Raw genomic sequence first — 72,089 nt, 5'->3', positions numbered from 1 at the left:
GACCAGTCTGTGCAATGTGAAAAGCTGCAAAATAACTGTCATGGCAACTACTGCAGAACAAGGCGCGCTTGCCAAGCCTTCAAGGCTACGCTGGCAGTAGGCCACAAAAGATAATAATAAAAAATGCAAAGGCAATTTTAGGCAATCTTATGTTAATAAGTTCAGCTTTATCAGCTAGTGTTAGGAGGCCTGTTACAGAACCTCTCCCCGAGCGAAGCTCCGACGCGTCGGGTTTTCCCCCACTGGTGACTGCGGCATCTCCAGGGCTCCCGTCACGGGTGTCACGTACTTTCAATAAACCAAATATAGCACTCATCTTCTGGGTGCAGCCTTGTTTCTGGGGAACCCGAGCCTGGTTGGCTACAACTGTCTTCTCTTTTCCAGACTAAACAATCAAACCCCACACATGCTTTTTTCCAAACTTGCCTAGTAGGTTATATTTTTCTAGATCTTTAAACATTTTTTTTTCTTTTCTCTGGACCTTCTCCAATTTACCCACATCTTTCCTGAAATGTGACTTCCAGAATTAGATACAGGACTCCAGATGAGTCCTAATCGGTGCAGAATAGTGTAACTTCCTCTTGCATCTTGCTTACAACGCTCCTGTTGATACATCCAAGAATGATGTTTGATATTATTGCAACAGTGTCAAGCTGTAGACTCATCTTTAACTTATCGTCCACTACAGCCCCTAGATCTCTTTCCACAGCACAGTACTCTTTCCTAGGCAGTCATTTCCCATTTCATACATGTGCAACTGTTTGCTCCTTCCTAAATGGAGTACTTGTGGAATGCATTTGTTCTTATTCAATTTTTTCTTCTGTTTACTGCAGACCATTTCTCCGGTCTGTCCAGATCTACGTGAATTCTAATCCTATCCTCCAAATTGCAATCCCTCCCTTTTGGAGTTGAAGGTTTTATTCTTTTATTCGCTTTTAAACTTGGAATTTTAAGCTTAACAAGGTAGCAATGTAAGGTAACATATTAACATATGTAACATTGATTGATTTTATTGATTGTTCTTTAATTGATATATGTCTCCTATTTTTGAGTTTATTGAATTTAGTAAGTAAAGAGACAGTTTTGGTATTATGTCTATGTTAATAAGATTACAGGATGATGTTGAAGGCTGAAGCCTTAATTGTTTGATTTACAATTACTTTGCTCTGCTTTTTCTCTGAGAGTCCTTGTAAGAATTGTTTGTGTGTGAAAGTGGTATGTCTGTGAGATAAAGGTGTGAAGGTTATACCCAGAGCCAGACGGTCAAGGAAGGAGGGGTGAAGTGTGGGTGAAGACAGACTTCATGGCATCAGAGAAGGAACATCAGTGCGTACCCCGGGTCAAGAAGTGATTGGATTGGCAGATTTGATGACTCTAAAGCATGGAGCAGGCACCCCTAAGGACAACTGATTACAGGATGAGCCTTTTGAAGATGTTTAAGGTTTATAGGATGAACCTTTTGCAGATGTTTTGAGAACAATTGGTATCAAAAGGTAACATACCAGTCACGGACAAACACAGCAAACCTCAACAGAGGAAAGGATTATAAAAGCAGGGTGCTTCACCATGGCACTTTGGGTTTGTCCTGCCACCAACTCCAGGAGAACACCAAATCTCAACCAACAAGGCCCTGCTCCCCTTCTGGCCACTGGATTGATCCAGGCTGTGGATTGGTAACTATAACATTGTGTGTGTGTGTGTGTGTGGCATATGCTACTGTTATATTCTCAATAAATGCGGCATACTGCCTTTTCTCCTATAAAAGATCTCATGTGCTTCATTTAAAACAAAAAGCAGTCAAGTAGCACTTTAAAGACTAGCAAAATAGTAATGTTTTGATAAAGTGCTACTTGACTACTTTTTGTTTTGATAGTGTATAGACTAGCAAGGCTTCCTCTCTGCTTAAGAACATAAGAACATAAGAATGGCCATACTGGGTCAGACCAAAGGTCCATCCAGCCCAGTATCCCATCTACCGACAGTGGCCAATGCCGGGTGCCCCAGAGAAGGAGAACAGAAGACAATGATCAAGTGATTTATCTCCTGCCATCCATCTCCTGCCCTTGTACTGAAGGCTAGGGCACCATACTTTACCCCTGGCTAATAGCCATTTATGGACCTAACCTGCAAAAATTTATCGAGCTCTTTTTCAAACCCTAATAGAGTCCTGGCCTTCACAGCCTCCTCCGGCAAGGAGTTCCACAGGTTGACTGTGCACTGTGTGAAGAAAAATTTCCTTTTATTAGTTTTGAACCTACTACCCATCAATTTCATTTGGTGTCCCCTAGTTCTTGTATTATGGGAAAAGGTAAATAATTTTTCTATATTCACTTTCTTCACACCATTCATGATTTTATATACCTCTATCATATCGCCCCTCAATCGCCTCTTTTCCAAACTGAAAAGTCCCAGTCTCTCTAGCCTCTCCCCATATGGGACCCGTTCCAAACCCCTAATCACCTTAGTCGCCCTTTTCTGTACCTTTTCTAATGCCAATATATCTTTTTTGAGGTGAGGAGACCACATCTGCACACAGTACTCAAGATGTGGGCGTACCATAGTTTTATATAGGGGAAGTATGATATCTTTTGTCTTATTATCTATCCCTTTTTAAATAATTCCTAACATCCTATTTGCTTTACTAACTGCCGCTGCACACTGCGTGGATATCTTCAGAGAACTATCCACTATAACTCCAAGATCCCTTTCCTGATCTGTCGTAGCTAAATTTGACCCCATCATGTTGTACGTGTAATTCGGGTTATTTTTTCCAATGTGCATTACCTTACACTTACCCACATTAAATTTCATTTGCCATTTTGCTGCCCAATCACTCAGTTTGCCGAGATCTTTTTGTAGTTCTTCACAATCCCTTTTGGTTTTGACTGTCCTGAACAACTTGGTGTCATCTGCAAATTTTGCCACCTCACTGCTTACCTCATTTTCTAGATCATTGATGAACAAGTTGAACAGGATCAGTCCCAGGACTGACCCCTGGGGAACACCACTAGTTACCCCCCTCCATTGTGAAAATTTACTATTTATTCCAACCCTTTGTTTTCTGTCTTTTAACCAATTCCTGATCCATGAAAGGATCTTTCCTCCTATCCCATGACCGCCTAATTTACATAAAAGCCTTTGGTGTGGGACCGTGTCAAAGAGTTTCTGGAAATCTAGGTATATTATGTCCACTGGGTGCCCCTTGTCCGCATGTTTATTAACCCCTTCAAAGAATTCTAATAGATTAGTTAGACATGACTTCCCTCTGCAGAAACCATGCTGACTTTTGCCCAACAATTCGTGCTCTTCAACGTGCCTTGCAATTTTATTCTTTACTATTGTTTCTACTAATTTGCCTGGTACTGACGTTAGACTTATCGGTCTATAATTGCCAGGGTCTCCTCTGGAGCCTTTTTTAAATATTGGCGTTATATTGGCCGTCTTCCAGTCATTGGGTACCGAAGCGGATTTAAAGGATAGGTTACAAACCACTGTTAATAACTCCGCAATTTCACATTTGAGTTCTTTCAGAACCCTTGGGTGAATACCATCTGGTCCTGGAGACTTGTTACTATTCAGCTTATCAATTAACTCCAAAACCTCCTCTAATGTCACTTCAATCTGGGAGAGTTCCTCAGATTTGTCACCTAAAAAGGCTGGCTCAGATTTAGGAACCTCTGTAACATCCTCAGCCGTGAAGACTGAAGCAAAGAAATCATTTAATCACTCCGCAATGGCACTGTCTTCCTTGATTGCTCCTTTTATATCTTTATCGTCCAAGGGCCCCACTGCATTTTTAGCAAGCTTCCTGCTTCTAATGTATTTAAAAAACATGTTACTATCGTTTTTTGAATTTTTGGCTAGCTGTTCCTCAAAATCTTTTTTGGCTTTTCTTACTACATTATGACACTTAATTTGGGAGTGTTTATGTTCCTTTCTATTTTCCTCACTAGGATTTGACTTCCACTTTTTAAAAGCTGCCCTTTTCTCTCTCACTGCCTTTTTAACATGGCTGTTAAGCCACGGTGGTTCTTTGTTAGGTCTCTTACTGTGTTTTTTTATTTGGGGTATATAGTTAAGTTGGGCCTCTAGTATGGTGTCTTTAAACAGTTTCCATGCAGCTTCCAGGGACTTTAGTTTAGTTACTCTACCTTTTAGTTTCTGTTTAACTAGCTTCCTCATTTTAGTGTAATTCCCCTTTTTGAAATTAAATGCCAGAGTGTTTGACCGCTGCGGTGTTCTTCCCAACACAGGAATATTAAAAGTTATTATATTGTGGTCACTATTTCCAAGCGGTCCAGTAACAGTTACCTCTTGGACCAGATCCTGCGTTCCAGTCAGGACTAGATCGAGAATTGACTCTCCCCTTGTGGGTTCCTGTACTAGCTGCTCCAAGAAGCAGTCATTTAAGGCATCAAAAAATTTAATCTCTGAATCCCGTCCTGAGGTGACATGTACCCAATAAATATGGGGATAATTGAAATCTCCTATTATTACTGTGTTTTTTATTGTGATAGCCTCTTTAATCTCCCTTAACATTTCAGCATCACTATCACTGTCCTGGTTAGGTGGTCGGTAATATATTCCTAATGCCATATTCATATTAGAGGAATGAATTGTTATCCATAATGATTCTATGGAACATTTTGATTCCTTTAGGATTTTTGTTTCATTTGATTCTATATTATCCTTCACATATAGTACCACTCCGCCACCCACACGACCTGTTCTGTCTTTCCAATATAATTTATATCCTGGTATGATAGTGTCCCACTGATTGTCCTCATTCCACCATGTTTCTGTGATGCCAATTATGTCAACTTCCTCCTTTGATATGAGGTACTCCAGTTCACCCATCTTATTAGACAGACTCCTAGCATTTGTGTAAAAGCACTTTAAAAAACTACCACTATTTATTTGTCCGCCTTTCACAGACGCCTTGGATTTTTTTATATGCGATTGTTTCACATCTGATCTTGCCCATATATTATTTCCCACGTTCCCCATCTGACTAACTTCTAGGGCATCCCTATCTATGGAGCCTCGTGTAAGAGAAGTCTCCGTCCGATCCACGTGCTCCCCCGCACCAATTGGCTTTCCCCCACCTCTTAGTGTAAAAACTGCTCTATGACCTTTTTAATGTTTAATGCCAGCAGTATGGATCCACCTTGATTTAGGTGGAGCCCATCATTCCTGTATAGGCTCCCCCTACCCCAAAAGTGTCCCCAGTTCCTAATAAATCTAAACCCCTCTTCCCTACACCATCGTCTCATCCACGCATTGAGACTCTAAAGTTCTGCCTGTCTATCTGGGCCTGCACGTGGAACTGGAAACATTTCAGAGAAAGCCACCATAGATGTTCTGGATTTCAGTCTCTTCCCTAGTAACCTAAATTTGGCCTCCAGAACATCTCTTCTACCCTTCCCTATGTCATTGGTACCGACATGTACCACGACCACCGGCTCCTCCCCAGCACTGCCCATAACTCTGTCTAGATGCCTCGAGAGATCCGCAACCTTCGCACCAGGCAGGCAAGTCACCATACTGTTCTCCCGGTCATCACAAACCCAACTATCTATATTTCTAATGATCGAATCCCCCACTACTAAAACCTGCTTCTTCCTAACAGCTGGCGCTCCCTCCCCTGGAGAAGTATCCTCAGTGCAAGAGGATACCATAGCACCCTCTGGAAGGAGGGTCCCAACTATGGGATGGTTTCCCTCTACTCCCATTGACTGCTCTCCTTCCCTGAGCCTTTCATCCTCCGTAACAGCATCAGGACTGTCAGATTGGAGGTGGGACAGCCCTACTATGTCCCAGAAAGTCTTATCAACAAACACCTCTGCCTTCTTTAGCTCCTCCAGTTCAGCCACCCTAGCCTCCAAAGCATGCACTCGGTCTCTGAGGGCCAGGAGCTCCTTGCATCGAGTGCACCCATACGCCACCTGCCCACAGGGTAAGGAGTCATACGTGTTGCACTTGACACAATAAACAGGATAGCCCCCACTCTGCTGCTGGGCTTCTGCCTCCATTTCCTACTCTAATTTTATATGAGGGTTTAATTAAATGTTTCAGATCGAGGTTGTTATAAAGGATTTAAGTTTAAGGGCAATAGAAGTCACTGGCTCCCTCCAAGCTCCCCCTCAAAACTCCCTCCTGTTAGCACTCACCCTGTTCGCAAGCTCCCTGGTCGCTTACTAGCAGGGTTTAAGTGCTCGGCCTCCCTGATAGCTCCTCCCTCTGCCTACAGCTCAGCCAATCTTCACTTAAAGTGCTTCACATAAAGTGTAACATCCCAGCTTGGTAAAATCTGAGATCTGTCAGGGGAGGGGATTTTTTTGTTTGTTTGGGGGCATCTTATCTATTGAAAAATTAGCGGCCCCATACAAGTGAGAAACAACCCCCAAGTGACAAGTGGCAAAAATCCCTCACACATGCTTCCCCCAACTGAGAAGCAGAACAGACAGTCCCTTTTCTCCCCCAGCTCCATGTAGGGGTGGTACTGAGGTGCTGGCATTAGCTTCCCTCCCCCCAATGGCTGCATTAACTCTTCTGAAGACCCAGGGCTAGTAGATTTTGTGAGGATCCTGCAAGGCACTTGGGTGGGGACAAAAACAAGGGGTTTAGTGTGCAGAGTGGGGCTGCTGAGGAGTGAGCTGGGGTAGATGTATGGGGTCTGGGTAGGTGGTAGGGTACAGGAGCAGGCTGGGGTGAAGGCATTGGGTCTGGGCAGCAGAAAGGGTACGGGGGTGGAGTGGATTCATGGGGTAGGGTGTGGGCAGGAGGGTGGTGCATGAGTGAGGTGGAAGTGTGGGGATCTGGAAGGAAGGGTGCAGGAGACTGGATCCTCTACCTGGCACACGTCCCATTGCAGGGGCACAGCTGTCTTTATGTGGCTCTGCATGTCACAAGCATCGTCCCCTTACCTAACCCCCAACGTTTCTTATTGGCCATACCTCAAGGGCTGGGCCAAGGCAAGCCCTAGGTCAGATGCAGCCCCCAGACCATAGGTTCTCCACTTCTACTTTCTGCCTTTATCTAAATAAATGATGAAGATATCAAACAGAACCCGTCCCAAAATGGATCCCTGAGGAACCCTATTTATTAATCCCTTCAAGCATGACTGCAAAACATCGATAACTCCAACCCCAGAGAGTAGGTATCTAACCAGTTACGCACCCACCCTTACAATAGATCCATCTAGGTTGTCTTTCCCGAGTTTGTTAATGAAAATGGCTTGCTAATGTCTAGATATACCACATGCACTGCTTCCCCCTTGTACACAAGGCATGTTATCTTGCCAAAGAATGCTATCAGTTTGATTTGACGTGATTTGATGTTTACAAATCTATGCTGTTACTATCACTTCAATGCGCTTGTTGATATCGGTATTAAGTGACAAGTTGTCCGAGATCGTCGAGCCTAGGTACACAAACTCATGGATGACTTCCAGTTCGTAGTCTACCATGCTGATAGATGGCTCGTTACCCATGTTTTGGCTCACCACCTGGGTCTTCTTTAAGCTGATTGTGAGGCCAAATTCCATGCATGCATCCGCAAACCGAGTTATGAGTGACTGCAGTTCCTGCTGAGTGTGAGCAGCAATAGCTGCATCATCAGCAAAAAGGAACTCCCTTAGATGCTTCATAAGCACCCTAGTCTTTGCTCTAAGCCTCTACAGTTTGAAGAGGTTGCTGTCCATTCTCGTGAGGAGAGAGATGCCCTCTGTAGCAGTTCCAAAGGCATATTTGAGCAAAACTGCAAAGAAGATGCCAAACAGCGTTGGAGCCAGCACACACCCCTGCTTCACTCCACTGAGAATCTCAAAGGGTACGGATGTGGATCCGTCACATACAATGGTCCCCTTCATGCCTTCATGGAAGGCCCTAATAATGCTGAGCAGAGTTGGGGGACAGCCGATCTTAGCCAGAATCACGAACAGACCTTTTCTGCTGATGAGGTCAAATGCCTTGGTCAGGTTGATGAAGGCAATATAAAGAGGTTTGTTCTGCTCCCTGCACTTTGCTTGTAGTGGCCTAACAGAGAAAACCATGTCTATGCTGGACTGTTCAGCTCTGAACCCACACTGAGACTCAGGGTAGACTTTCTCCGCAAGAACATTGAGCCTCTTCAGAACAACACGTGCAAATAGCTTCCACACTGTACTGAGAAGGGAGATGCCATGATAGTTGTTACAATCGCTTTTGTCACCCTTGTTCTTGTAGACAGTAACAATGTTAGCATCCATCATATCTTGCACATTGGAAAAACCGCCACAACATTCTCCAGGCTGACGAAGAGAGTATGGGCTAACAATAAGCTCACTGTACACACCAAGGTGCAGGTCTACACAGCCTGTGTTTTGAGCACACTGCTGTATGCCAGTGAAACATGGACTTTGCGCTCAAAACAAGAGCAGCGGCTCAACACATTAGACATGCGCTGCCTTGGGCGCATACTCGGTATCTTATGGCAGGACAAGGTCCCCAATAGCGCAGTGCTTGAGAGGGCAGGCACTGCCTTCATGTTCACCCTTCTCAAACAGAGGCATATGGGCTGGCTGGGCCATGTCTCACGCATGACGGATGGCCGAATACCGAAGAACCTCCTCTTTGGCAAACTGGCATCTGAAAAGAGGCCAAAAGGGCGACCTAAATTGCGCTACAAGGACATGTGCAAGCGTGACCTCAGCGCTCTCTCTATCAGTGCGAACACCTGGTATTCGCTCACCTCAGACAGGCATGCCTGGAAACAGGGAGTGAAGGAAGTTCTTGCTATGTATGAAACTACCTTGGTGAAGGAAGCGGAAGACAGGAGAGCCCTCAGGAAATCCATGCCCATGATACCAGAACGACATCTGCCCACTGCTGCTCACAGTGCGGAAAGGACTGCCCTCCCGGATTGGATTGCACAGCCACAAAAGACACTGATCGAATCAGTCCAACTGGGGTGCAAATCCATGATCCCTCGGGATTGAAGGATGTCTACTACTACTACTATCACTTCATTTTTTCAGTCTTTAAAGTGCTACATGACTGCTTTTTTTGCTATCATTTTATTTCCATCTTAACCTCAGTTCAACTACAAGTATTTTATTATAAAAGTAATAACTTCTCCCTTTTTCCCTGCTGCCCATCCTGAGCAAGCTGTATGCTCTTATGCCAATATTCCCATCACATGTATTACACCACAAGGTCTCTGTGATGCCAACTATGCCATAGCCTATTTACTAACATTGAGTTTCTCTTGCTTATTTCCCATGTTGCTCACTTTAATATACAGACAACTAAGATGCTGATTGGATTTTCTCCCAGTTTGGCTTCCTTTCTCATTTTCTACCCCCCTCCCCATGTTGAATGAGCATAGTGAGTCCTAAAAGACTGCTCAGTCATAGGCACAGCTGCCAAATCTGCCTCAGTCCATGAACAAGATGACAGGATGGCACATCCATCACTGGTGTGTTGGTCTGTCCTGTTTGCATTTTAACTTGCTGATCACCACTGGAATTTTGACTTGTGCAAGCATTTTCCCAAACTTCAAATATGCCTGTGTGAGACTTTTGTGCACCAGACTGTACACTATAACAGTTACCATACTGCCTTTGACAGATAAAGGGCTTGAAACCAATGCCAGGAATAATATGATAGAGGATTTCCAATCATCTGCGGCCTTCATTTCCCACTTCACAGCCTTTATAACACTACACAACATTTCACTCGTGTAGTTATCCTCCATCTGCTTTACTATGGAGCACTTCTTAGATCACACTTTTTCTGGACCCTCGCCTTTTACCTTTCTTCTATGGATGACCCTGAGGGATGACTCCAGCATCTCTGTTGGGATCATTGAAATGTGACCACATCTCCACCACTACAACAAGGTGGTGATCCATGCTATTGTCTATTGACCCAAAATCAAAGATCCAAATATGAATTTTCAGCAGCACTGAAATATAGGTTCATTGTTTAAAAATGTCTGAATTTTCTTGAGTAACTCATAATTCATTCAAACATAAATTTAAGCAGAAATTCCTCATGAAATGTCAAAAGGTGGTAATGCGGGCAGCCCTGCAGTTACCTCATTACGTTAGAGTTCAAAACAGAAGAGTTTTGCATAGCAGTGAAGATGCTGATTAATGTAATTGGTTAATAAAGGGCAGGATGAAAGAACTCTCTCATAATAAGGACATTAAATTAAAGGAATTAGGGGCTTTAATAAGGAAATTATTCACAATTGTTAACATTTGCTGATCTCAGTGAGTATGCAAATGTGCTAAAATGATTAGAATGTGTTATTCTGGAAAGCATTTCTGCTTTCACAATAAAATTGTTCATACTGTTAGTTCAGCAAATGTTGAATGAATAAAATATTATTATTAAATAGTAAGAACAAGTCTGATACAGCCTCGAAATACAGACAACTGTTGTATGGTAATTCAGGCATTAACTTTATTTCATGAAGGCAATGTCTGTGTTAATGTGTTTACTAATAATTAATTTTGACACCTGCAATTTTGTGGGAGGAGGTAGTAGATCAACCCGGCACTGTTTTCAACCTTGTTCAACACCTAACTGAAATGAGCATATGAGAAGAGCAGCAGCTGGATAGTGACAAGGCTAAGGTGCTAATGGAAAAGAGGGAAATACTTCAAAGAACTTGCTTTCACTATACTTCTGCCCCATTAGTATCATCTGCCCTTAGTTTGTTAAAATGGGTCCATAATCTCAGGTTCATTCAATTTCTTAGTGCTATTAGTCACATAGCTGTTACTGCAAAAACAACACTACTTTCATTTGCAAATGGCCTGACCACTGAACTCCATCCTCTTGATATAGTTCTGGTTGTGGGAAACCTTGTATTTGTTACTTCTAGGGCAGATAATTATTTATGTCTAGGAATGAAGCCATGAAATCTGCAAACTCCAACTGATACAAAACACAGCAGACCATCTTTTTTGATGCAAGTTATAACATAGGCATCCCTTTGAGAGAGATCGACTACAACTCAAGTTCAAAGATCTGACTAGAAATGACCATAGTTTCCTGTGAGGGCCTTTTTCCTTCTGCAACTATGATTTCCCAAGGTACATATGTTCCAGAAGAGCAATGAAAATGTTGACCAATGAGGGGTGTTCTTGTATGTGCAAGACTGAACATGGGCTCTAGACTTAAACTAGAGAACTCACTGATCCAAGGACAATGATGACACAGAACTCTCCACTTTCAGGACTAACTGAGAAAGCCATCTCTTTGACTATGGCTTTGCCTATTGATCAAAATAATTTCATAAAAAGGTAGAGTGTGAGTTTACAGTGCAATAGCTTTTCCTGAATGGACACGGGGACATTCCTTTTTCTGGAATAAAAGTGCTTTTTCTAGTTTAGCCTAAAGCACTTCCAGAGTCATTCCAGACTATCCCTTAGATTTCCCTCAGAATTGCTACAAGCCCAATTACACAAAGTAATTTGATTTATTTTAGAGGCATGCTTTTGTTAGTTTCTCTTAAAATAAGTGGCCATTGCTCATGTACTATACTATGAGAGCCATTGTAAGTTCCTGATAGTTTTTGATTGTTGGCAGTAGTGTCTTTATTTCATACTCTATACTTCCAATGTGACCAGTCTATCAGTTTCTAGCCATTTTCATTTGTTTATTATTTATGTTAATAACTTCTAATTAAAACATCGGTTTGATATTCATAACATTAATGAAGAAAATCTAATAGATTATTTAATTTCTTTATATAAGCATTTTCAATTAACTGATGCCTTTCAAAGGCATTGCTATTAATTTCAGATGCATCAGGTTCAGAGTTTAATTGACATCTGATTTGTTTGTAGGTAACAATTTTACTGGAAAAAACGGGGGGTGGGACTTAATAGACATAGAGAAGTTATATTGGGAAATGTGTATCTGACTGCACATCAAGGGATTCCATATATGGGACAAGGGCTTCAGGTATAAATGAGTGAGCCTTTTTTCAGCAGCTATAATCACCCCAATGGAATTTAATTGTTTCTGAAGTCTTTTTGTCAATATATTTGAATGATGTGATACTGTATTCAAAATATTTATGAAACTGAACTGATTATAATTTCTTTTCCAGTTATAGTTCAAATAAGTTTAATTTCCTTGAAGCAATTTTAAAAAGGTTCAAGATTTGTGTGATTACAAAATGACACGTCCCTCCGCTCCCCCATAGCAGATCAGTTTTGATATTATAACTGAAATAGCCATTGAAAAAGTGATTATTTTAAGAACTATCAGTATAATGGTGACACTAATTCTCTAACTCTATTTGCTTTAGCTATGACCAAAATCACTTGCTGGGATAAACTATAAAACTAAAATAAAACATCACCATATTGCTACTCCTATAAATAAAATACAAATAATCTCCTTTAAATGCCTTAACTTACAACAAATGCATGACTACATTGAGCCTTATGGTGTCTGCCTAATAACACACCCCACAAGTATAATATTACACCATAACAAGATGCACATCATGACCCTCAGTGCAATTGCATGTATGTAGGTAGGCCGTCGTGTCCGAAGATGACGTCTTGAGCTTGCACAGTCTTATTGGTTGTGGACTTGCATGTGGCTGAGGAGTTCAAGCTTTGAATAACATGGGTGTTCATAGTGGGGCCATGGGAATTGTCCTGGCTCTATTGGTGCAGGTGCTGCAGTTACTTCCTTCCTCTCACAAGCATCAATGAGGTGTACCCATCGCTGCTCTTCAAAGTTGTCATATGCGGGTCGTATGAGAGCACCCCAGCCTGTTCAGTCTTTTGCATGCTGCTTTAGCTGATCTGATTTTAAACCAGCATGAGCAATGTCAGCCTTCATGCAGTCTTTATATCTCTTGTGAGGCCTACATTGATTCCTTTTGCCCTAGGAGAGTTCACAGTAGAGGAGTTGCTTAGGGATTCTTGACTCCTTCATTCATATGACGTGCCCTGTCCAGCAAAGCTGGGCTTTCAGAGTCATGCCTTCGATGCTTGTGGTTCCTGCTGTGTCCAGGACTTCCAGGTTCATAACTCTGTCCTGCCAACAAATGTGCAATATTGACCTCAGGCTGTGTGTGTGGAAGCGCTCCAGCAGTTTTATATGTTTTCTGTACAAGATCCAGGTTTCACAGCCATACAGGAGACTGCTCAAGACTACAGCCTTGTACACTTTCAGTTTAGTAGACTGTCAGATATTGTGCTGATTCAGCACTTGTTCTCTCAAACATCCTAGTGCCCGGCTGGCCTGGCAGATTCTGGCACTGATTTCTTTATCAAGGGAGCCATCATTGGCTATCACACTACCAAGGTACTTGAACTACTTTACTGTTTTGAACTGTCTTCCTTCAATAAAGATTGAAAAGGGGAGAGCAGCAGATCCTGGAGCAGGTTGAAACAGTACCTCGGCCTTTCCTAGGCTGATGGTCAAACCAAAGAGCCAAGTGGCTTCAGCAAACTTGTTGATGATGAGCTGAAGATCAGTTTCCTTGTGTGCCGTAAGTGCACAGTCGTCAGCAAAAAGGGCTTCAAGGATGAGTCTCTCAAGTGTCTTGGTTTTAGCATTCAGACAACAAAGGTCAAAAAGTGACCCATCAAGTCTGTGTTTTATGTAGACTCCATGGTCCAGGTCCCTAACTGCGTGGCTGAGGACGCATGTGAAAAAGATGTTGAATAACACTGGGGCCAACACGCACCCTTGTTTCACCATTGGATATCTCAAATGGATCTGAGGACTTGCCATTTGAAAGAACAAAGCCAGTCATGTCATCATGGAACAGGCGTATGAGGTTGACCAATCTTCTCAGGCAGCCAAGTTTTGACAGGATAATCCACAGAGCTTCTCTGTTGATGGTGTCAGATAAGAACATAAGAACATAAGAATGGCCATACTGGGTCAGACCAAAGGTCCATCCAGCCCAGCATCCCATCTGCCGACGGTGGCCAATGCCAGGTGCCCCAGAGAAGGAGAACAGAAGACAATGATGCTGGTGATCAGACGTTTGAGGATGACTGGAGCCAAGATGTTCCCAGCAGTGCAGAGAAAGGAGATGCCCTGATAATTTCCACAGTCAGCTTTGTTGCCCTTGTTCGTGAAGAGCAAGATGATTGTGGCATCCTTAAAGTCTTTGGGCATGTCTTCTTCTTCCCAGATACTGACCAAGATGTTGTGAAAGGCTTAAAGTGGGACTGGTCCTGCTGCTTTGAAAATTTCAGCAGGGATACCATCCGTCCCAGGGGCTTTGCCATAGCTGGTCTGGCTGATTGCCTTTTTGACCTCATCCATTGTAGGGGTCAGGTTAAGACTGTCTATTGTGGATTTCTGAAGGATCTGGTCTAGGGCCACAGGGTCGATAATGGAGGGTCTGTTGAGAAGGTTGCTGAAGTGCTCTCTCCACCTATTGTTGATGCTGTTCTTCTCCCTCAGAAGGGTCATGCCATCTTCAGACAGGACAGGTGTAGCACTTGGCCTTGAAGGTCTATATATAGCTTTGATAGCACTGAAGAACATCTTGGAGTCCTTGGTGTCAGCATCATATTGGACTTCATCAGATTTACTGTCCCACCACTCATCTTGCATTTTGTGATGTGCCGTTTGCGCCTGGCTCTGGAGGTGTTTGACACAATCACATTTGGAGATTGAGGACTGATCATTTTGCCATAGTAGAAATGTGTTCTGCATTTCCTCTAAGATCTTGATGGTGACTTCGCCATTTTCTTCAAACCAGTCTTGTTGAACTCTCTTTTTCAGTCCTAGTGTTGACTTGGCTGACTCCGTCACCACGGTTTTGAACTGGTCCCACTTTTGTGTTGGGTCTCCAGTCAGAGGTCCATGGGATGTCAGCACTCCATCAAGGCAGGCTGCAAATTGCTCACGATGACCAATATATTGCAGCTTCCCGACGTTGAAGGAGGGTCTGACAACCTTGAGCTTCTTGCAGTGCAGTGGTGTGATGTGCAGCATAAAGACTGATCTGACAAGTCTATAATCAGTCCAGCACTCAGCTCCCTGCATGGCCCTGGTGATCTTAACATCTCGAATGTTCTGCCTGCGACTGATGACATAGTCATTCAGGTGCCACTGTTTTGATCTCGGGTGCATCCATGTGGTCTTGTATTTATTGGCTTGCCTGAAGAGAGTGTTGGCAATCATCAGGTCATTTTCTGCACACAAGCTCAGCAGAAGGTGGCCATTGGCATTCATGTTACAAACACCATGATGCCCCAGCACCCCTTTCCAGGTCCTACAGTCCTTGCCAACACTGGCCACCCAACAGGAGAAGCTTGTCCCTAGGAGGAGTTGCTTTCACAAGATGGTCAAGGTTCTCACAGAAACTTTATTTTGCTTCGTCACTGCTAGTCAGTGAGAGGTGTTGAGGGGGAAGCGGAGCTTGATCAATTGCAATTGCAATCCATGCACAAATAACTGATTATCCAGGTGCACATTTGTACAATACCTATATTAAAGGTTTAAAAACATATATTAGGCTACGATCACAGCAGGATTTCCCTTCACTCACACTGGTTTACAGAAGGAGTGACGTCAGTGCCATCAAATCACATAGTCTACAATAGATATAAAGTAGGTAAGAAAACTAAGGCTCAGCATTTCCGAAGCCAGACTTTATCATTTTTATATTTGTTTTCAAACAAATAAAAATGCACTTTGTCAGTCTATAATTATTAGTAGGGTACCATATTTACGAAGAACATATTAACAATATCAACTCCTGGGAATAGGAACTACCGTGATTATTCAAACTACATCTTTTATCATAGCACTACTGGAGTATGCTGGGTTACCATACAGTTTCTGTCATAAGAGAAACTAAATGGCCTCCTATTAAAAAAGAGATACAGCCCTTAAAATTAGCAATTTCAGGCAAAAATCTATATGAACAGCTGAGCTGTATGCTTGTCTGTGAAAATCAGAAGATGGGTTCTGATGGACTCACAACTGTAATAGAAAAGTGTCTAGTATTTAAAATCTAGGGTTTCTTAGAGTATGTCTACACTGAAAAAAACAAACAAAACAAAATCAAAAACCCTTTGACAGTGAGTCTCAGAGTCTGAGCCAGCTGACTTGGGGTCACAGGGCTATGGCAGGGGTGTGGAGATAGAGGCTAGAAACAGCTGTGTAGATGCTTGGCCTGGAGCTTTGGGCTCTGAGTTTGAATATCTACACTGCTATTTTGAGCTTTTTGAACCTGAATCAGCTGACCCAAGTTGGTAGGTCATATCACAGGTCTTCTACTGAAGACTAGAAATACCCAAGCACACCTTATCTCAGCTCTTGTGTGGGTACCTACAAAGACCGCATACTGCAGGAAGTTATGCTGTCAGTCATTAGATGCTAGTCCTGAGCCAATCTCTCTCCATTAGGCTGTTAGAACTACTGTTTTTCTGAAAATGAGAACAAGGGTTTTAACTGTTCGAGGCTTCCATTCACAGCCACAGAGATGAAAGCCTAGAATACTGGCCAAACATCACCCAAGTTAATTATTTTCCTGATACTTTGAATCACTTCACAGTTTGAGTAGTCACATGATCAATGAAATCCTTCAGGATGTAGCCAGAATTCTACCTTATTTTGTTGTATATGGAGGTATACACCTATACTATAGAATTGGAAGGGACATTCAGGGGGCATTGAGTCCAGTCCCTTGCCCACACAGCGGGACCTATCACCACCCCAGAAAGGTTTTTTAATCTATTTGCTCCAGATCCCTAAATGGTTTCAACAAGGACTGAACTTGCAACAGTGGTTTTAGCAGGCTAACGCTCAACCCCACTGTGGGGACTCCAGCCCCAGTCGGAATCCTGGACAGGAGCCCCGGTAGTTGGGGGGACAGCCAGGCTGTGGCATCTGTCACCACCAGCAGCCCCAGCTGCGGAGACCCCACCTAGGCTCGGGGAGCCCTGATGGCCTGTGGCTGGGAGCCAGCTGAGGCACAGAGCCCTGGTAGCCCTGCAGTTACGGGGACCTCTAATGGGGGTGAGCCTGGCAGCCCTGTGTGGGAACCCTACAGGAGTCTCTCTCTCTCACACACACACACACACACACATGCACACACCAAATCCCTTTGTTAAGGACCACTCAGGTCCTGAGGGTTCCAAACAAAGAAGGTACAACCTGTACATACAATACAGGTCTGGAAGACCCTGGCAGAAAATGCTGACTGCAAGTGTTGATGATCTCCTTGTAAAACCTTTCTAAAGTGGATGCTTGTGGGGGAGAGGCAGAGGGAAGAAAGGGAAGGTCTGTCTTTGGGAAGGGTAGAGAAGGAGAGAAGACACATTTGTGTTCTGAAATGACATAATAGCTGTGTCTACACGTGCACGCTACTTCGAAGTAGCGGCACTAACTTCGAAATAGCGCTCGTCGCGGCTACACGTGTCGGGCGCTATTTCGAAGTTAACTTCGACGTTAGGCGGCGAGACGTCGAAGTCGCTAACCTCATGAGGGGATTGGAATAGCGCCCTACTTCGACGTTCAACGTCGAAGTAGGGACCGTGTAGACGATCTGTGTCCCGCAACGTCGAAATTGCCGGGTCCTCCATGGCGGCCATCAGCTGTGGGGTTGAGAGATGCTCTCTCTCCAGCCCCTGCGGGGCTCTATGGTCACCGTGGGCAGCAGCCCTTAGCCCAGGGCTTCTGGCTGCTGCTGGGCAGCTGGGGATCCATGCTGCAGGCACAGGGTCTGCAACCAGTTGTCAGCTCTGTGGATCTTGTGTTGTTTAGTGCAACTGTGTCTGGGAGGGGCCCTTAAGGGAGCGGCTTGCTGTTGAGTCCGCCCTGTGACCCTGTCTGCAGCTGTGCCTGGCACCCTTATTTCGATGTGTGCTACTTTGACGTGTAGACGTACCCTCACAGTGCCTATTTCGATGTGGTGCCGTGCAACGTCGAAGTTGAACATCGACGTTGCCAGCCCTGGAGGACGTGTAGACGTTATTCATCGAAATAGTCTATTTCGATGTAGCAACATCGAAATAAGCTATTTCGATGTTGGCTTCACGTGTAGACGTAGCCAATAAGAAATTTTGATATGATATTAGAATCAAATAGTAGCAAAACTAGGACTTCACACCAACTAAACGAATGTTTGAGGCACATGGCCGTATTTAATTCAATCTAACATGCAACCATTGAATTAGCCATGAGGATAAAGAAAGCAGAGATACAGAGGGAGATTAAACACTGTATCTAAGATATTGCAGTTACAGAACCATCTGAATTAAACACATTTGCAATGATCAATAACAAAAAACTGTGGTCACTAATATGAACAAATTTTCAGTCCATTTTTCTGATTAACTGATTACACAATGAACTCCATCATAGAAGATTCAGGGACTTCAGTTCAGCTGCAAACTCCTTAAAGAACATACTGTAGTATGTAAAAAGGAAATTTATATAAAAGACTAAAATTACAAAACTACCTTTCATATTCCTTCATATCAAAGCTCACTGTGTTTGCAAAGATATCCTGTAGCTCAGAGTTTATGGAACTGATGCAAATGTTACTGTGTGAAATTCTATGTCTTGTACAAGAATTCAGATTAAATATTACAATGTCCTCTTGTTACTTTAAAATCTGTGGATGTCTAGGTAAGCTTTTTTCTTTGGAACAAAAGACTCAGAATTGCTGTGACAGTGAATGGGACAGAGAAAGAACTGCAGAACTTCCATGACTTGTTCTTCCAATGGCCCTTAAACATTCCTCAGAAGCAAATGTGACAGGTCCTCCCCAGGGTGTCACCTGGAACTGAAGTACAGCTGAACCATTTGGGCTCCCTCTTGCACTATAACAGTGGAAGGTTTTTCAGCCTGTCACAAGCTTGCACTCATGCTAATATCCACAAGGCAGGGCCACACCAAGCTGTGGTCATGAATGATAGGGCCAGTCACTTATGAACCCACTGCAATAGAGATATCACAGTCAAAATACTTCTGGTACCCTAGTCTAAGACCCCAGAGACATACCACTCTGCATGAGTCAAAACCTGGCCAATATGAATTTATCACCCAGTCTGACATGTCTAAAAAAGGAAAGTGGACATGCACCAACTTTTATTCATGAGTTGAGATTTACTCCCTTTGAGCTTCAAACAACAGAATTTAAGGTTGTAAGTGATAGTAAAAGAATCAAAGGTGATTACCTAATAAATAAACAAAATTGCAAATAAACCCTAAGAAACTAGAAAGATTGGATATAAATTAGCAGTTTCTCACCCTAGCTGATGACCAAGGTGGTCCATCAGGTTTCCATGTGCAGACTAGAAATCTCTTTAGCCTAGGACCATCCCTTCTCCCAGTTCAGACCTTTTCTTCCAATACTTTCATGGGTGTAGTGATAGGGGAGTGAGATACAGTCATAATGCCATTCCTTCTTTTTGTATCTTCTTCTAACTTGCTGGAAAGCTCTTTTACTGTGACTTGAGTAAAAAAGTTCCTATGGTGTAGTGATATTTCTGACAGGTTTCTATTGTACAAATTTCCACAAGTAATCCTGGCACTTGTGTGCTTTTTCCTTAATAAGCCATTAACATTGTTTGACCACTTTATTGTTGCACATGAAATGCTGGTTTTCTGGTTGTTCTCAAACTCACAACATGCTTCAGTAGCAGATACAAAGCCAAATTTCATAACTTCACATACAATGATAGCACATGCCATCTAAGGAGACATTAATGTCTGGGAGATTGACTTGTACCATATGCAATGTATACCTTATAAGATAACAAAGTATGTCATAATTATATGGCCCTGGTGAGCACCGGGATGCCAGGGTGTCACAGCAAAGAATAGCTATTATTCAAAAAGTCAAACCTATGGAAGTGCTTTCAAGTGTCCGCTGCTTTTATTTTGCAGAGAAGGAATCGGGGAACCAGTATTTGAGTGTTTAAAGGGCCTGATGCAAGGACGTTACTAATAAATAACTTGTATAATAAGATATTCATATGCTTTATACAATCATGTACCCAATATTTGTTGTGCTATCAGTTTGTGATCACACTGTGAATTCAATGTGTAAAGCATCTCTTGCCGTAACAGCCATTTGGTCTCACGTGAATTTGTGAAAGAACAGAGCTAACAGCAAAACCAAGTAACGTTTATGCATTAATATACTTGATATTTAAACAAATTCTGCAAATCTTTGAGTTTATGGGATTTTTAAAATTCATTATATCCACAATGACATAGATTGATTAAATCAGATGGAATACTCTTCAGCCAATCTAATCAGCCAATGGTGACTAGTGATCTGAAATCATCATTCACATGGTAGTAATTAATATAGTAATAGAGGAATGTCGACGTAACCTGACACCGCTACTATTACTACTACTACTACTACTACTGCTACTACTAAACCTTTGTACCCCATGTGGAGCACAGGTCATCTACAAGTCTCCACTTCACTCTATCTTGGGACAATTCTTCGAGCTGGCTCCAGGAGTACTCCAGTTGCTGTCCTTGCAAAGTACACCACCTCTACATTGTCCACGGTCTTCCTCTTTTTTGCATTTTCCTTGCAGGTTCCATGTGAGAGCTTGATGGACTATGTTGGATGATGGTTTTCTGAGAGTGTGGCCTGGACATCCCCGCTTTCTTCTCTTGATGTGAGTGTTCTTGTCCTGCTCTGTTCCAAATCTCCTCATTTGTGACAGTCTTGCCATTTGATGTGAAGGAGGTACATCAGGCATCTGTATATGAATGTCTGTAGCTTGAGATTTGAAGACTCTTTAGCACACCAGGTTTCGCATCCCTGTAAGATCACACTCTTCACATTTGTAGTGAAGAGCTGCTGTTTTGTCTTCGCAGATATTATCCGTGAACTCCTCATGGGACAGAGATTCTTGAATGCAGCTGTTGTTTTCCCTATCCTTGAATAGATATACTTACCTGTTTCTCCATCTATGCCCATAATGCTCCCCAGGTAGGCAAAATGCTCCACATCTGCCAGGTCACCCCCTCGTAGGGAGATGATGGCAGCGTTAACCTGGTTGATCCTCATTATCTTGGTCTTTCCCTTGTTAATGTTCAGTCTAGTCACTGAGACACAGGCAGGACTAATTACTGAAATTCCACAGCATGTGGATGAAAGAGAAATGTTCAAAGGTCAGTTGGTCTGTGTTGCCTGGGTAAACAGAAAGGACAAAAGACACTTGATATGAATTTTAATGAAGCAGCAAATTTATATAGATGTCTGGGACCACCAGTCAGATAAAGTGTACAGAAAAATCCATTTTTATTCAAATTAGTACCTGGGGCTTCCATCAGCCCCCCTCCCCCACTTTATTTTCCATACAGTCTCCTCCATGGCTTAGCCCTTACCATCCACGACCCCTTAGGAGGGTTAATGTGAGCTATAAGAAGAGGTGGGGGCAGTTGGTTCCCGGCCACACCAGTCATAGAAGTCTCCCATACCTCACCCCCATTTTTTTCCTTTATCCAGCACATTCTTTTAAGATGTTTTCCAGGATGCTTATTTGATTACTGGATGTCTACCTTATATGGAGTATCTGCACTGAACACCCACCACAAGGAGGCTCGAACACATTGTTTTGATACCTTGCCAGATATTTCCCAGTGGAAACACCAAGAAGTGAAGACCAATTCTTTCAAAAGAGCCCATTGTCCTTCTCATCATGCCAGGATTGTCAAGAATGCCAGCACCTGGGTCATCCACAACCAGGTACTGCAACATCTACCCTCCATGGTGGGCAGTATAGAATCATAGAATCATAGAATGCTAGGACTGGAAGGGACCTTGAGAGGTCATCAAGTCCAGCCCCCTGCCCTCATGGCAGGACCAAGTACTGTCTAGGCCATCTCTGATAGACATTTATGTAGCCCATTCTTAAATATCTCCAGATATGGAGATTCCACAAGCTCCCTATGCAATTTATCTCAGTGTTTGACCACCCTGACAGTTAGGTGGCCAGCATTCTGGATTCTTAAATGTAAAAGAACTAATTAAAATACTACTTGTATAACTCAGTTGTGTGCCCGGAGCTAAGAATCTCCACGCCACCAACTACATCATATGGCGAGTCTCCATACAGCCAGAGGCATCCACTTTGGGTTTGTTGTATGCTCCAGGTGCAAGCCCATGAAATCAGGAAAGCTAGAAATGAGTCAGCACATGCTTAGAAGTAAAACAGATGTTGAGGTTTAAACATTGTAGAACAAATGTGCTTGACAACTTCATATCCATGTGCAATCTGGAGGTTTTGTGATTGATAATCTGTACCACTGTTGTGTTATTGCACAACCTGTTATTAGCTAGATCCAGTCCTCAAATAAGCATCACAACTAAAATTGTGAAAAATCTCGGAAATCATATAATTTGCAATGCCTAACAAGTGCCCATGACCATTGCAGCACCCCAAGCTTGTTCCTCTACCCACCATGTAGTCTGTCTCCAAGACCCTGGTCTAATCAAGCCAAACCTGAGCCAACCCCAGTTCTGTTTTCTCCCCATGACCATCCATTTCCACTTTGACAAGAACAGGCTTAATCGTTCTCAAAACATGTTTCTCACACATGCCTGAATTTGCAGGTGCTACAAAAACAATCACCATCATTAGAAGCCCAGATAATATTATTACATAACTTGGGACATGCCTGAACTTGCTGTGATACGAAAAAGCCAATATCTATGTGAACTCCAGGTCCCCTGAGAGTCGTTCTCTTCAGCCACAGTGTGTGAGGAGGTTTGTCCCACCAGACCCATTTGTATTGCTGCCTGTAGTCAAAGCTGCTCATCATAATTAGCTAGGACATGCCCCCAAACACTGTGGCTGTGTCTACACTGCAGCAACCTGTCAACAGTAGTTACTGTTGGAAGATCTCTTCTATCAACAGATCATAGGCACACACAAAAGTGGATCGCTGTCAAGCCACTCTATCAACAGAGAGCAGCCAGACTGCCCAGCCTCTCTCCCGACAGAATGTTTGCTGTGTTTCCATTCAGCCAGGGCTGCCCTCTGACCCAGAAGCCCTGTCTGTCAACTATGGGCCCCCCAAAACCCCCCGGCAGCATCCATGTGACATTTTGTCAACAGGTTCTGTTGAGAAAGGTGTTCTGCCTCATGGGGAAGAAGCAGAAAGCCGTTGACAAAAATGACGAGTTCTATGGACAATATGTCAACAGAATGCATTTTTAGAGTGGATGCTCCATGAGTTTTGTCAAAAAAAGGTTTTTTTCGACAAAACTTTAATGTAGATGTAGATTGAATGTCTATCTGAAAATATCCATATACATAAAGAAGTCAGGACTTCCCTCTAGGTGAGCCTAAGCTATAACACAAGCATAGATGAGAAAGACAGCTTCCCAAATTGTCTCATGGTCTGGGCACATTTGGTGGCTTGGGCAGTTCCCTATTTTGTTTGCTCTGCCTAGGTATACCATTGGTTAACACCTCCTTATGCAAGAGTGACAATATGCCCACATATTCTCCCCAAGATTTTGGTTTTAGGTATGCTGAGTAAGTGAACTCTCATTTAGTCAGTCACCTCTGCATAACCCATACGTGGGACTGACTGTGGAGTATCCACAGTGTCCTGATCCCCCACAACTTCACCAGGAATCTCTGCTCTGTCTCATGAAGCTGCATTTCATAATGAATTTTGAGTCAAAATGTGTCCAAGGACCTCATTCCCAACAAGGGTTTCCATTCCCATGCATGGGGCCTTATCTCACTGGGGTCGAAGCATTGCACCCTGTCCCTGTTAATTTTTCATGTAGCATCCAAGTCTCTCAGGCAGCTTTCAAAATCCCGCCTTTGGTCTGCAAATTTCACCTCATTGCAAGATTTCTCATATCAAGCTGAATTATGTCAACTATATATTTATATTCCTCCACCTTCTTTACTGTAGCATCAGGAATAAATGTGGATGTCTAACATGGGCTCTCAGCTCCATTTTCATATATGCTCAGGTGCAGCAGGATACTGGCTACTAAATATTGTGTCAGACTTTTACAATAAGAACCAAGTAATTCATAGTTTCTTTGGCATTCATTTATTGATCTAAATATAGATGTATTATATTTCTCCAAGCACAGATAATTACAATGTGAAAATACTTAATGCTCATACCTTCTGAAGACTGACTGAAAGATCTATAATTAATACAAAAGAGTGGGAGCTTTTAGAAATGTCATTCTTCTTCCAAAGGGACTGCTGGCAGTGGTGGAATGCCACATTTTAATTTCAGGGTCGTAACTCTGCAACTGGTAATCTCTCTAAAACCAGAAGGTACTCAACTACTTCAATTGTAAATGCATGTGGATATCAACAAACCTATTTGGAAATTATTTATTTTTTCTCTCTGCAAATGAAGACTTTTCAGCAAAACATCATTGATCTACTGCCTCTGGAGTGGACCAAGAAGCAGTTAGTGAGCTGAAGAAGGAGAAATAACCTGCCCCAGTGTCTTGGTAGGAATAAATGGTCAGATTCCAGAATGAAGAAAGGTAAATGGTGGTGGTCTACAGTGGCCTGTACTGGGACCACAAACCGCTCTAGTGGCCCAGATGGCTCCAAACTGCTCTGACAACTTCTGTGGACCCAAGACCCTCCACTGTCCCAGGTGGCTTTCACAGCTCCAACTGCTCCTCTGACAGCCTCAGCTGCTATTCTGGCCCCAGCAGCTTCAGCAGTGGCCAGCATCTTTGACATCTCTGGTAAGTCCCGAGCATTTATAACGGGGATGCTGGGGGTACCCAGCTCTAGGGGAGGGCATTTATCTTCAGGGAGGCTGGAGGAGCCTGTCTGGGGTGGGGAAGGGGTTGTGGCAAATATGGAAAGATCACAACCAAATGTGTCAAGTATTGGAGGGGCAGTCATGTTAGTCTGGATCTGTAACAGCAACAAAGGGTCCTGGGGCACCTTATAGACTAACAGGAAAGTTTTGGGCATGAGCTTTCATGAGCACAGACTCAGTTCATCAGATGCATCACTGCATCTAATGAAGTGAGTCTGTGTTAACAAAAGCTCATGCTCAAAACTTTTCTGTTGGTCTACAAGATGCCACAGGACCTTTCGTTGCTGTAACCAAATGTGTGGCAATCTTTCAGCTCCCATTGGCCCCCACTGATGTAAAGCTTGTGAAGCAACCACATCAGACATTAGGAACAAACTGACAATTTAAGAAATCAGAGAATTCTTGACTGTGCTTGAAAATCCTCTCCTTTCAGCTAATGCCCTGCATGCAGATCGTTATTAAATTCTGAATGAAAGAGCCATAGCTGCTCATCACCTCCTAAGCAGGAATCCAACTAGCCTGCCTTTATAATTCCTCCACATTTACAGCAAAACTGTTTGCAGAACAGGAGGATGGCTGTAATGTATATAAAATGAACACTAAACAATAGGGTAAACCCTAAAAGACTAAAGTCATTCAGACAGGATTAACGTACAAAAATAATTGTCCTGCATCATGAAGTTAGACCTGAACTTCAGTTTTCTTAATACCACTGAATTTACATTTTTTAAGACAAACCAAGCTGAGCAAGTTTTTTAATTAACTAACATTTTTAATTGAAAGCTCTGTTAATAAATGTGGACATATGACTTCATGAGTTAGATTTGTTTTCTTTCATTATAGATTTAAGGAGATGCAGTAAAGATTTCTGCAGTTAGAAAACCTCAGATACAGACAAATAAGGCTTTGTTACCAGCCCACCTTTCACAGGACCTTTACTTTCTTTTTCTAGTTTTAAGTAACACTAATTACGTGAAGCCAACTTGTGAAAAAGGGGTAAAAGGGAATAATAGTGGAGAAAGAAATTATCTATTTTGTCTGCTAATGAGTTGTACTGAGTTATTCATACTAGAATTGCACATTCAACCACATCTGTTATATGAATAATTAATTCAGTTTTTATTATCTACTTTTTTTTTCAGTCTTTGATTTTCTCCCCTCACTGTCTGACTGCTGCAGAATTTTTAGCCTCTTATCCATCACTCAGTGCTGTATTCAGTATTTTTAATGTGTTGTAGGAGAAAAAGAAAACACTAGCTGAGTTTACACAAGGGGTGTTGGGTTTAAGAGGAACCCAATTAATTAATCATTCATATCAGGGTGGGCAAGATCACTGACTGTCTGAGTCACATGGGACAATCATCAGATGTTTGAGAGCTGGAGTGCACTTGAAGGACCTTGAGACTGGGGAGGGAGGACTCAAGGCTTCAGCCCTGTGAGAGGTGCCTGCCCAGACTTGGGGATACTGCTTGGCCCCTGTTAAAGTCCTGGGCCCAGGAATTTAGTAGAAGCCATAGAGGACTCCCCTCTCCCCATTACACATAAGCCAGAGGCAATGAACATGTGGGCACATGTTCCCCCCAGATATTAGGGTTTTTTGGCCCTGCTCAGTCACATGTTGCTGATGGGCCCCCTACTTGCTTGGCAGCTGCTGAAGCTGGCGAGCTGGGTGCTGCAGGGAGAGCCACTGCTTTTGATTCTGCCTTCTCCCCATGCAGCTAAAACAGCAGAGCTCACCTTCCAGCTCAATGATGTCTCCGCATGGAGACCTGCATGGAACTGTAGGGAGGGGTTGCTGAGGGTAAGGGGGAGGGCTTGTTATGGGAACATGACTCCAGCTATTGGGGGGTGAAGCTTTAAATTGTGCCATACCCACTCTCAGCAGGCACCAGTCATTTCTTATAGAAGACTCTAGTCCCACCACCCCAGTGTAGGGCAGAAGCTCAACTCCAACTTCATTAGTTTGGTAGGTTGAGAATGAAGGCTGGGGGAGGACCTGGGGAGATCCACAAACATCACTTTAACTGTAAGAGAATCACTCCTGATACATAATATGAGGTTTTGCCTTTCCATTTGCCTGACTCTTGTAAATTTAACAGCTACCCACAGGGATGAACAAAAACCAAATATTTAGGCTGTAAAATATTTGGGGGAAGGAATACCTTTTTCTTTGTGTTTTATAAGATGCCTAACACAATGTCTATAGTCTCCAATCTTGGTTGTTCTCTAAGTAGTACCATAACACAAGCTAATAACAATGAATGTGTCTGTTGTGCAAACTAAAAAAAAAAAACAAAAACGAAAAACCTCAGATTTATTAATGTAGTTACACCATTCCCCACTATCACCTCTCAATCCTTCAAAAGGACAGAGTTGACCATTTGGTGAGTTGAATATTGCAGAATCAAGCTCTAGGTCCAAACTAAAAGAAACAATGTAAAATGACCAGCACAACTGGACCCTGATTCAAAACTTTGGTACCCAGGAGCTCTACCTTACAAATAGTAAAAAAGAAGAAGGGTACCTAGTTTACCTTGATTCTCCATCAGAAGCCAGGACAGATTTAAAAAATAAAATAGACCAAAAAGCTAAAAACTTTTATGAAACTGTTGGGTACAGGGGTCTATCGATGAGTTGGAAATCCATACTGGCTTCATCATTGGCTTCACATGGTAAGTGGAAGAATTATATATTTCCCTAAGTGCCATTTTTGCATTTGAAGTTTTACGTATGAATTAAAATTGGTCCATCTGTGCTTTTCTGCACCATTGTTCCATAAAATATTGAATGACGTCAAGGGAAATGGTGAATCAGTATGGATCTTTCAGTATCATCTAATGAGGTCATAATGATGAAGCCTTCATCTGGAACCTCTTCAACAGTTAGGTTAAGATTAGAACTGTCTAATGCTTCTGAGTAATGACTAAAGATTGCCCAGCATCAGATTGATTAAGAAAATACCACCAACCCATAAACAGACATAGGAAGTGCTTCAGAACCTTCTTCAGTTTAATTTGTGCGTCTTGAAGGTTTGAGCTTCAGCATGTGATTCCCTAGCAGTTTTTTGGAAGAAATAAGATTGAGAGCACCTGGGGTGAATGATAATTACATTGTGACTGTGTGCAAAATTGTTAGCATGCTCCAATGTCTCGAGGCACTGAGAATAAAGCAGAAGTAGCAGATTAATTCTTACAGAGAAAAGATCGTTTCATACATATAGATCTAAAAATGTAATTTAAAGTGTGTGTGTATATATATATTTCAAAATAATTATTTTCAGATTCTCCCAGGAGATACCAGTGAGAATTTAAGGTTTTCCTTAATCCATATACAATTATTCCTCACATGTTTGCTATCTGAGCAACATCTAAATAATAAAGCCCTCAAAAACACCCATATAGTGAGGTTAGACTTCACACCCTTTAGCTCTTATTTATTTTCTCACAGATTCAACTGGCACTACTCTGGTCCTTAATTTAAGGCTTTTTTTATTATTATTAATGAAAGGAAAATGTACATGCCTAAGTTAGATGATTTATTTTTCCAACATAGTGTTATTTTTATTAAATTAATTTTTACTTTGGTTTTCTTATAAGCAGGGGATTTTTAACATTTCTGGAGTTTATTTTTTTTAATATGGAGATTTCATTAAGTGTATTTTTTTCTTCATCCCTATAAACTTGTATCATTCTCTATTTTTAACAGAATACATCTATAGTCAATTTGGTTTCAATCGCATTTTCCTCTGGTTTTCAAACCTTGAACATTGATTTAGTTGTGCCAAAACAGAACACTACAACAAAATTTTCTGTTGCATCTCTTTTCTATACAGTTTATGGAGAAGCAATCTTATTCCAGGTTCATTCCATTTTTCTGGCTCATCTTGATTCAGACTCTTAGTATTAACTCAGTTATGTCAGGGACTGAACTTGAACGGATGATTGTCCCCTTTCTGTGTGATTTTATGAGAAGCAATCCCATTCCAGGCACAGCCTTTACATTGCTTTAAATAATGATAAGGGGAAGCTGTATGCTGAATTTCGTGGTCCTTTCTCTGACCATTTAAATCAGGGGTAAGTAATAATTTTCGGTGGGGGGGGCATGCCAAGAATTTAAGTGATCAAAGGCTGCACTCTTTCATGGTATTAATGGAGGAGGTGTTTGGGTCTGGAATGAAGGTTGGGTGCAGAAGGGAGCTTGGGATGAGGGATTGGTGTACAGGAGAGGGTGTGGGATCTAGGAGGGAGTTTGGGTGAATGAAGTGGTTGTGACCTGAAGAAGGGGCTTGGAGTGCAGCAGGGGATGCAGGGCTTTGGGTTGTGATCTAGGGCAGGAGTGGAATGTGACCTGGTGCAGAGGACTGGGGTGCAGGGTCTGGTAGTGGGTATGTGTAGAGGAGAGGAGGCAGGAGTTATGTGGGGCAGGGGGCAGGAGTGGTGGGCAGAAGGTGGGAGGGAGGGACCAGGATTCCAGACGCAGGTGGGGGGCTGAGAGATTCTTACCTAGCTGACTCCTGGCCAGCAGGCCTCCTGCCTTCCATGTCCTGGAGGGCTGCTTAGAACCCCTGGCGGCAGGAATATGTGCATCTATGAACAGCTACAAGCCTGAGGGGAGGTAGGAGGGGTACTTAGAAACCGGCCAATGGGAGCTGCAAGATTTTGCTGGGGTGGGGGAGCAGCATGCAAAGTCTCTCCCCTTTCCCTCCCCCCTGGTTTGCAGATGCTCACAGATGAACAGGGCCCTATATCCAGCTGCTCTGAGCAGCGTGAAGGGGGCAGGGAGCCTCACTGAAGCTTCCATTGAGCCCACTGGCCAGATCCAGTGGCTTGGCAAGCCACATCTGGCTCATGGACTGCATTTTGCCTGGCTCTCATTTAGGAGGGGTTCTTTCTCAAATGGGCAAGCTCTCTAAAATATATAGTACATTTTTATTTTGATACATTTGTAATATACAGGATGTAAAGGCCCCACTCCAACACGCAGTGTACATGTGGGCAAGATTCTCACTTGCCAATGTCCACCTAAAAATATAAGACTCATAATTCTCCTGATTTGGTTACACACATTTTGAGTTAAATAACTTGCCCACGTCAGCCAAAGTGAAATCTCCTGTGTCCACTCAGGTGCCTTAGAACAAGATCATCTTTCTGTTTTCTCTTTACTTGGTCTTTCCTAGGACGAGGAAAGTAAAAAGAAAGGGCATGGCTGGATTTTGTCTACACACCAGTGGTCCTCAATACCTAGAAGGGCCTCTGGGGAAACCTTGCAACTGAAACTCAAATGTGCAGCAAAAAAAAAAAAAAAACTGGATCACTTTTATAGATTTGGAAGCATAAACAAGACTGTGCTATACTCCCAAGCTCCTCTCTTTCGCCTCATCTAGGATCCAGCCACTGCCCCTTGTGTCCCAGTGCAGATGAAAAAAAAAAAAAAAAAAGCCCAACAACGTTGCTGGTTACTAAACATACCATTTCCTTCTGCTCAGCAGCTCTACTTTTTTTGATTGTCCTATTATCTTCTTTTGTGACATATTCCCCATTGCAAATATGTGCAAATCCCCTTATTGTGTTAGATGTCATCCCTTTCAATTTGGAATTTATTATTTGTTTTTGCTCATCTAACTATTTTTTAACCTATGCCATCTTATTTTCATCAACAGATATCCCCATTCTTCTCTTTGCCAGAAGTGTTATCATTTTAACAACCTTTTCTCTGCATCCCTACTTAACCACACTGGTATCTGATGCCCTTTTACCTGTTCATACATAATAGGATTAATTTCCCTCATGGTCTGAACAGTGGTTTTTAAGTCTTAACTACTTTTCTGCAGTGGATTTCATTTGCAAAACATTATAGAATTCCAATTAACATTTCTGCAGGCATTTCACGTTTCCTGAAAATCAGCTTTACTATGGTAGAGACAAAGACAAAATAATGTCTTTATTATTCTGTGCATTATTTCCTCATGCAAGCAACAGCAAACACTAATATTAATCTGTGCCTCTGTGACAAAATAGACTGTCCCCTCAAGGACAGTGTTGTCTAGTGTTCAGCAATCCACAGTCACATAAGATTCTGAAATATCTTAAATATATGCAGAGACCTGGGATATTCTGATAAGGAGGAACCACTACTGGGAACATGTGACGCTTGTAAGGAAATCCCATCCTGTATTATTCAGGTATGTCTATACTGCATTTGGGAATACATCTATCCCAGATCAACTGACTTGCGTTGGTGGGGGTCATGTTAGTGTGTTACAAATAGTTTTGTAGATTTTGCAGCTCTGGCTGGACCTCAGAATCTCAAACCAGGAGGGATTGAGAGCCATGATCAAAGAAACATGGTTATTTCAAATGCACCAAAGGACTGGAGACTAGGTGAAGTCAGGTTCTTCTTTCACCCAACCAATTGGGAATGAGTTGGGAGAAGAGGAACTCTATAAAGGTGGTGTCGTCCCTTACAGAAGGCAGAACGCGAGCTGGGAAAGGCTGATCATCTAAACCCTCTGAACATGAAAACTAACTAGAGAAAGAGAGACCAGCTATGGCCCTACTGTTAGCTAAATGACAACCCAGCTTCAAGTAGGAGAACTTGGGATTCCTATTTCCAGGAACTAACCATTGAAGTACAAACTCATTTCCAGGAAAAGAGCTTGAGTTTCATTTAGAAGCTAGAGATGACCAGGTGGGAGAGAGATACATTGGAGGGTAGGGATAGGGTCAAGAGTGACCTAGACATATTGAAAGATTGGGCCAAAAGGAATCTGATGAACTTCAACAAGGACAAGTACAGAGGCCCACACTTGGGACAGAAAAATCCCAAGCACTGTTACAGGCTGGGAACTGACCAGCAGTTCCCAGGTCCTTTTCTGTTGGATTATAGTGGATGAGAAGCTGGATATGAGACAACAGAGTGTCCTTGTAGCCAGGAAGGGTAATGGCATATTAGGGTGTACTACGAGGAGCATTTCCAATATATCTAGAGAAGTGATTTATTACCTATTATTCCACCTTGAGTTCACATCTAGAGTATTTCATCCAGTTTAGCCCTTTACAGAATGGATGTGGACAAATTGGAGAGATGTCAGCTAAGGGCAACAAAAATGATTAGGGGACTGGAATACATAACATATGGGCAGAGGGAGCTGGGCTTATTTAGTCTTCAGAATAGAAGGGGAGGAGCATGTCTGGTAGCAGTCTTCAACTGGCTGAGGGATGGAATTGGCTATTCTCAGTGACAGCAGATGACTGAAGAAGTGATTGTCTCAAGTTGCAGTAGGGGACATCTAGATTGGAAATTAGAAACCTATTTCATTTGGAAGGTGTTGAAGCACTGTAGTGTGTGGCCTGGGAAGGTAATGGAATCTCTGTCCTTAGAGGTGTTTAAGGAGAGGATTGACAATGTCCTGGCTGGGAAGATTTAGTTGGTGTTGTTCCTGCTTTGAGCAACAGGTTGATCTAGATGACCACCTGAGGTCTCTTCCAACCCTAATCTTCCATTGTTGATCATAATGAGCATCTCTTCTTCGCTTAACACACATCCCCATTCCACAGAAGCCTCTGTGCATCAGGACATTGGTTTTTATGAGAACCTAGATTCAAACATTTAACTGCATAAACTACTTGGTCATTTTTGTAACTAATTTATATTTAATTTCACCTTGAACTTCACACTTTGCTATACTAGTTGCAGATTTTAACCTCTAGTGTTAGCAGTTTAGATTGGAATATTAAATAATTCAATTATACTCCGTACTGAGTCTTAAATATTACTGCAAAAAAGTTACTGTGGAAACTGATGAAAATGTTCAGTATGGCTCTTTATTCTGCAGGCCCCAATTCTACAAAGGCTAAGGGATGTGATTAACTTTGCCTGCAAAATTCACATTGACGTGCGTGGAACTACTGCTTTGTGTAAAGCAAATCCAATGAAATCATTGAGATATAAACAGGGGCTTTAGCACTTTGCTGAATAGAGATGAATTTAAGCATACAGCTCAACATAAGCAAGATGTATGGATGTAAAGGAATTGCCTTTGATGTCAATGGGAAATTCATACATACAATGAGGCTTGTGTATATATGTGCATATTCCTTAATAAGTCAGATTACACTAATTTAAATGGGGAGGATTAACCACAAGTGAAAACACAGATAGATTTACTGTCACACAAACTACAGTCCTCAGTCCACTGTTGTCATCGGTTTCAATGGAAATTGTGGCTAATTAAGTGCTTTGGGATTAGATGTGCTTCACTGACAAGGAGTACTATCTTACAGCAAAATCAGAGACCCAAATACAGAACGGAATATTTTTCAGGTATCAAGCAGAATTATCACAAAACAAAAAATTGAGTCCTGTAGCACTTTAATTACTGACAAATGATTTATTAGGAGATGGGCTTTCATGGGATACACCCTCTTTGTCAGATCTGAAAAATTCTGATAACACATCAGATCAACATCCTCATTAATGATCGGATGATGGGCTGGTTTGCATCCTCAGATAGTTTGCAGATGACATTAAACTGTAGGGCGATGTAGATTTAAATTTTAGATTTACCAGATTTATCAGACTTTAGATTTACTTATGTAGATTAACAGAATTTTCCAGCTCTCAAGAAGTGGGTAAGTCCCACGAAAACCCATCACCTAATAAACTATTTTGTAGTCTTTAAAGTGCTACAGGACTCTTTTTTTGTTTTATGAAGACACAGACTAACACAGCTACCTCTTTGTAAGTAGAATTGTGACATATTTAAACTAGGAAATCAATAAACTAATGTTGATTTGCATAGTTTCTGTTGTTTAATACTGGATCATGTATAGGATATTATGAGGTTTAAGCCATTCATTGGGACTATGTGATACACAGGCCCTGTTCAGGCTTTCTGCATGGCGTGAATATAACTCATAACATATTATGATACATGAACTGGATGTATACTGATGTATTCATGGTATGTGAATCACCTGCCCTAAAAACCAAATCAGATCAAATTCTAGGTATAAGTCAAATGATGTTCCCCAGATCTACAATTTTACCCTGAAATGTACATTGCATTTCCATAGTTTGTATTAACCTCCAGACCTATCACGTCTGAAGATAATCCAAACAAAGTATTTGTTCTGAGGAAAACAATTCACTTTCATTAACAAGAAGCAAATCATGCGTGGCATGAAACATATTTTGTCATTCTCTCATTTTTGTCATATTATGCTGTGCTGTCACTTGTGTTTTTATTCATGTTAAAATGAGATAATTTCAGTACCTGAACAGACTGTGCCTTCAGTGAGATATCATGCATCACCTTGAAGACTTACTTATTTCAACTAATTAGGTATGTATCTAATGAATAAGGTTGGATATAATTAGAGGTATCTTACAGAAAATACAAAAACAAAACAAAAACATTCTTGGTGCATTTCTCTCTCATATGTTTCAGGGCTGTGTTTCTTCTAATTTGTTTTCTGTCCCAGTAGGAATAAATTTTATTATGTACATGAGGTCATGTCCAGACATGCACCACCAATGGAAAAAAAACATGATGGCTTCTATGCATGCTCTGTTGGGCAGTACCTGAATCTCTCCTGAGTGGCAACCCAAGTGCTCAGCTTACAGGGCACACTGGTCCAGGATTTATGTCTACATTTTTAGGCAAGTCAACCATCAGAGCACGTGGAGAGAATGCATTTGAGAAAAGGCATGGAAGCAGCCATGGGAAAGGAGTATATGGATATTACAAAGTATGATGTTCTTGGAGTTGCTGGATTATAATTAACAGAGATTATACGAAGTATTTGTTCACTTGATGTAAAGGGCTCTGCCATATCATTACAAGGGATTATTTTAAGCAAGGGTTAGTTGCAAGAAAATAGGAGAGAGAACAATAGTTTCAGAAAACCACTCATTTATCCATACTTAAATGACAATTGATGTGTCCTCAGAAAGAAATGTCACATTGATTCACCACAATTCATGATGTTGTAGTGCTGTGTAAACAATCTGTCAAGACTACTGTGACAAAGTCCATTGTCAACCCCTGTGGGTCCCTGCGCTTCCTGGCAGTTTTCTATGTTGTGCGTCAGAGACTCACGGAGACCCCTTATACACCCAGGCCTTTCCAGAGGCAAGAGTCTCCACTTAGTGAGCCATCCTCATCATAGGCAAGTCCCTACTGGGGTGGATAAAGCCAGTCCTATTGCAGGCCTGCACCTGTTCTAGTGGAGTAACCCTCTGGGGAAGGGTGGGGGGAGTCCAGACCTGCCCTGTACCCTGGACTCTGGCTCAGGGTCCCTACAAGGTCGAGAGGCTGCTGGTAGAGCTTTCACCCCTGCCCCAATGTAGCAACCTAACCCTGGGCCATTTCACCCACCACTTCCCTGTAGTACCTCTTGCTCTTGCTCCTTGGTGCACCTTCCAAAACCTGCCCCCCTGCAACCAGCTAGCAACCAATGACTGTTGATTAGACTCAGCTGTGACTAATGGATAATGAGGCCCCCCCACTATCTGCCTTAATTGGGAAACAGGAAAGCATTCCTCCACCAACCAGTATACCTGCCTTCCTGTAGAATTCTGTAGCCCCCAGGCAGCGGTCTGTCACGCTACCCATAAAAAGAACTGAATTATCTCTATTCTCCAAGGGACAGAATTTCTGCCTTGCCACAAAACCTGACCCCTGACTAAGATTTGGAGAATTACAAGAATTCTTTTGCCATTTCTGATCAAATATCAGTGCTCATATCAAACAATCCTGGACCCATGAACCACACAAAGGGACACTTTACTACAGAACACAAACTACTTCCTCCAAAAAATCTGCACCATCAGCAAATTCTAACCTCTGGGGATTGGACTTCAATCTGTTCCCAAGTGTCTCTGGATCACTCTTTTCTATCCTTCCACCCACATTTTTTTGTTCAGGTTTACTTATCTTGGTTCCTCTTTGTGAGTGGGATCCAAGACTTTCCTTGCCCTCTCACCAGTCTAGACTATTGGATTAGCATGGTCTGAGATAAAACTTCAGTGTGAATGACACCGGCATGTCCACAAAGATAGGTCTATCTGTTATTTGATCTATAGATGAAGAGTAATTATCTATATATAGATATTGATATGGATATTATTATAGATATTGATATAGATAGATATCACTTATGAATTTCTAGTTACTACCTTTAGGTTGACAGGTCCTTTCTCCTAGGATCAGGAGCATTAAATTCTGTGGATGGGAACGCTGATGTGTACAGTTGCAACACCCACATTATAGGAACACATATATTTACAAATATATTTTATTGATTCTTTTAACACAGTCACAAACTCCCCAGCTTCACAAAATATATAATCTAAATTTATATTTCCATTCCATATACACACAGCATTTCTTCTAGAACAACCTGAAGCATTTGCCATCATTTTCCTCATCCTCCTGGGCTTCCCCCTCCATCACCAGTGGTCAACATTCTGTTGTGTCCCCAGGACTACATCTTATGCTACTGCCACCCCTAAGCTGGCATGTCACTTTTATAATATGTTACACTGACAATTACTATATTTGATACATATTCAGAATGGGATGTTTCCTTGTCTCATTTGTATTTTATCACCTTACTAATGGTCAAATGTGTTTTTCTATAGGCCAGTAAATGACCTCAAATCATTATCATTTATGTCAATTTTTTACCACTGGCCTTTTGTGGTTTTCTATCACATAGTAATTTCTCTTCTACCCAGTTCTTTAGTCTGGTCATAACTGTTTTTTTCAGAGTTTTATAAAGTAATAATGTACCTGCTAAGTTTGAATATATTCTTGGAAGCCCCTAAGTTTTATCTAAGTGAAAAGCCACAAAATGACTTAGACTTTGCCATCATGGTGAAAGGTCCCAGTAATGCATATACTAGCTTTGCCCTACCTCAACATACAGGATGTGGCTTGTAAGTCCCTTGTTTTATAGACAAAAATCTTTAATATAAACCCATCTTAACTTATTATATTGAATGTATATCAAAATCTAAGGAAAGTACATGCCAAACAACCTGTAGAATGAACAGGCTATTAAAACATTACCGGAATTATGGCAATAAAAGTTTTCAAAGAGTAATAAACTGAAGTGTTAATATCTTGACACATTTCCTATTCTAAAACAGTCTGAATTTCTCCACTTTCACAAAGAAAAATCTGAAGTTGAGTTTTCACCCTTAAAGTTAATCATTTTAATATGACCTTTTTGTGATCTCCAGTAAAAGAAAAAAGGCAACATGAAGACTTGCTGTGTTTATTTAAGAGTCAACTAAAATCTAGGCAAAGTAAAGGGATTTAAAATATGCATTATATCCTTGGTCATTTACTGAAAGAGGTTATTATCTTTCTTGGAACCGCAGATTAAGATGCTAATTTTCTTGGCAACTGTTGCTAAGTAAAATATTCTGTGATAAAACGTGCAATCATGATTCATAGGAGATGAAAGCTGGAGAATTATTGATGTTCTCTGTTAACTTGTGTCACTTGATTTATTATTTTTCACGGTAGTTGAGTATTGCATAGTTTTTAAAGGAACATTCCAATACTTGAGTCTTCACAATAAGAGTTATATTATGACTTGGGCTGTGGGGATGTGGGGGATGGGATTAATGACAAATAAGACTCCCACTTAAACCTTTGCATGACTTATCTTGGTCTTAGTTCTTGGGATGCAGGTGCAATTAGGAACACATTCTAGTTTTATGCTCCTTGGAATGGCTGAGTAGGGGAATGGCAGAGCATGAACCTAGCTGTGAATTCTTCCAAAGGTGAACAGCCCCAAATTTGTCAGGATTTGCTGCTGTTGTAGGACAGTTGTAAATTAGCATTTCCCCTAAACTAGGAAGAAGCAGAGAGGAAATATGTCTCTATCAGAATGTTGTAATTGTGTCACAGCACTTCCTATGGCTTCTATTGCAGTACTACAATTTAGCTGCGTCTACACGTGCACGCTACTTCGAAGTAGTGGCACCAACTTCGACGTTAGGCGGCGAAACGTCGAAGTCGCTAACCTCATGAGGAGATAGGAATAGCGCCCTACTTCGACGTTGAACGTCGAAGTAGGGACCGTGTAGACGATCCGCGTCCCGCAACGTCGAAATTGCTGGGTCCTCCATGGCGGCCATCAGCTGGGGGGTTGAGAGATGCTCTCTCTCCAGCCCCTGCGGGGCTCTATGGTCACCGTGGGCAGTAGCCCTTAGCCCAGGGCTTCTGGCTGCTTCTGCGGCAGCTGGGGATCTATGCTGAAGGCACAGGGTCTGCAACCAGTTGTCAGCTCTGTGTATCTTGTGTTGTTTAGTGCAACTGTGTCTGGGAGGGGCCCTTTAAGGGAGCGGCTTGCTGTTGAGTCCGCCCTGTGACCCTGTCTGCAGCTGTGCCTGGCATCCCTATTTTGATGTGTGCTACTTTGACGTGTAGACGTTCCCTCGCTGCGCCTATTTCGATGTTGGGCTGAGCAACGTCGAAGTTGAACATCGACGTTGCTGGCCCTGGAGGACGTGTAGACGTTATTAATCGAAATAGACTATTTCGATGTCGCAACATCGAAATAAGCTATTTCGATGTTGGCTGCACGTGTAGACGTAGCCTTTGTGAACTGAACCTTTCTTGGGCACCTTAAGTCTCAGTCTAGAGCAAAGGTTTCATAAAACTGGATATTAAAATAAATATCTGTGTGTTTAACAAAATGAAAGAATTTTTAAATAAATGTTCCCTAGTAGCATTCAAACATCAAACATCTCAACACCATGTGCATTTAGGAGAAGTAGATAGGCTACTGAAACTCATGTCTTTCTCAGGGGAGAATAAATCAAATAAAAAGTTCACCCTTCACCACCATTTTAAAATAAAATGTATGGAGTAAAATCAACATGTTACAAATAACACACAATAATGAAGGAGGAAAAGTGAATAGACTGCATGCTGGAATGCTGTTAGCCCGTGGCTGGGTAATGTGCGGTGAGGTACCAACTATGCCCTTGTTATCATCCAAGTTTAAAACTACAAGAGCAGAGAGCTCGTCGCTGCAAGCAGCCAAGACAGGCTGACAGATTCCCCTGGGTCCTAAGCAACCCACTTTTTTACTGTTAGAGCAGGGACCTGATAGCTCTCTGACCCACGGCCAGGCTTTTGTAACCAAATGGTTACAGTTCTTTTGTTGTGCCGGCTGTGTTGCAGTAACAAAAGGGTTAACAAAATGGTTAGGCTTGGATCTTAACTAGTTACAAGTTTATTAAGCTACAGTTATAAGCGTACGGTTACAAAAGGCTATTGTTTACTTCTTATATGCTAGCAAAATACAGGTGTTAACAAGTTACGTTACAATCCAATACAAAGATATCTGTTACCATCTAACACAATGATATCTTGACACTAGTTACAGAGCTCTAATTCTTTAGCTGTGCACAAAAAAAAGTCAGAGACCTAGCATGGGTGTATCTTACCCTCTCTGCGTCTCTCGATACCAGCGTAGCCAAGCTGGATCGGTCACTCAATTCCATGGAAAGACGAATACGAGGTTGGGCGTCCCCAGTAGTGGACCTCGGGAGGCAATCACCTGACCCGACCAGCAGGTAGTTGGTGGAATGCACTCAAAGTTAGAGTTCTGCTGGACCCATCTTTTATACCCCTTTTGGGTTATGTATTCTCTTTCTTATCTATGGTGCCAGATCATACTGGTCTGTCTTTGTGACGCCAGTTTGTTACAAGGGCATTTCTTATTTAATTTGCACTTGTAAGACAGAAGATAAGCAATTTGAGAGTACAGGACATTCTTTTTGTGCGGGCGGGGCACTCCCCCTTCTGGGGTGATTGTGTGTGTGCATCATATCGATCAATGCCAGCTGGGGTCATTTCTGAGGGTCCCCCCCCCCTTGTTGACAGTCTGGCCTGTTAGCCTTCCATCTGTACTTTCTGCTTCTCAGGGTCACGATAAGCTAGCATATCTGGGCCTCCATGAGGGCATCAAAGACTGTGCTGTCAGCAGCCATTTCCGTGCCCTGTGTGCTCCTCGGTGGGGGGGGCAGCGAGCAAGCTGGCTTGTAAGGGGGAGACTCTGTCTGGCTACAAATGCTAGAAGGAACTCAAACAAGGCCAGTCTCTGGTCCTCTTTTATAGAGAAAAGTTATCTGCTTCATTAGATTGAAGATAGTAGCAGAAGAAAATACTTGTTAAACTAATTTGGGTGTTCAAAATCCAGGACTGTCCTTACAACAAGAACTCCATTTACTTTGGTGCAGTTTTACCCTCTTGTAGCATGTGTGAAATTGGCCTTCCATAGTTTTGAGAGGGACAAGTGTGAGATGGATAGTAAATTACCTTTAGTGACTTTATAAAAGAACTTCTTTTTTCTTTTCTTTTTTAATAAATGCAAACCCATGGAGTGTTTTTTGACTTTTTTTAAGTTTTGTTTTTATTTTTTTTTCAACTGGAGGTTTCAATCCATGGTCCCCTTTCATTTCCCTTTCCATGGCTAAGTCTACACGTGAAGCCTACATCGAAGTAGCTTATTTCGATGTAGCAACATCAAAATAGGCTATTTCAATGAAAAACATCTACATGTCCTCCAGGGCTGGCAACGTCGATGTTCAACTTCGACGTTGCCCAGCACCACATCGAAATAGGCGCTGCGAGGGAACATCTACACGCCAAAGTAGCACACATCGAAATAAGGGTGCCAGGAACAGCTGCAGACAGGGTCACAGGGAGGACTCAACAGCAAGCCGCTCCCTTAAAGGGCCCCTCCGAGACACAGATGCACTAAACAACATAAGATCCACAGAGCCGAAAACTGGTTGCAGACCCTGTGCCTGCAGCATGGATCCCCAGCTGCAGCAGCAGCAGCCAGAAGCCCTGGGCTAAGGGCTGCTGCCCACGGTGACCATAGAGCCCCGCAGGGGCTGGAGAGAGAGCGTCTCTCAACCCCTCAGCTGATGGCCGCCATGGCGGACCCCACTATTTCGAAGTTGCGGGACGCGCAATGACTACACGGTCCCTACTTCGACGTTGAATGTTGAAGTAGGGCGCAATCCCCATCTCCTGATGAGGATAGCGACTTCGACGTCTCGCCGCCTAACGTCGAAGTTAACTTCGAAATAGCGCCCGACGCGTGTAGCCGTGACGGGCGCTATTTCGAAGTTAGTGCCGCTACTTCGAAGCAGTGTGCATGTGTAGACACGGCTCATTTCAGGCTACTCAAGAATTATATTCCAAATCCTGTTTCAAATTACCTTGGGTTGGGAAAGAAAGTGTTCTCCTCCCCAGCACTAGTCAGTCATCTACTCTTTCCATATTCTCCTTTTCTGAAGCTTGATGCTCAAACATTTATTTCATTTGCAGAAACCTCCAAACAGCCAACCAAGGATAAGAGAATTATAAAAATACCTCATGTTTTCCCCTAGAAGCTAGGATTTTGATTTTAGTATCTTCTCTAGTTCCCATTGCTGCAGCTGTTAGAGTTGCTATCCTTTGGCGAGCTCACATGAACATTTATTGACTGTTGGGAAAGCTGCAGTGAACTTACAGAATAAAGCTCATAAGGCCAGATATACACTATAATCTTGCATCAATTTAACTACATCACTCAGGGATGTCAAAAATCCATGTCTCAGCACAATGTAGTTATACAACCCTAACAGTGTAGACAGTGCTTTATCAACAGAAGTCTTCTCCCATCAACATAGATAACAGCTCTCATGGAAATGCATTAACTCTGACAATGGAAGAAGCTCTCCTGTTGGTGTAATAGCATCTTCTCTGCAGCATTTTAAGTATAGACTCGCTCTAAGAGAGGGCTGGATTTTTCCTGGTACATTTTCATTTCTGGTAAATGGGTTTGGAATGTTTGGAGTACTAGTCTGATGTTTGTATAATACAGTGACAGAGAGAATTGGGGCAAACTGATATATTTTAGAACTGCAGTATTTGTGATATTTTCCCCCACTTGTGTCATCATGCAGCCTTAGACGTTTATATGAGTAAGAAGATTACCTAGAGTTAATATCGCATATATTGAGGATCCAATTCCGGAAAGCACTGGAAGCTTTGTCCGCATTTAGGAAAACACGTAATACATTGCACAGTAACTTTGATTTCAATGGGCTAACCACATGTTTCAGTACTTTCTTAATAGGAATGCTTTCTGAATGGAGATCTAAGAAAATCAAAACGAGTATAAGTTTTTCAACTTGAGAGTCTAGACCAACCACAGGCTACTGAAGGTTAGGAGGAAACTACCAGTTTGCTCTTTGAGGCATTCTTTTTTATGGCCAATATTTTCCCAGTAGCAAAATTTAACTGAACTACTTCCATTAAATTTGACATTATTACCAATTCACCTTATTTGACAAGCTCAACTTAATCAATTTCCCGATTGTTCAAAAATGTCATGGACCAGATTGGGATCCCTTTTTCCATTAGAATATTGGACTCAGATCTGTACTTACATAGCTCATGGTGATCAGCCTCCTTCCTCCTCCCTAGGGCTGTGATTTTTGTTCTAATAAGCGGTTAACATGGAATGACAAATTCCACATGCTCTTGAAATGTTGTTCATGTGTTACTTTCTCTGATTTTGATATGCAGTTCCAACCTATAACTTGGTCCATTGCAATTTATCCTGCAAAATACAACTGGAATTCTTTGAATTCAGTTTCCGTAGAACTCTTCCTTTCACACCCATTAGATTTGTGGCACTTTATGAATATATAGATTTTTTTTTAAACAAAACCAAACCTTGGGAGAGATTTTTAATTCTTTTCTGACTGAAAGATACAGGAAGACCTCACCATTCATGGGACTTACATTCCAGAGAAACTGTGAATGGTGAAAACGCTGAATGCTGTGAGGAGGGGGCATGTTTGTGACACACATTTTATTGTCTGCTATTTAGCAGTCAACAAACAAAAGCGACAAATTAGCAGCCAAACTGGAACACAAACACATTGAACTTCAATCTTGATAATTCAAAACCGTTTTTGAACTTGTTGCCTAGGAATATTATTGTTCCTCAGGGAAGATTGAGTCCACAGGGTTGGTTTGCAATGGAACATTCTGTTGGGAAGCTGTTTAGTCTTGCTCTTCAAGTCCTTTAAAATTTCCTGGTATGACAGGATTGCAAAAACACTGTCCCTTATGTCTTGCTCCTTTTAAAAATTATATATATACAATTCACAGTAGACTTATTAATGCCATACAGCCTAGCTACTGAGGTTGCTGTGTGACCACTCTCCAGCTTATCCAGCAATTTGACTTTCTGGCTTTTTCCCTTCTTAGCCTCGTTTTTTCTTTATGGTGCCATAATTAAGGCTGAGTGTCCCATTAGGGGCCTGAACGTGGTTTTGAGGGGGGCTGAGAGAAAGTGTGAGCTCAGTGAATCACATGCTCGGGACAGCATGGTGTGGTACTGCATGGCAAAGGACAGCAGGGTGTGATGAACCACAGTGCAGCAAACTGCAGATAAGTGAAACCATGAATCTGTGAATGGAGACGCCTTCCTGTGCTAGCAGCATGGGGTTTATTGGCAGTGTCAAAAAAAGCTGCAAAATTACATCTGCACCAGTTCAGCTGAGCTGCTTCACTCTGTCCCACAAGGAATGCAGAAAATATTTCACACAACTGCTAAATACTACAAGTTGAACCTCTGTCATCTGGTACCCTCAGCACCTGAGTGGTGCTGAATGAGAGAATTTGCCAGACCACAGGAAGTCAATATTCACTAGCACCGTACTAACACTTCTACTGCTCACAGAGCTCTTAAAGACATGCAGGGTAAATTACAGTTAAAGAACAGCACAGACAACTGAAAACCAAGACTGGTGACTGTAAACAAACTTTATGGGACCATGGGAAACGGCCCCACCCATGATAAGTGGTTGTCCAACTAACTAAAATCATGCTGGATTATGGATGTTACCAGATGAGAGAGTTCTGGATTAAAGCGGTTTAGCCTGTATTCAAAAGAAGTCTCTTTAGTCCCAGGTAGCATTGTTATCTCTATCATAGAAAGGCATGCTATTTCCTAATTTATAATAATGTTCAGAACATAACTGTTGTGGCACAAAACTTTTGTAAGTAGTAACAGAGAGGAAGCTGTGCTAGTCTATATACTATCAAAACCAAAAAGCAGTCAAGTAGCACTTTAAAGACTAACAAAATAATCTATTAGGTGAGCTTTCGTGGGACAGACCCACTTCTTCAGACCATAGCCATACCAGAACAGATTCAATATTTAAGGCACAGAGAACCAAAAACAGTAATCAAGGTTGACAATCAGAAAAAAAATGCTCACCTTGATATTTTTTTTTTCTGATTTGTCAACCCTGATTACTACTTTTGGTTGTCTATGCCTTAAACATTGGGTCTGTTCTGGTATGGCTATGGTCTGGAAAAGTGGGTCTGTCCCACGAAAGCTCACCTAATAAATTATTTTGTTAGCCTTTAAAGTGCTACTTTACTGCTTTTTTGTTTTGAAAACTTTTGTAAGTAGAAGCACAACATACAACCATTTAATTCAACCAATACCTTTGCCACTTTGTTCTTCCTTTAATGCCAAATTAGTCTGCCACGGGGTTGTGCCCCCTGATTCTGTTTTCCCCTTTCATAGACTCGGAACAATAGCAGTCTGTACATATGAGGCAACCCCTCTAACTCTGTGTCCCTAAAGGAGCGTATATCAACACTGATGGGCGAAAAAGAGCAGTCAGGTCATGGATCCACCTCCCTGCCCACAACAATTTCACAGTTCATAGTGGGCTACAAATGCCAGAAATAAGTACCATCTTAAGTGAGAAAGCTGCATATATACCCCTCTCATCCTATTTCTAGAAAGGTTTGCTTCCCTGGAGTACTAAAGAGTAGACTTTGAAAGTAATGTAGGTTCCTAGTGGTATTTTGCAGCAACAGGTACCTACATATCTTTGAAAGTCTGTCTGTAAGGTTTTGCACTTTATCCTGTTCATGTTAATTTCCCGTTGTCACAATATGACCCTTGTTGCAGACCCACAACAAATGAATCTGGAATTCTTTTTACTTTTCTGCCATGTGCTTCTGTAACCACAAACACATTCTCACTATCAAGGGATCTTTATTAAGAAACTTGGTATTATTGTATATATATGTATATACAGGGATTTGAATAGCCTGCAGATGAATCTCCCAAGCCTTGTGGAAGTGGGGGCTCTTTTTAGAGATAAAATGATTGCATAATTAGGTTTAATTGTGGCCACAGATCGTTCCAGATTAGTATAATTAATCTAGCCTTGAAAGGGTAGTTTCCCTATGTTCCAAGAAAATGACAGAAATTGGTATTGTGGGCTGTGAAATGAGGCTAGCTGAAGGATTTCCTACCTAGAGGCTAATGTCTAAGCAGTACCTAGATGTTTGATGTTATCTTTTGTAAGATATGTTTCATTTCCAATTCTTGGGCAAAAGAAAAGAAAAAGGTATATGTTGGCTTTTGGATCATTGAGATTGGGAATCTAGCCAATTGGAGCAGCAGAGGGTCAAGACTGGGAGCAGGGGGTTGCTCGCCCAGTGACCAGCCCCTTCACCCCCCAGGCAAGCTCTTGTGCCTCCTGCCATCCAGATCCCCACTCCCACCTGCATCCTTCTTCCCAGACCCTTCACAACCACCCTTATCCCTCCTGCCTATCCCCCACACCTCTATCCTGCACCCCATCCTACCGAGACTTCCCACCTGCATGCTACATCTGCCCCCTCCTTCATGCCCAGACTCCTCACCCCTCCCTTCCAGACCCCACACCCCAAGCACTACTTCACACCTTCTCTCACCTAGAGTCACACCCCTCCCATCCAGACCCCCACTCTCTCCTATACCCACCTTCTGCCCAGATTTCACAACAGCTGAAAAAAACGACTGGCAAAAGGTTGGGAGATGGAGATCAGTATGGACTTCTACTATTCAGACTGAACCACATGTTCTGTTTGCATTACAATGCTTTAACGGTCATTCTCTAGAAAGTCAGTGCGATATCCCTCAAACTCCTGACAAATCTCACAGTTTTTTTAAGGCATCTAAGGCACTTTGGGGAAATGTCAAGCACCTTCCATAAAAGCTCAAATACTTGTATAATATATCAATTAGTATAACAGTGAAGATAATAAAATGGGAAAAATAATACATTTTTACCACTCCAAATCTCTTTCTGGGTATTTTACACACAATACAAAAATGTATTCACAAAACACGTTCATCTCATGCTGATTAATGTATTCAGAGATAAAACTATTATGCGTAGGATTGTAGGAATACTCTTCTCTTTTTTGCTGCTGAAGATGAAGAGGCAAATATCAGGTTTTCCATAAATTGCCATTATGTTCCATGCAGCTACTACAGAAGTTGTCAATCTGCTAAAGAGCTTTTGCAAGACACCACAACGCCTGTCAGCAATTGCTCAAATGAGTGTTCTTCTTCCATGCATTAATATATAGTCCTCCTTTTAGTGAATGTCTTCTAGCCACAACAGGTATGTGATTATTTAATTACAATTGTTACATTTAATGACATTCGATTCATCAGGATTTCAAATAATGAAATAAGAAATTTAATGAGATTGTTGTGTCCTATTTATTCCTTACAAATGAGTTTTTATACAACAATAATAAATCACAGCACAGCAAAATCATTCCCTGATATATTTCACAGTTCATACTAGCATTTTTATGTGACATTAGTTTTGAAGATTGTAATTCAGCATGATGTAATGACAATACTATATTCTTGTGTTCAGTTTATTTTCTTTGTTAGGTGGGGAAGAAGAGAAGAAAGAATTACAAATGAATCAACCATCTTCATCTGTGCCAATGTTGTGGAAGACGAATTTCTTTGATCTATGGAGATTTGTTGCTGCTTTTTTTATTAGAAGTGTTTTTGAGGAGTTGATGTTTGGTTTGGCTTATTTCCTTTCTTTCAACACAGTTCCATCTAGCCTCATGTAGCCAGACTTTATGCTTGCTTGTCTGGAGACCAGTGACAGTTATACAACCTTGTCACACAGGACAGACTACATCCTACATTCAGGGGTGTTAAGAGAAATTTGGGTCCTTAGTAATTCGTGTTTTCTTGGTCCCCATCCACATTTCATTCCAGTTATGGAAATTTTGGGAGTGCGCACTCTTATGTCTCCTGCTCATCAGCTCTGAACTACATTGTCCAAGAGTAACTAGCCATGTCTCAGGAGCCATTCATTTCCACAGTGTTAATGTGTGCGTCTGAGTCCAGTTGTTCTGTCATCCCCTCAAAGTCTCCTGTAGGTTTAGGTGGGAATAGGCCAGTAAGAAGCCAAGAATGTGTATGCTATTTCAAAATAACTTTGTTGTGTAGACATTCCCCTAAGTGGGCTAGGTGCCACTACATGGGACAGTGAACCACACCTAGGTGTGTGGGTTACACGAACGTTTTATCTACACTAGCCCCAGAATTTTGAAAGGGGCATAATAATGAACCTAATAGAAAGATGCTAATGAAGTGCTACTATGAATATGCAGCACCTCAATCACATAACGGCAGCCGCGGCACTTCAAAAGTGCCACTTTCAATCACGCGTAGCTTGTCTACATAGGGTCCTTTTTGAAAGGATCCTGCACACTTCAAAATCACCTTATTCCTATTTGGTTATCCGAATAAGGGGATTTCAAAGTGCGTGGGATCCTTTCGAAGAGGATCCTGTGTAGACGAGCCTTCTGCAATTGAAAGTGGCAATTTTGAAGTGCATGGCTGCCACTATGCTAAGGAGGTGCTGAATATTCATGGAAGTGCTTCACTAGCATCTCTCAATTAGGTTTAGTATCACGCTCTTTTGAAGTTCCGGGGCTAGTGTAGACATAGCCAAACACTGTTGAAAAGTAAGATTCCTTCCCCTCTTCAAGAAGAAGGGAAATCACACTCCAATCCTTAGAAATCACACTCCAGTGCTCTGATTGCAGAGGCTTGATTCAAACAGCCATTCTCTTAGTGAATGATATTTAGGCAAAAATAAAATCCATTACATGTCCCTTCCAGACCAGTGTCGCAAACCTTCATTTTGCTCTAGCAGCGCACAGAATATACGTTTTACAATAGCTTAAACAATGGAATCTTAAACTGCTTATAGTTTCTTCTCCCCAGTAGTCCAGTCTTATAGCAGTTGCTCATTTGAAACTCCCTTTGAAATGACTGAGTGTGCCCACAAGACATTGTCCCAAAATTAGTATTTCTGTATTCTGTAGCTAAATTGAGATAGGCAAAATTTCTTCTTTTCCTTTTGAATATTAATACGTAATAGGAATTGGTACTATGGAAGCCATCTTGTATATAAGCCATTTCACATCCCTTACTTCTGCACACACACAGGAGCCTGTCCTTTCCTTGACCTGTTTGAGAAAGGCTGGGAGGATGAGCTCTATGGAATGCGTTAATGAACTGTTTATATTTGGGGATTCAGCTCCTTTGTACCTGTTTTTCCTTGCTGATAACAGTTTCTCTTTGGAAAGTGATTTACGATTCTCTAATGAATTGCCTGTGACACTGGGCTTGTTTGTGTAAGGGTATAAAATACTCGATTTAGCTGCATCAAGCAGCCTTGCTGGACCTGGTTTTACTAGTGTCCAGTTTGGTTCATCTGCTGCCTTGCTGAATTCAATAAAGCTGAATGTTAGCCGCCTAAACTCAGAGAAGTCTTGTGCTTCAACAGTATCTTGATACTTTGATGCTGGGTACATTAGAAATATTGGATATTTAGGTTAGATAGAAAGGTGTTATCTTTGGAGGCCTTCAGGAGAAGTGAGAATGGGAATTATGAAAGTGTTCTTCACCTCAGATACACAGTACAAGAGAGTGAATGACACGGAAAACATCCCATAGTCCCAGAAATCCCACTGGAAATGAATTTTTTACCTCTGCAAATTTTATTCATTTAATTCAGTCGTTTGCAACATTTTCTCTAGCGCTGGCCCCCAAGTACCCTATCTGAAACATTCACAGGTCTCCAGTCCTCCCCCAAACTGTTTGTGGAGCCCCATCAAAGACGATTCTGGCCACTATGTACACTTAACTTAATAAAAAAGGAAATGACAACATAGAATTTCGGACAGCAGTTAATAATCTTATTGGAAGCTACTTTATTTAAAGATAATGATTGATTGCAACTTTGCAATTTATTTAAAGTGCATTTCCTATGATCATTTTTGTTTATCTTTTATTTTTTTCACAGACCTTCTGCAATACTTTAACGCCCCACCCTTCCAGGATTCTGCAGACCCCAGGCTGGGAACCAATGATTTACATTTTGATGTGCTTCTTGTAATGGAACGCACAGGCACTATGTGTATCTTGGAGCCATGAGGTTACAGTAGGAGCTGTAAATGATTCCTCTCCCTTTGGCCTCCATGAAACTCTCAAGTGCATGCCTTGATTTCTTGGACTCATAGCCCTGGGGACTTGAATCCTTTTTATTTATCTGTGGAACAAGTATGAAATAAGAAGAAGCCAGGCATACTCCCCAACTAACTGTGATTCAAGTGTGCTCTTCAAAATCTACTTCTAGTAGAGAAACACAGTCATCTCCAAGTCTATTTTGACACTGTATTTTGCTTGAGAGCAAGGGCAGTAGCTGTGTTGTAGACATTTGTCCTTAATAACTAGATTCAACTTATTCCACATTGTTTGCTAATTTTTGGTAAAACAAATAGAGGGAAAGTTGTTTTAAAAATATAGACTAGTCTACAGTGCCTTTAAAAACAAGTATGACGTCCATGGTTCTCAACTCATACGTGTAAACTCCTTGTGCCTCCACTGAAAGCTTTTACTGTCTGCTTTCTTCCATGCGTGTCAGATTTAATAAAACACAGTTTAAAACCACCGCACATTTTACTTGCTTTTACTTCAGCCTTCAACAAGTTTGAGAATCTGTGGAGAATGTCTTAAATATAATAAAAAAGTAAACAAGTGTCAGGAAAGGGCCAGTCTGAAAAGAAGTGATCTTTTGAGTTTAAGCTCCACAAGTCATTCTTTCCTTCCCAAATTAATCTGACATGGATAATAAAATATGAATGCAGTGTGTGCCTTCTATTGCCTGCTGTGGGCTGCTTTCTTTGAACTACTTCCATTGGGGCCAGTCATGAAGTCAATGAGAGTTTGGTCTGCAAAGAGATCAAGTAAGGACCCTTGAAGTACAAGTTGGTCAGACTTGCAATAGAGTGGAGTAGAAGTGTCTGAAGGAAGACAAAACTATACATACAACCGGACAATCCTTCTAGTCTCCTGACTTCTTGTACTTCTTCACTTCTTAATTTGGTACTTTTGTTTTGATGATCTATACTAGATTATCCTTGTTTCATCTTTCTCCTTGTGTGTTTGTGTACTGTATTCTCTTGGGGCTAATATGGTGCTCCTATAGCTACTATTTAGTACATGTTTATGATTACCCCACGATACAGTAGATGGTTTCCAGACTTCTGTACAAAGTAGGATTAATTAAAGGCAGCAAAATGGGTTTTGAATTGGGGTTTTAAAATGGTGAGTGCAGGGAAGCTGTATGTTGTCCCTACAAAAGACACTATGTTATTTGTGAAGGTGGCAGTTAGTCAGAGAAAGGTGGGATTATTGACAGAGAGGGTTATCACAATATGCAGGCCCACTGAATCGGGGGCAAAGAGCATAATTGCCCCTTTGTTCAGCATTTCAAAGGGACCCAGAGCTCCAGCTGGGTTTCTGCTGAGTTTCTGCTCCATGTGTGGCTGTAAGGGAGCATGAAGGGGCAGGGCTCCTTACCCTAAACCCTGTCCCTTCTGCTCTTGGATCTGGTTCCCCCTCCCACCATCACCCCAGGCCCAGAGTGGCTGTCAGCAGAGCTGATAGTATGCAAGCACCTGGGATACAATATACTAGCTTCACACAGTTCATTTGTTTACTGTTTTTTGTTTGACTTCTGGTTTGAAATGTTTTGAAAAGAGAGGATTATCTGCATAAAAAGCAAATTTCATTAATCTCCCAGGAAAAAACACTCCAAAAAAGGGCTTTTCGATATCATACTGCCCAATTATGTTGGGATGCAGTAATTATGTCCCACTGATTGTGTGAAAGAGTGACAGAACTTGGTCAGTGTTAGGGCCCACGGTGAAGTTCAACACCATAAAAAAGGGTGCAAATACATAAGTAGTGTCCCTCAAAGACTTACTCTCTTGCCTGAACTTGCAATCTGCCAAATGAATTGGTTCACATCATGTAATTCAATCATATCTCCTGGACTTTCTTATGACTGACAGGCAAGGGTCACACAGAACTATACAGGTCAGTACATTCACTTAGACAGACCTTTATCGTTGCAGCAGCGTGACTTGTGTCAGGGCAGAGAGAGAAATTTTCATTTGCCTGGAGAATAAATGGCAGAAAGAATACTGAGGTAAAAGACAATGAGGTACGTACTGAATGTCCTTTTCTATTGTCTGGCTGAACTGAAAATAAGTGGGAAGCAGATCTTTGCCATTTCTGTTTCCAAAAGAGGATGTCCTCAATTGAAATTCCTCGTTCAAATTTTACTAATAGACATGAGCTTGAAGGGACTACATAGACCATTGCAATTTCGCAGAATGTACAAAGCTATTCTAGGAAATATGTACAATTATGAATCCTTATTTTTAATTAATGTGGCATATGGGGTACATTTTACTTGAGAGAGTGAACACACCAAAGAGAACAAATAAATAAACATAATACTCAGTGTGGTAATGAGGAGGGGGCTTTGCTCATTTCTGCTCAGTTGTTTTAGACTGAAAATAAGATAAAGACTGATGAAAGAACAACTCACCTCATTGAATAGAATAGATTACTTTTTGAGAGTAATCATCATGGCAAACATCAGAGGGGTAGCCATGTTAGCCTGTATTGTTAAAAACAATGAGAAGTCCTGCGGCACCTTATAGACTAACAGATTTTTTTGGAGCATAAGTTTCCATGGGTAAAGACCCACTTTGTCAGATCCACTATTTCCTTCCATCTTTGCCTGTCCAGTGTGGAGTGGCTTAGTTTAAGGTTACCAATATCATTGCTAAATATGATGCATAAATGCAATGCAGCAAATCTTAAGACTTGCATGTTTTCCTAAGTTAACCTGGGATCATATTGTTTCCTCAGTCACGGTAATTTCAGTGGAAGAAAATTCAGTCATGTCTGTCACACTCTGTTTTTATATGCAAGTATGAAAAGCCTCTCTTCCATATCTTCAACAGATTCTGAATCTCTCAGTACTTCCAAGCCAGAAAGAAGTAGCAAATCTTTGTTTCACCAGATACACAGCTTTCTATTCTTTAAGTCAATTGTCAATGTTTATATTTTTTTCTCTGTATCTTGAAGTGGCTAGAGAGTCCAACTTGGACCTCAAAATCTTCCCAATGAAAACTTTGTTGATGATCAATACCTCACCACAAAACATACCGATACATTTTAATGAGAAAAGGTTTGTTGGAATTTTTCTGATCAGCTCTAAAACTGATGTAACATTAATAATAAACAAATGGTACATTTTTGCATCAGTTTTAAACTAATGATGAAGTTCTACTATAACTTTAAGAAAAACTAATAGAAAAAAGGGGAAAAGTGACATTGCAATAAAAGGGTAGAGGTATAGGAAAAGGAACACATTTCATTAATAGAAAAAAAAAGACACAATCCTATAAACAAATTGTTCTGAATTACTTTGTCATGATAAAAAAATAAACAACAAGTCCTGTGGCACCTTATAGACTAACAGATTTTTTTGGAGCATAAGCTTTTGTGGATAAAGATGTACCATGCATCTGACAAAGTGGGTCTTTACCCATGAAAGCTTATGCTCCAAAAAATCTGTTAGTCTATAAGATGCCACAGGACTTCTCATTGTTTTTAACAATACAGACTAACATGGCTACCCCTCTGATGTTTGTCATGATTATTACTCTCAAAAAGTAAACTATTCTATTTAATAAGGTGAGTTGCTCTTTCATCAGTCTCTATCTTATTTTCAATCTAAAACAACTGAGCAGAAATGAGCAAAGCCCCCTCCTCATTACCACGTCGAGTATTATGTTTGTTTATTTCCTTTTCCCCAAGAATGTTGTGAGTAGAACATACAGGTCGTGATTCATGGGGTCAGATTATGCCTGGCTTGTGTGGATACTCAGGGGAAGGAGAGAAAATGGAACTGATGGCAATTGTGTGGTGGCCCTGCTGCTTTGGCTGTGCAGGTGACTGGCTACCCTAGGACTTTCCAGGACACATTTGCAGTCTGGCGTTCTGTAACAGGATAATCTTCCCCTTACAAGTTGTGGGGCCTGATGGTCAGCTCCCCATGCCTGAAAGAGAGAGGAATGGGTAAAGCAGGTTCAGAGAAAATCCTATTATTGTTTCTTTAAGGGCCCAGGACATCTTTCCTAGACAACTGGGTATGTGTTAAGAGAAGGGAATCAGTGTAAGTGCTGTCTTAGGAGGAAAGGGGCATTCTGATGTCACATTAAGGAAATGAAGAAATCTGAGGTAGGAACTGGCAAAGACCCTATAGCTGGACGAGACAGTCCAGCTCCAGACAAGGCAGTTGAGGGTTCCTGCTTAAAATGCACCAAGCAGATTCCAGCTCCAGAGAACAGTTTCCTTTTTAAGAAAAGGGCTTAATTAATGGACCCCAGATCTGACGAGCAGCTCTGAAGACTGCTGTTTAAAGCCTAAAAAGGAGTCACTCAGATAACAAACTTGGGTGGGGTTCCAGACACAGAGGAAAGACGGTCTCCTGAAGGAAGAAGCCAGAGATTGCCTGAGATGGTGAATGTCCCAAGATGTATCTGACTGTTGGAAAGGGTTGTGCCCTTTGGCAAAAAGGTCCATCTGGACTTACCTACAACCTGCGAGAAGGAAAGTAAGGCAGAGCTTGCCTGGACTGAAACGGAACTTCCTCCATGCTGTTACACGTGGGCTTTGATTGCACTCCTGGGACTGAAAAAGGCTCATTTCATAGGGAAGAACCTACTTTGGGCTGCTGTGGATGGTGTTGTTTGGAGAGAGCTGCCTGTGGGATGGCAAGGAAGTTCAGTATTAACCTAATTTTATTTTTGGTGTTGTAATTTATGACTGGGGGAGTGCCTTGGGCATTGGATAGATGCCCTCTTACTTCTGTATGCAGTCTAATTATCAAAATATTAGCATATGGTGTTTATTATAAGTGTTTTAGCACAAAATCATCAGAGACCTATTCCAGCTTTTGGCCACAGCCATGTGTTGGGGGTTGTAAGGAAATGCACTGTTTTACCAACAGCAGCGGGAAGTATTGTGCTTCAGGGAGGCACAGTAATTCCTGGAGTTCCCATCTGTGCACTTAGACCAGTCTACAGCTATCAGCCAGCTGGCTCTGCTGGCCAGCAAAGAACAGAGTAGGCAGGTAGCAAAGAAACTGTGACAAAGGCTGATTTGTGCATGGAGAAGAAAGAGAGGTTTTTCGATTTATCTTGATCATGCATTCAGTCTGGCTGCAATCTGGTTGCCAACAAACTGCTCAGAAAAGCAAGAGTTCCTGGCTAGTACACCCTCGATGAGTGTATGAGAGCAGTAATGCTTTCCTTGCACTGAATTAAAACACTTCTCTTGTTCCTGCCTGTAAAATTAAATTAATTGTATTCTCAATCATTTTAATTCTTCTTTAATAAGCAAGCAGCCCTGCATTGAAATGACATGTATTGTCTAGAAACACCTACTTTGTTAAAGAGTTTTTCAGGAACCCAGTTATGACTTTAATTTGGAAAGCTTTAAATAAAACAGGCTTCTCGGCTGTCTATTAACAATTCAGGAATGACTGTGGTGTAAACAAATCAGGCCTGCATAACAAAGCAGAAAATTCTACCAATTTGCCTGAAAGCATTGGAGAGTAGTCTGCTGTTCTCTGGGGATCATGCCACTGAGAAACAGCCTCGTATCTAGCTTGGTGGTAGGCTGTAGCTTGCTGCACTGTTCCAGGTATATTTTTGTTAACAACTTTTATCAGCTTCAGACTGTAGATTGATGACTTTTCCTCATCATCATGCAATTACAGCATGGGCAGTGGCTCTGTCCCACTGTGCAGGGTCCTACAGCCTGAGAGCCAGGTAAGGCTGGATGTCTACCCAGCAACGAAACAACCCCATGAGCCTGAATGAGCTAGCAAACACCAGCTGTGGGTTCCTGCTTAGATATAGCCTCAGTCTCCTTTTCTAGTCAATCTTTAATATTTTGAGACTGCCATTGATATGTTAGTGTTGTGTGTTTTGCTGATCAGCTGAATTTTATACTATGAATTCAGGCATCCAGTTTCTTTAATAGGCCACCACAAAGTAAGAACTTCAGTTCCACCATCCTTTGCCAAATGCAAGCTGACCTGCTAGCGTGGAAGGGTCCAAAATCCCACTAGCAGCTCCTAGATGCACCGTTTCGTCCACTGTTGTACATTACACATCCATCACCCCCACTTGAAGCATCATTTTCAGCAAAATGCATATCCCTATCAGACTAAAAGGGAAAGTGCTCCTGGAATTTTTGTCTTTCTAACACAAGGGAGGGCTATATAAGAGTGCTGGCCCCCCAGGGTTAGTCCCTGGCAGGCTGCTGTTGCCATATTTACGTGTGCTTTCCTGATGGACTAGATCCACCCCATGGGACAGTATTTGCCCACTGCTCTCATATCATCTGTACTATTCCAAACCTGATGTATCAGAGTGTCTACCAAAAACTAAAATGACTGACTTAAAGGGCAATCACTCTGACCCCTTGGACAGTGACTAATGCCTTATTTGCAATAACGATTACAGTTGCAGTGACAATTAACTTATAAATTTGCAAAGAACTGTAACAGAACTAGCTGAGCCAGAGAAGAGAGCAATAACTTGCCTCTGGAAAGATAATTGTTTAATTCTCAGCTCTCAGAATCCATATGTAAGACTATATCCCCATTGTATTAGACATTGTACAAACTCACCTGAAAAGGTGGCACCTGCCTCTGAAATAGATCCATTCTTAGATAGATAAATAATTTCTCTGCTAAACAACTTCAATAAATATCTGAGAGGCTACAAAGTAATTTATTAAAGCAAAAAATAAGGATAAAAAAAACTTTCATAGATTGATGGAATGAAACCAAAGTTTGTCTTTTGTCAGAAAAACTTTGTCACATATTTAGAGGAAAATTTTCTATCTCATGTAAAAATGTAATTTTGTAAGTGGTATCATCTTGTTGCAAATGCACTGCAGCTTCTGTGAGAATCGGAGCTGTTGTGAAGAGCTGTTTTATATTTTTGACCCTCTCTATTTTTCTGCTCCTTTGGTTGCTCATTTATGTCAAGTATATGAGAGAGGTGCTGATATTTCATGCAGGTGACATAATGACAGAGAAGAGCAATTTAAGTAGCTCTTAACATTCCAGCAGAGAAATGCCCATGCAATTAGGCTTTACATGACTGAAAACAAGGACCCAGTTCCCTGCCACATGTTCAAACTGGTGTCCTTAAAAGGAAGCTCAACAAAGTCTGCCAGTGATTTGAGATTATGATTAATTACCAGCCAGGATTCAGAAACAGTTTAGGGAGGAAAGACCAGTTGAGAAGTAACAAAGTTTAACCAAAGCCTTTTAAGATCACACTTTAAATAAATTATGTTAAGGGACACAAGTGGCTTGTGTTGGACTGAAACCAAGTTAGGGAACATAGTATAGTCTGGTCTTGTCTCCTTAATAGCTTCAAAGCTTGTTTGTATAGAAAGGGTGCTTCTGAGTACTTCTTGCCAAAAAAGTTCTCTGGTTGTGTTGATCCAAACCCAACCAGTTAAGATCCACTGTACCTGCAATGTTTGGCTTTGTCTTCACTGAAGGCTCTGGTTTGAACTGCTCTTCCATTGTTTTGTTTGTAGACTCATAACATATTGAAATGTAGCCTTTTCATAATGTTCCTGCCTTTTAGATAGTGTGTTTCCAGACAGGAAACTTAGCAAAATACTGTTGATTAAGAATACATTTCCTAGATCCATTTTTAATCAGAAGAAGCTGTATAAATGCCTCACTGGAAAACATGGAGAAGGGAGAAAATCTACGAAGACTCTGACTAGCTTTGGTTGATCTATTGTGACATCTGTGCTTTAACATGGAGCCTGCTCATTCCACCAATGTCAGTTCACTCTTGCCAATCTTTGGATTTTGCATGGAAGGGTTCTCACCTGCCTATGTGACCATCTCTAGCAGAGAACTTTGGTGGAAGGGGGACAGAGGATATATATTTATGAATGCAATATGGCTGAGGAATCAGACAAGGTTCTGAAAGGTATACACGTTCCTAATTTACATTAATTGCTTTCAAATGACCTTAGATGGTCATGGATAGATGGATGGGTAAAAAGAGTAGATCCCCATGCTGCCCTCAACCATCCCTGATCCCCACACGACTCATAGAAGGGAACTTCAGGAGCAGATGAAGAGGCACAGTGTATGGAGTCCTATGTCTCTTTGACTTTGCTAGTAGGATAGCTGTGGAGTAGGTAGGCAGAATCAGTGTCTGACGTGGGGTAGGTCAAACCTCCCTGTCTCAATGGAATAATCCACAACATTGATATATGGGTGTTATTCCCTCCTCCCACTGCCCCTTTCTTGGAGATGCACCCATAGGTAGTCATGGAGGAAAACTGCTTAGACTGAGAATCCTGAAGACATCCCTCCAGAAATATATGCTTCCCCATATCTTCTCTGCATGACAACAGCTATTGCCACAAACCTTGATCCAAATAAGTGTACAGTGGTATAGTGCAAAGTGCTGAGAATTTGTATTACTTGCTGAAAGATATGGAGTTATACTAACTATTTTAAAACATAATGTCTACTGCTTTTCACCAATGACAATAAATACCTTCAAAAGTTATATGCTATCACGTTGAAAGTATCATTTAGATGAAATAAGTATGGATGACTATAGCTTCTTCTGTGAGACTGTTTAGAAAGGTAGGGACTCAAGTATTCACAATACAATTGTTTACATATTCAGGATTTGCTGCAATTCTTGAAAAATCAAGAGAGTCTTAATTTTTATTTAGTGAGACTTTTCTCCAGGAAATGTTAAGACTTCACAGCTAAATTCAAACAGCTTCTCTTACTTGTATCACTTGGGGATCTGTATACCTGGCACTTCATTTTCAAATGCTGCATTTGTTCAGCCATCTTGGAAAATTATTTTACTACGGCCTTTGTGCAAATCAGGAAGGAATGATACATTGACCAGATTTTACACAAGAAAATTATCTGAGACAGCGTCTCACTCCAGGCAACAGGAACAGATTTACCTATCAGCCTACATGAATAGATTTTTAAAGATAACCTGGGGAATGGATTCTACACTTCTATTGATCAAGGGGAAATAAATTACTTACACAGGGTGCAGCAAAACTCAAGAAGATGCCATTGGCAGAGCACTGTGAATAAGACAAAAGTTGCCAGACTGATATTAGGATTCCAATAGTTCAGTGATACAGGTTCTATTTAAAATGCCTGACAAGTGATATATGTTCATGCCCACTTCTGTTTTCATGCTCTAGAAATCAATCCACCAGTTACTCATGGATGTGCAAACTGCTACCAATTGTACCATCTTGAACATTTTTACCTCTTCTAACCTGGGAGGCACAAGTCACACAGGGGCTTCTTGAAATCAATATAAGACTCACAAACTCAAATGGGAAAAGGAACTGTCCCATTAGTAAGAACAGAATGTTCTCCTCTTTAACAGGCTGATACATAGTGGTTGACAGTTGTATGCGATACTCAACTTTGGGCAGACAGGCTACCTAAAACATGTACAAAATATGCATTTTTGCATCACACAGAATATGATACTTGGCTCCCAACACAGTGACACTTCTCAGGATAGCAGGTGAAAAACAGAGAAGCAAATATGCACCTGATGTGCAAGTCTTTAACTTCTCTTTCAAGGAACAGGAGCATGAGGGACAAGGCAGTAATGCCAACCCTTCAGCTGGAGTAACAGCAGTGCTTCTCCTCAGGGTACCAAGTGTGCAACAATTTTCATGATGCCAGGAATGCCCAGAGCCTGCACTCCTCTTCCACTCAGATTCCTTAACCCCACAATGTGGCAAAGGCTCTGAGAGGGAGTTTGGATGTCGCGGGTTGCAGGACCTGAAGCGGACTCTCCCAGTGCCCTAGGCATCAGGCCAAAGGCAAACAGGCCCCTCCCTGCCCCATGCCATCCTTTTCCCAAGTCCCACCTCTACCTCCACTGAAATTCCCTGAGCAATGTGAGCCAGGGGATTATTGGGGGGTGGCTCCAGCACTAAGCAGCACCTGGAGACAGCTCCCTCCTACACTCGCCATTGGTTATTCTCACACACTGCATCATTGCTTCTCACTGGAGCATCCCTCCTTTGCAACTGAGAGGGTCTGTCAGGCTTTCCTACTATTTGATTGCAGAATCCTCCCTCCTTCTCCATACTGGTCTGGGATATCAGGGAAAAAGAGGACAAAATGGCTGCTCATGATGCTGGTCACATACCAGCAGCTTCTGCATGCACTATCACCTCTGATGCTCCTGGTGATGAAAGAACTGACATCAAGAAACATCTGCTGTGGCTAACTGTGAAGGTGAATCAGCTACATCAACTGAATACATCAGAAAGCTGCATTTTTCCAGGTTGCCAGAACAAGCAACCATGAGTATTTGTTCCACTCTCAGCTAATCCAAATGGGTAGCAAGTAATCCCTTCTTTACCAGTATCTTACATACTAGCTTATGTAGGCAGCATATGTAGGCACTCTATACCAGCAGAGGAATTGCTTGTCTGTAATGATGTGAGGCTGGTCTCCTCAGACTTTCAGACATTGTCTTTTGATGTTATCCAGTGTGACAGAGTACTGTGAAAGGGCTGCAACAGAGTGGGCAAAGGCAGCCCTAGAAGGGTAAAAGGCACACTCCGCTACTAGCTAGGGAAGGAATTTACTGCAGGTCAATCAGGGTCCACTGAAAAGGAGTTGTCCCAGGCAGATTAGGATCAACTGAGACAAGGCTTGGACCGATTAGGATCAGCTGATTCCATATCAGGGCTGCCTGAGACCTTTATAAACTCTCCCCTCTTAGGAGAAATGGAGGAACATAAGAACATAAGAACGGCCATACTGGGTCAGACCAAAGGTCCATCTAGCCCAGTATCCTATCTGCCAACAGTAGCCAATGCCAGGTGCCCCAGAGGAGGTGAACCGAAGACAATGATTAAGCGATTTGTCTCCTGCCATCCATCTCCCTCCTTTGACAAGGCTTGTGTATGCATTCAGTGGTTACTAAGCTGGAGATGGCAGAGGAGTAGCTTCTGGAGCACAGGCTGAGTTCCCTACCCTGAGGGAAGATGATAAGCCTGAACTCCTACTCAGAGGAAGGCCAACTGCCCAAACACAACAGATAGGGGCTGCTTTACCTGAGCCCCACCCCACCAAAGTTGGGGAGAAGTGCAGAGTCTGGAGAAGGGTAGAAGGGCCCTTGCCACACCAGTCATTGCCATTTCTCCATCATCTTGGTCCATCCAAGTTACAAGGTCATCTGCTCCAGCAAGAGTAGGTTTTGTCCCAGAGGAAAATCTCATTTTATGATATCCAACTCCTTTGATAGGATGGAGGATTATGCCATTCTGTCAATTGTCCTAATGCAGTCATCAGACCCTCATTTGTAGCAGCTGAAGGAATAGATGTTGGAGTAACAAGGGTCTTCACATCTTCCAGTGTCTTTCCTCTTGTTGTGACAAAGCATTCAATTTAGTCACAAAATCAGGGCTCCCAGCTTGCTCAGTCTCCTCTTTTGGGGTACTCCCAAGCAGAAACACAGGGCAGTGACCAATTTTCATCCACAGTCCAACTTTCTGGGGTACACACGGTAGATCAAATTCAGCAGGCACTCTCAGCAGAACAAACACCGAGTGTTAGGGTCATCTCATCAATCACAAACGCCGTTCTCGATGCCTGATAGATATTGGCAGCCTCAGTGTCTGTGGGCACTTTACCCAGAGTAAGTGCTTGGTTGAGTGGCACTCCTAGCTGTTTACAAAAGGACATTAACTTCTGATGATCCATGATGAAGCCAATAACAGACTTAGTAAACTAAAGTTCTTTACAATCCAGTAGGCTGATGAAATAATCAGAACTTTATAGCCATTAAGACAATAGATACAAATGCTTTTTACAGTGAAATTGAGGTAGTACAATGATCCCAGTAGTAACTCCAAAATGCAAAATTCCCCCACCCCTTTCCTTCCGGGATCACTGGGAAGCAGGCAACACTCACTGGTGTGCCTGGGAACCTGATGTTATTGATTTTAAAGAAGATCCGGATTATCCCAGTCATGATGTTGGATTGGTGGGAATCCATCTTCCACCTTCAATCCCTTATGTAGAGAGCATAGACTGCCTTATGATTTACTCCTAGGGTGCCAAAACCCTGATCAGAGAAACTCAATAATAACATGACTAAAGATTTAAAAGATCAAAAATAAATAACCCCCCTAATACTGAATTTCTGATTCTTTTCAAACAAATGTTTGAAATCCCTGGCATACAATGATTAGTATTGTTTGAGAATTAGATTTCTACCATAGTAACTTTATTTTCAATTTTGTGAATAACCAGAATATTTAATTTAGGCAAAAACACTTATAAAAGCCCATGAAACTAATGTTGCCTCAACATTGAGCTCAATTAGTCTTTTCATGATAAATTAACACAGCTGATTATATTTTTAATCAGGTGTCTAATTATATGTTGTTAATGCTCACGTTATCTCTTATCAATTGCTTTTCTTTATGAAGGAGAGGATTGCTGCTTTTCCCGTAACTTCAGATTAAACATTTATAATTAAGTACAAATTTAAGAACACATCTTGTGAAGGATTTTCTAAAGCAAAAAGAAAAAAATAGGCCTCCAATTTCTATTGACTTTGTATTGACTTTCTATGGGAGTTAAACATCTGGCATCCCTGCATGCCATTTAAAATCCTAACCTCCCCCAACCATGTTCAGTACTTGAGTTAAACCCCGTACTCTGAGGCTGTGTCTACACTAGCCCCCTTCTTTGAAGGGGGCACGGTAGTCAGCCTGAGTGGAGAATACTAATGAAGTACTGCTAATTCTCCCCATGGCAGCTTTGAACTATTGACATTGACTATTGACATTTGATGCGAAGGATGTTTATCTGTTTATCAGTGTCTATAGTTTGTAATTTAAAGGTTTCTTAGTACACCAGGTCTTGCATCCATACAACAGCACACTCTTCACATTTGTGTTGAAGATCTGCAGTTTTGTCTTTGCAGATATTATTTGTGAACTCCATATGGAATGAAGGGTCTTGAATGCAGCTTTTGCTTGCGCTATCCTGGCATTGCCATCCTTGTCTGCTCCTCTGCCTCTGCCCATAATACTCTCCAAGTAGGTAAACTGCTCCACCATATTTAGTCTGTAGCATGATGGTGTTGTTTTTGGACTTTGTCTTTCCCTTGTTAATGCACAGTCCAGTCAGTCAACCAGTTTTGTCTAGTGGTGGGACCTTTTCTTACATGCTTTCATGTTCGGTACAACAGAAGTCAATTAAACTCATACCACCCATTTCAAGTTCCTTTAGCTATATGAAATTGTGTACCACTTATCACTGTAGTGTCGACAGTCACTTGGGTATGCCTATTATGGCTGCTTGGGAAACAGGAGAGAAGTCAATTTACTTATTATCACACCTGGACCAAGGTTTGGCCCCAAAACACAACATGGAGGGCTCCGGCATGAGGCCAGTTTAGCACCCAGAAACTCAGAGAACATATTGATCTTCTGGCAATGTCCCTGACCCACTTTCACACCCCTGACATTCCACCTTTGCCACTTATTTCTCCACCTGCTTTACCCTGTGACAGCAATGTGACAGAGATAGGGCAGGATTATTGGGACTTTTTGAACTGAGTTTAAATGTCTTTGAGGTCCGTTGCAGTAACAGACCTGTTTCTGTTATGGGCTGGGATTGTATCTGACCTTTCAAGTGGGAGGAGGTATCTCAGATGTCAGAGCTGACATGTCAGAAGGCACCACTGAATAACGTGCCAGATGAAGATGGAATTTTGGATACAAAATTTTGAGTGGTTTTCCTGGGGGAATATTATGGGGACGATGGAAGCAAATTCTACACCTTCAGTTATGCTAACATCCACCCTTTTGAAACTATATACTAAGGATTGGACCATTGTCCACTGATCACTTGTTATGTGAAGCTAAGATCAAAAGCCCAAACTTGTTGTATGAAGGAAGGAGTGAAGTGCTCATGGCAGTTTAATTCTGAATCCGGGACAATTATAAACTTCTAACCTTGAAAAAGAAAATCCAGTTATGAGTTTTTAATGACTGATACATAGCACAGCACAAAACTGGAGTTGTGTAGCCTCTGGTCAGCCTTTTAGCATGCATTTTTGTTCCTTTCTTGTTTTTAATGTTCTCTCCGTGATGATTTCACCTTGAAGATAAACGTGCTTGCTTAGAAAGAGATGTGTAATAACTTTTAACTCTAGGCAACTGCTTTGTTTCTCTCCTTTGGAGAGAAAGAAAATGGACAGTTGTTAGTCAGTCAGTCAGTCTGGGCTTCTTGACTTTGTATTGAATGCCTTGTGTGTTGCTCATCCTGCACCAGGGCCTGGGCCTATTGACTTTGGATTGGACTAATTGTTTTGCTGCCTGCCTGGGAGTTGGGCATTGGCCCACTGAGGCCTGCCAACGATCCTTAGCACCAGGACTGAGCCAAATGACTGACAGGAACACAGCCACCTATCCTCACCCTGAATTTGTGCAGTGCTTGGGGTTGCTTAGGCATCCATGTTTGCAGAGGGAGGCAGCAGTGTGTATGCTCAGACAAAGAAATCTAGATGCCTATGAAGTTCACTACATTCCACAGCTGACCTCACAGTTAAATTCAAGGTTTCAGTGCCTAATTCTAGAATTTAGGTGGTTTAAGTAAATGTTATGGATCTGGGCTTTCTGTGCCTTGGCACAGAAAATCTCTTCATACATATGGTATTCATAAGGGAGAGTACTGCTGGTGTTCTAAAAAAATATACAGAAAAATGCTGTGTACACAGGTGTTACGTGTTTAGTTTTTAGCTCTGTCATTTACTTGCTTGTGTCAACTGTCGGTTTTTCATTCTGTCATTTTTTTTCTCTTTTAATTTTAAGTTATTCAGGTCAGGAACAGTGTTATCATCTTACAACTTTTAACACAATATGGGCCTACTCCTCACTCCATGTGCGTGTGTGAGACCACATTTCCAAGATGGTGGTAACCAAGTACAGCCAATGAGATTGAACTTGCATTCCATAGAGTGTCTATAGCCTCTCTCCTTCCAGTCCCTGTTGTTGTCCATATTAGGTTTTAGAAAAGTCATTGAATTAAATACTTCTGAAGAAACAGTGAAATGTAATGCAGACACGCACCATTGGATTAATATATTAGGATGATGGTTTTGTGTTCTTATTGCTCATAATTACATTGTCACTCTTTCCAGTAGTGTGCATCTGCTTCTTGTTAGCACTATTCTTGGTTGCACTGTCAAAGTCCTTTTTTTCCCCCTTGTCTCAGCATTTGCCCCTTTACTTATGGTCAAATATACAATGCATCCCAGAATATTGTTTCTGTGCTTATTATGATCATGGCCCAGAAATGGAAAACAACCTCATGCAACTAATATGGATGACAAAGATTAAAAGGTGTTCCAAACAGTTCATTTTTAATGGGACCTGGGCCCAGAATCACCTCTAAGAGATCTACTAACCACCTAGCTGTTTCTCGTTGATTAGTGATCAAGTGTCCCTGGATATTTATTAGACCCAGCTGGGGAAGAGTTACAGGACAATTTAGAAAGGAGGAGAACTGAGAAGGATTTCAGGGTGCACTTCTGTGACTAGTCCCAGCCAAAGGAGCCATCAAGAGTGGGAAGCTCTGAGTCAATACTCTGCAGGAGAGATCCAATAAGTGAGCCCAAGTAAGACCTTTTTGTCTATGCAGCATAGTACATGTTGTACTTGGGGCTATTCTTGCCTGTGTTTTACTGAGTACTGTTGAAAGAGACTTCTGTTGTCTGTCTGTCTGTCTCTGTCTTTCTCAAGAAAGGTGATTTAGAACTTCTCCCTGTACTATGAAGGTGCATATATTATCAAGGAGGGACCCCTTCCTCTTAATACACAGAATATATGTCTTTATGGAAAGATACAGGACTGCAGTGGAGACTTAATGACAAGCTCTGTATGTTTGAAAACAAAAAGCAGTCAAGTAGTACTTTAAAGACTAGCAAAATAGTGTATTAGGTGAGCTTTTGTGGGACAGACCCACTTCTTCAGACCATAGCCAGACCAGAACAGACTCAATATTTAAGACACAGAGAACCAAAAACAGCAAGCAAGGAGGACAAATTAGAAAAAGATAATCTTTTTCCTAATTTGTCCTCCTTGCTTACTGTTTTTGGTTCTCTGTGTCTTAAATATTGAGTCTGTTCTGGTCTGGCTATGGTCTGAAGAAGTGGGTCTGTCCCACGAAAGCTCACCTAATAAACAGTTTTGCTAGTCTTTAAAGTGCTACTTGACTGCTTTTTGTTTTGATAGTGTATAGACTAGCACGGCTTACTCTCTGTTACTATTCTGTATGTTTGGTTTGGCAAATGCTTCTCCCATGAGCTCCTCCTTCTTTACGCTATCCAGGGAGTTATTTGTGATCAACATTGACCCATAAGGCTTATTCAACCAGCCAGCAATTGGAATTGCTGGGTGGCACATGCAAAGGGCACAATTGTGCTGTACCTCCTCTAAAACCTATTTGTCATTCCATGTAAGGGCTGCATGCTGCCTTTGGATGCTCACATGTGGTATGGAGTTCAGAGGTATTCAAGTATGCCCATGGCTGTGTTCCCAACACACCATATTGGATGTGCTATTTTCTATTTTAATTTTAGCTGCTGGAGTCAAAGAGATGAACAAGAAATAACCCAGACTTTCAAGATGAGGGCTAGATGCTTAAGTATCAGATTGTAAATGAACAAAGCAGCTATTTAATTCATTTTAAGCCGTTCATGATTTTGAAACCTTGGGGATAGCAGTGTTGCTACAACACAATGGGGCATCACCAAACACCAGTGAGGATCAGGCTTATATTGTGTTAAAATCAACCTAGCAGAAGAGAAATAAACATATATCATAGATCTTTTAGACACAGTGGATAATTCCCTTCCAGACTTGTGTCCTGTCTGGCTCTTACACATGTGCATAGAGTGTATGGGGGAGGAGGGAGGCAAAGTGAGTGATAGACATGCTCCTTTCCTTGACATGCAAGTGGACAGACTAGAATTGCAGTCTCTGGGGATTTATAGGATATATGGTGCCTTCTCATACTCCTAAAAGAGTAAGGAATGGACAAGATGAAGCCAGGACTCCCCATACCTACACACCAGTCAAGAGAACTGTACAATTGTTAAGGGAGGAGAGTAAACTGCATCTAATAATAATAGCTTGGTAATAGGTATGAATCCTGTGAATGCCCAGAAACTCCTGGGCAAAATGTTGTGAGGAAAACTCCAGAAGGTACAGATTCTCAGATGGTTTTTAGGGGAAGGGGCTTAGAGTGTGACCGCTAACCCTTGCTGGTGGCTGTTTTGACAATTTTTTCAAACCCAAGCTCTGCTGCCCCAGGCTGAAGCCCAGGTCTGGAGCCCAGTTGCTCAAGCCAGCTTAGCATATATGCTGGCCATATATGAGTGCAGAGCCACAAGAGGCTTCGTAATGGAGGGAGCCGATTTCCTGCTGCCTATGACAGTGAACAACAAAGGTAGCCAAGAGCAAAAGCTGGGTGCTGCAGAGAGTCTGCTGCTTCTACCACCTCCCCATTGCTTCCCAGGAGCTTCCAAGGCTGTAGAGAAATCCCAGGTGGTTGCATTTTAGAAGTGTTTCCTTAAGGGTTGCACTTATGGCTGAGTAGAACAATTTAAACTCTCTGGGAACAGCAATCACTTTTAATTTTGCCTGAATTTGCTCTCATGGGAAGGTGGGGGGAAGAAGGGTGGTAGAGGCTGCTTCAGAATGGCACACTTTGGATTGTCTCGTGCTATTCTCTCACATGCAAAAACATAACACCACTTCATAGCATTTTAATTAACAGTGGGAAAATGATGTGTTTGGCATTTCTATAACTTCATCAAAAGGGTTTTAATTAGCGTAAACCCATCAGCAACCAGGCAGATAAAGGAAGAGCTCAAACAGCTTTTTGCTTTTTCTGCCTTCTGAGGTTTGGAAAAGAAACAGCTGTCTGAACCATCAAGACCAATAAGAGAAGTATCTTCTTGCCTGTGACGGGTTAGTTTACAGAGCTCCATGGCTGTCACCTGAAAGTTGGAAGAAATGTTGCACTTTGCTAGAGTCTGATAAAATATAAACTGGGTTACAGCTGCTGAACAGATTTCTTGTATAATGAAGTATATATCAAACAAACATTCTTTGTGTAACCACCGAATATTGATATTCCTATACTTTAGGCTACCTTCAGTCTAGATTTGTCAAATGAACTTTTCATTTTTGTATTTGACATCTAACAGAGTAACATATGGGTGTCTTTTACATTTAACAGTTACACTTGGGCTATGTCTAGAGTGAAGAGATCAGTTGGCAAAAGATACACAAATGCATTGCGCAATTTGCATATCTTTTGCTGATAGATATCTTCAGTCTAGACATAGCCTGAGTGTATCTCCTGCCAACAGTTCTGTAGGAAGAAACTTTTTTCTACATTTGGCCCATCTACATGGGGCTAAATGTCACAAAAACCTCCTTTGCCAACACATCCCTTCTTCCTCCTGGAATGAGGATAACCAGGATATTGGCAGAAGGCTCCTGGAGTGGCAGACCTCTTTTGAAAGATCTCTGGGCTCCTTACAGAAGCCTGAAATATGGACACAGCCTCGATGATGGCCAAACATCTTGGGCCTAAAATCCTCTTATAAATCTCACAATAAAAGATTTTTTGTTCAGTTTTTTTGGCGGAGGCAGAAAAGGGAGACAGTAAAGGTACTTTCAATTACAGTTGTTCATACATAATTTTTTTCTTTACTGACACGTTTATTAGTCTGAAGCCATAAAAATAACTGATAAGAGTGAATCCTCAACAAGTTTAGTAAAAGTTAATCTATACTATTTATACTTTCCTTTTTACAGATGTAAATAACGGATAGTCTTGGTTTTGACTACAATCTATTGTTTACATTTTTTTTGTTTTGTCCAGTATGGTGAAATCAGTTAGACTCTAAGATGGTTTACCTCAATTAATAATTTTCTCCTCATTTCTCATAACTTCAGTGCAAAGTTATCATCTCTTTGTCCTCTGATTGGAGTTCCTAAGAGGCTATGGGACTACTTTATGCAAAAGCAAGGTGCAAAAAGCAGGGTTTTCCCTCTCATCCAGAAAATGGTGGGTAAAAGGTTGGCTGCTGAGAACACTATGACACTTTTCACAAAGCGTTCTGTGCATATAATCAAAGGAAATACCCCAGTCTTTACCAAGGGCAGACATTTTAAACATTATTTTAAATTTAAAAAGTGTAGCAAAAATACAGTTGAGTGAGAATACAGAGGTGTGTGTCCAAACTCATTTACTCATGGGACAAGATAGTCCCTAAGCATTATGACCATTGCTGTGTAAGAACTCAGTGAGACAGAAGAACCTAATACCTCTCCTTGACTACTTTTTAGGACTTGGGGATCAGTTGTTCTCAAAAGTAAGAGATAGCACAGGGGTGGACAGCAATTCAGAATGTTAAATGGAAGTTAAGGTCATTTTTTGTCATCCACGTACTAATACTGGCCACAAATTGGGATAGTATTATTCTGAAATACAGTAAGCCCTTAAATAAACAGACATAAAAAATAATGAATGGTGTCAGCCACACTCCCCACAAATAAATGCTGGTAACTCACCAGAGCCATCACTGTGGCTGAGGCTGCTGGGGTCAGAAGACTGCTGGGGGAGGAGCTGGAAGGAGACAGGCCAGCATGCAGCTCCTCTCCGGGTAATTGGGAGGTGGAGATGGAGATGTGAGGGGAAGAATGGGGCAGGAGCGGGTTCAGAAGATGTGGGGCAGAGGACAGAAGTGATTGATGGGCCGGGAAAGTCAGTGAATTGTCATACAGTATAACCATTCGGATATAACTGACTTTTGGCATTAATAGACACATACACCCCCATTAGCCCATCAAATTGAGGGTTTACTATACAAGTGAAACAAGTGTCATCTAAGTTATTGCTACTCTTTGAGCATATAAAATTTCCCAACTTCCTCCAGCTGCTGCATGTATTCAGTGAATATGTCAGGAGCTAATGGTACCCTACTGCTGATATCTCAGTCAGCAGAGAGGTGATTGCCCTTAAACTCTCTTCTTGGCAGGCATGATAAGGGATAGGTTAAAAGTGTTCCTATATTAGGATATTAATAGAATCAACCTCCACATTATTACAAGGAAAATGATTCTAGACATCTGGTGAAAATAATCACAATATAACCGATGTAGGATCCAATCCAAAAAGGTTGTTTTGATGAGTTAAATAGAGCAGGAAAACAAAGAACAAGTGAAGGAACAATGGCAGAGCAAGAAGTAGATGATGAATTATGAGCAAGAATAGGCATTCTTCTATTGGAATAGACAAGGTAAACAGTGGCTGATGGGAAACTGCTATCTCTCAGAACCAATATTTTAGTATAATTATTTTTAAATGGAAAATCTTTTTCCTAAAAGCTCAACACATCTTCCTGATAGCAAAATAAAGTACAACTAGCCACAACCCAAGAGTTAGCATCACATTTAGTAAAGAAGTTTAAAGTGTATGTACATTTGCAAAAATGCTGTTTCCTAATACAGGTTATTTTATAGATGAGAAGATTTCTACCAGGAAACTTGTTATCTCTTGACTTTGCCTCAAAATATCTCAGGACATATAGGCTACGTCTACACGTGCAGCCAACATCGAAATAGCTTATTTCGATGTTGCGACATCGAAATACTCTATTTCGATGAATAACGTCTACACGTCCTCCAGGGCCGGAAACGTCGATGTTCAACTTCGACGTTGCTCAGCCCAACATCGAAATAGGCGCAGCAAGGGAACGTCTACACGTCAAAGTAGCACACATCGAAATAGGGATGCCAGGCACAGCTGCAGACAGGGTCACAGGGCGGACTCAACAGCAAGCCGCTCCCTTAAAGGGCCCCTCCCAGACACAGTTGCACTAAACAACACAAGATACACAGAGCTGACAACTGGTTGCAGACCCTGTGCCTGCAGCATAGATCCCCAGCTGCCGCAGAGGCAGCCAGAAGCCCTGGGCTAAGGGCTGCTGCCCACGGTGACCATAGAGCCCCGCAGGGGCTGGAGAGAGAGCATCTCTCAACCCCCCAGCTGATGGCCGCCATGGAGGACCCAGCAATTTCGACGTTGAGGGACGCGGATCGTCTACACGGTCCCTACTTCGACGTTGAACGTCGAAGTAGGGCGCTATTCCTATCTCCTCATGAGGTTAGCGACTTCGACGTCTCGCCGCCTAACGTCGAAGTTAACTTCAAAATAGCGCCCGACGCGTGTAGACGCGACGGGCACTATTTCGAAGTTGGTGCCGCCACTTCGAAGTAGCGTGCACGTGTAGATGCAGCTATAGAAAGCAATTCTATTTCTGTTTTATGAGAAGATAATTTCAATTAAGCTATTCTTTGTTGGTCTAAGTGATTGAATTATGTAGGTTTTGTGCATTATATTTTAAAATGTAATGAAAGTGGATGAGGACATAGTGGAGGCTGAAATCAGCAAATGAGATACAACCCTTTAAAGAGTTCATTCTTGTGATCTTTTGTTAGCTTGCACATAAAGAAGCATCTCTATGACATTTTTAACAAACCAGGTAATTAACCATTGGGGCAAGTGATGCATTAAATATCTCCATTATCTAGAGTCTTTAAATCAAGATCATATGTCTTTCCAAAAGATCTTCCTTGACTCAACTGCAGGTTCATGGGCTAGATGTTGAGGTATCATGAGGTCAACATAGGCCACAGAATTTTACAAAAGGTCAGATTAGATAAATGGTTTCCTCTTGGCCTTTAAAAATCTGATGAAGAGAGTCTTAGGCTGTGTCTACACTATGAGATAACATCAATATATAATAACTTTGAATACTTAATCTCAATATTATGAGTTCGATAAAGTGTTCATAAACTTTCTTGAAATTCGACCCACTATTTCTCCAAATCGAACCTCTGTGTTCCCATTGCACTGCGCAAGTTTGACAGCATGAGCACTGCATTGTGGGTACCTATCCCACAGTACCTTAGCTCTGTTAGCTTGTGGGTGTTTCATATTGGAATCCCAGAATTCCAAGCACTATCCCAGAATTCACTGCATCACTAACCGTGCGAAAAAGGAACTGAAGATCATGCCATCTCCTGCTGCAGCATTCCAGCTCAAGCATGGATCCACGAATGCATGCAATTTGTCAGTGTCTCCTCAGTAAGACTGTGGCCTAGGAGATGTCCAGGCCTTAGTGGATGGCTTGGCTGCCCAGGGCTTTCCTATCTGTGGTGGGGCAATAGATGTCATGCACATTCCCATCATGGCCCCAACCCACCTGGCATCAGAGTGTATTAATCAAAAGGGGTACTTCTCCATGGTCATCCAGGGGTTGGCAGATCACAAAGGTCATTTTACTGACATCAGTGTTGGCTGTTCAGGGAGAGTTCATGATGCACGCATATTCTGAAATTCAGAAATGGACATGGGACTTTGGAAATGGACGTGGATGGGACTTTTTTTTCCCTGATTGGAAAATCTAGACTGGCAACTTGTTATATTGGATGATCCTGCTTACCCTCTGCTTCCCTACTTGTTGAAACCCTACACAGGAGCCCTGGACCTCATCAAGTAAAACTTTAATCACAAATTGAGCAGGTGAGAATTATCATGGAAGACACCTTTGGACGTTTGAAAGCGAGGTTTAGATGTTTATTGAGCTGGTTGGAGGTTTTTGAAACTAATGTCCCCCACTATTACAGCATGAGCTATTTTGCACAACGTATGTGAATCAAGGTGGGAGACTTTCCCATCTGTGTAGAATTCTGAAGGGGAGGCTGTAGACAACGGAGTTTTGATGCCCAGCTGTGCCTTCAATGGCACTCACCTTCTCCCCACCCATCTGTTTTGATTTGTATTCCGTCC

This window comes from Carettochelys insculpta, chromosome 9 (assembly GCF_033958435.1).
Source record: "Carettochelys insculpta isolate YL-2023 chromosome 9, ASM3395843v1, whole genome shotgun sequence".
NCBI lineage: Eukaryota > Metazoa > Chordata > Testudines > Carettochelyidae > Carettochelys > Carettochelys insculpta.
Note: the sequence above shows the minus strand (reverse complement) of the source record.